This window comes from Myotis brandtii, unplaced genomic scaffold, assembly GCF_000412655.1.
Source record: "Myotis brandtii unplaced genomic scaffold, ASM41265v1 scaffold69, whole genome shotgun sequence".
Lineage (NCBI taxonomy): Eukaryota > Metazoa > Chordata > Mammalia > Chiroptera > Vespertilionidae > Myotis > Myotis brandtii.
In genome coordinates this window covers 3,029,350-3,082,831 of record NW_005370700.1, presented here as the reverse complement: position 1 = coordinate 3,082,831, position 53,482 = coordinate 3,029,350, and the positions used below count along the sequence as shown (strand labels likewise).

General features: G+C 45.7%; 2 protein-coding genes and 1 pseudogene across 2 annotated transcripts in view; all 3 read left to right on the top strand.

The window, feature by feature from the left end:
• Positions 1–9,713: 9,713 nt before the first annotated feature.
• Positions 9,714–23,977, top strand: SEC11C (SEC11 homolog C, signal peptidase complex subunit). The gene is made up of 6 exons (XM_005881804.2): positions 9,714–9,911; positions 15,739–15,848; positions 19,397–19,546; positions 21,408–21,527; positions 23,127–23,184; positions 23,773–23,977. The coding sequence occupies exons 1-6, from the start codon at positions 9,825–9,827 to the stop codon at positions 23,824–23,826; spliced, it is 579 nt and encodes a 192-aa protein (XP_005881866.1). The 5' UTR covers positions 9,714–9,824; the 3' UTR covers positions 23,827–23,977.
• Positions 23,978–36,350: 12,373 nt separating this feature from the next.
• LOC102251284 lies at positions 36,351–37,137 on the top strand (annotated as a pseudogene).
• A 13,011-nt stretch (positions 37,138–50,148) lies between these two features.
• The window catches only part of GRP (gastrin-releasing peptide), a 13,885-nt gene continuing 10,551 nt past the window's right edge, over positions 50,149–53,482 (top strand). The window contains 2 exon segments of the mRNA XM_014529639.1: positions 50,149–50,170; positions 52,993–53,096. Of these exon segments, the coding sequence (XP_014385125.1) occupies positions 50,149–50,170; positions 52,993–53,096 (126 nt within the window).

The window sequence follows — 53,482 nt, the reverse complement described above, 5'->3', positions numbered from 1 at the left end:
GTTTGCCATAGTAATTACAATGGAAGTCCTTCCAATTGACTTTCTAAGTAGTTATATGTTCATTATATTTTGCTGACCAGGGCCTCGCTGGGCAAGGAAAATGCCTGTGCTTTCCCATCATCTGCACCTCTAGGTCGTCCCAGGCCTAGAGGGCGGGGAGGAAGGGTGGAGCAGAGAGGAGAAGGGGGGGGTCCTGGGGAGGGGGGAGTGAGTAGCACCCACCCAGGCCGTTAGGGAGACTTCCTGAGCCCTCGGGGCTGGCACTCACCAATAAAGAGCTATCACTGTGGCAGACCCAGCCCAGTGCCCACAGGGAGGGGCTCAGAGGCCCCGCAGCCCCAGCTTTGTGGGCTCACTGTTTCCTGCCTGCCATGGGGATTGAAGCAGCCATCTGCCAGGTGGCCCATGACCCTCTCCCGGACGCCTTGGGGCCTTGTTCCATTTTAACAAACACAAAACCCTGATGGGCTGGCACTTCTGGCAAAGACATATTTTGGCAAATGCAAAATTGCTAATGAAGTGAAGGGATATTCGTGTAGCATCTGTCTGCGGCCAGTGTACCAGCTCAGTGAACTGGCACTTGAGCACGTCCTACTCAGGCAGCAGCTAGGCTCTGCTTGTCCCTGGCTGCAGCCGCCTCTGTGGGGAGGAGGGCCAGGGAGGGAGGAGCCGAAGGTGTACAGCCCGTGAATTTCCTCTGTTTCTGAAGCCGGCATCCCTGTCATTCCCACCGTTTCCATTCGAGCCTACCTATACACTGTAAGAGTGTTCTGAACCTGTGAAGACTATTTTGGTAGCCAGTGACAGAAACCTAGTTTTCTCAGCTTAAACCAGAAGGGGACTTTATTATAAGACACCAGGGGTCTGATGGCCTTCAGGACAGAAATGGGGTCACACCTGGAACCTCTGGAACATGGGACAGTGAGGTCAGGGCTCCTCCCGTCCTCCTCTCTATCTGCTCTGTGTATCCTGACAGGCCCTCCTCTCCCTCTTTCTGCAAACACACTGTCCCTTCTCCTCTGGCACCTGGAGGATGCATGACTGCAGGCAGCCGCAGGCACTGAGGGAAAGGCTCTCTGGGCAAGCTGCGTCAGGTGCCCACCCCTGGACTGGACCGTCGAGGTCATGGGGACGGCACTGGGTCGGCCCAGCGTGCTTGGGCATCTCTGCTGGGACTTGTGACTGCGATCAGCATCCTGTTGGGACATGGGGCTGCTCCCGACTCTCCCCTGGCGCTCTTTCTGTCTCCATACCCTGTCCTACTTGTCGGCCCCAAAGCTGAGAGCTCGCCGGTTCCACAGCTCTGTCCTCCACCATCAGGGCTCCAGACTCGGTCTATGCTGTCCTGTCCTGTCCTGTCTCCCAGGACCCACTGTGGAGTCTCAGGACCCACAGCTGCCCTGCCTCAGAGAGTAGACATGGATTCAGATTCTAAGTCTTCCCAGGATTTAGGTGGTACAGCTGGCTCCTCATCTTTATAAATAACATTAATAATTTCTAAACTTATCCTAATTATTTGTTTGTTTATTTGCTTATTGTCTCTCTTCCCACTAGAATAAAATGTCATGCAAGCAAGAGCCCTATCTGTTTTGTGCACTGTTGAATTCCCAGGTGCTAGGACAATGCAAGTAGTAAGAATTTAATGAATATATGCATTTTAATGACTTTCTTTAAGAACAGCAGAGCTTTGATTTTAATCTTAGATTCACATTTAGCAGGGTCAACTCATTCAGCCCTAGAATGGTCTTATGTATATTAATAGCTTTGTTCTGCCTCTCCATGTCTTACATTTAAATCTCTCCCTTTGTACTCCAAGATTCTGTTCTTGCACCAGCATAGATACCCAAACATGAGTTACCCACTTTGGGGGACAAGAGGTCACTTCAGAGTGTAAGACTAAGGCGGTGAATTCTTGATTCCTAAGATCAAAGGTACCATTCAGATGTACAACCAAAAAAATATGAAAGGGGCCCAGCCGGTGTAGCTCAGTTGGTACCCGGCACCAGAGGTTTGATTCCTGGTCAGAGCACATGCCTGTATTGTGGGCTCAATTCCCAGTAGGGAGTTTGCAGGAGGCAGCCAATGGATGTTTCTCTCTCATCGATGTTTCTATTTCTCCCTCTCCCTTCCTCTCTCTCTAAAATCAATTAGAAATATTTTAAAAGATTTCTCATGAGTGTTGTTGCACATTATTTTTTAAAAAGATGTGAAGGAGGACACTATCTAGCATAAGCAATTTTTCTTTGACCCCCCCCCCCCTCAAAACTAAGCCAGGGTATGGAGAGTTCAGATAGAGGGACTCAGAAGAGGTTATAAGGGTTGCCTTGCATCCCTCCACCCTTCCAGCTGAGTCCTGAGGGCGGAGCCAGGTATAAAGATGCACGCTCTTTCTAAGAGTGGCCATTCCAGAGCAGAAGTGCATCAGCTAGACCTGAGTGCCTTGCCAGTGTCCCCTGAGTGGAGGGTTTTAAGGCCAAACAATACGGAGGGACAGGATCAAAACTCACCAGGCATCAGATACACTCAGGAAGTGAGCCAAGAAAGGACCACTTCTGGGTAGGCCCACAGAAGCCTGGGATTGAGGTTAGACTACGAGCGATGCAGGCGATATGCAGTCCAGAGGCCGTGACAGGACTCAGGCACCACAGTGAGGATGGTGATGGAGCCCATGACGGAGCAGAGGGAGAGGACACCTCTAAGGACCAGGTAAGAGAGGCTCCCTTTCCAAGGATGCTGGAACCTGAGTGAGTGAGACAGATCAAGAGGGAGAAGCAGATGCAAACATGGCCTGTGAAGGTCAGGATAGGCCTCCCTGAACTCAGTGGCCATCTGGAGAGGGGAGGGAGGGGGATGAGAGTTTTTAAATAATCTCAAGTTGACCCAGTTTTCAAGCGAGTTGACTATATTCAGTTGCTGCAAACCAGGCAGAAAGGGGCTTTAATGTGACTTTTCTAAGTCATAGAGAAACATTGTTACATGTTTGCCATGATTGTAAAATTTATACTTGCCCCAGAACATTCCAGGTCACAACTTCGTTTCCTACAAATGAGGAAGCTGAGGCCCAAGGAAAAAGATGGTGACACAGCTATGTGCAGGCACAGCCAGGAGGACAGCCCAGATCTCCTGAGTCTGGTTCCAGGAAACCCAGCACCACAGGGGGCTCCTTCCTGGGTCTGTCAGACTCTTGAAGAAAGTGTTGAGTCACACCGTGTAGCCAATGTAAGAAAATGTCTCCCCAGCTTTTTTTTTTTAAAATAGAACATTTAGTTAAACTTTGAAGCTAAAGTTTAAAAGCTATTGACTGTCTCATGACAGTCACATAGCATGGGACATACATCAACAGGAGCATCTTTGATTAATGAATGTCATCCTTCCCCCTCCCCTCCCCTTGCCTCCCCTTCCTTCTCCTCCCCTTCCCTTCCCTTTTCCTCCCCCTCCCCCTCCTTCCCTCCCTCCTCCTCCTTTCTCTCTCTCTTTCTCTTCCTCTCCTTCCCCCCTTCCCCCCTCCTCCCTCCCCACTCCTATTCTTGACACTTTTCTTAGCATAAAACTCCTTGTGGCTGCTTGTACTTGTAACAACTGCAAGGCCAAGGGAGGTAAGAGTCAGCTGAGATAGAAGAGGGTGGTAGTTGGAGAAATGGCTTATTTTGACAAGAGCACTTAGGCAGCAGACTGGGAGACAGATTCAGGAGGAGGGAGAGGCAGCCCTAATTTGCACCCTGGCAGAGTGACTCAGAAAGCTGGTGTCTGGCACCATTAGCCAGGTGCTGCTGACTCAGATCTGAGACGACAGGACTTATTCCTACCCAGCCAGCCAGGTCCGCATGTTCTTACCGGGACCAACCAAATCCCATGACACCAATCCTGACTGTGCTTCGTTTAAGAATGAGTCCCACCTCTCTCCATCAGGCACAAGTGCACCAGGATCCCCGGGACTCTGCAGTGTCCATATTTGGGCTGATGTTGTCTTCCAACATCATCAGTCTGCAGGCAACAACTTGAACTTAGAAACCAGAAGTTGAAAGTCCCACCTGAACCGGTGTCTGCTCACACAGTCCAGGGGGTTTCAAAGGGCAGAAAAGAACCGAGGAGCGACTGTGGTGTAGTAAATGAGAGTGTGATATTGGGTTTCGCGAGCTGGATTCAAGTTCTGACTCTGTCATCTCTTCGCTCTGCGACGTTGGACAAGTTACTCATCATCTCTGAGACTTATTTTTTATTGTCTATAAAATAGATATTTTGTAAGAATGAAATTGATAAAAAAGCTAAAAGAGCACTTAACTGATACAAAATAAGCATGCAAAGTGTTTGCTGGTGCCCTGGCCAGTGTGGAGGCTCAGTGGGTTGAGGTCATTCTGTGCACCAAAAGGTCGACAGTTCAATTCCTGGTCAGGGCACATACCCAGGTTGCAGGCTCCATCCCCGGTAGGGGTTTGTGCAGGATGTAACCAATCTCTCTCTCTCTTCTCCTTCTCTATTCTTCACTTTCTAAAAATCAATTAAAGAAAACATATTTAAAAACATATTAGCTGGTATTGCCTCTGAGCAATTCCTCACCCTACTCATAAAAGCTACCCACATGTGATAAGGGGTTTCTAGACCAGAGTGCATCCTTTTCATCATCGCCGACCCAGTTCACCTGTTACACTGTATGGTCATCGTGTCTTCATGTTCGCAGCTTCAACTGGATCTAAGAGCTGTGTCTTATGCACCTCTGGATTCCTAGTGCTCAATGGAGCAATTTAGTTAGTAAATAAGAGAGTCAATTGTCCTATGGGAGATTTCTTAAAGATCTATTCCTGATTATCTCACTCAAGGGCCTCGAGGGTGTCTGGGAATTATAAAGAGAGAGTGCATGGTGCCAACCTGTGTTTAGGGGATTTCATATGGAAAATTAATATGCTTATTTCTCCATGGAGAAAGAGAAATAAGCAATACTATGTTTTGGTTTAAGATACACAATAAATCAAAGACAGCTGTGTAATGATAAAGACCTAGGGATGCTTGATTTCTGGTACTAGCTGGATCTCCCCAGATGTCGGCAATAGAGCCAATATTAATCATTAGCCAATTAATGTTTCTGTTTCTAGGTCTTTGGAGGAAACTGGCCAATGGGAGCTAAGACTCTGTGTTTGATGTCACAGCTCTACTCGGGAAGGAGAAATGAGGAGCTGAGAACAGAGACAGAAAGGCTGAGCCCCTGTCAAGGATGGGCCTGGAGACTCTTGGGGTGCTTGGTGGTCCTTTAAGACTTGACTGTAATGACTTCCTTTGCAAGAGCAAGTCAAACAGACAAAACTGGGGGCCCAGGAGCATCAATAATTGATCCACAGGAAATCTCCAAGATCACACCTGTCACAGCCAATCATGCGGAGGGAATGTGTGGGTGCTCAGGGAGGACCCTGCCCTGGGGCCAGAGGCGTGAGGTTGGGAGGATGGCTGGCTGCTAGTCACGGCTTCTGCTTTTTTTCTTCATAAAATGAGCTCCTTTTCTGCTTTTTAAGGGACTAGTGTTAAACAGTGTGAGCATAATTTTCGGTAAGTGGTTGTCCCCTGCTCTATTTTTGCTAGAGAATGTAGGAGCTGTTCAATAATGTTTCAACAGAGGCTTTATGTTCGTACAATCTTTCAGAGGAGATGCCAGCCACGGGTAGAAATTTGACCCAGATGGATTCTGGATCCCTTTGAAGTGTTATATCTTATGCTTCTAAATAGAGAAACTGGCCAATAGCCGGGTGATTCAGGCTTTCACATCACCCACGACTGAAACAGAGATTATTTTGTTTGAAACATGGGACAAATTCTCTACTTTACTTTGGGTTGACAAGATTTAAATATCTGACCATTATTTTAAATGTAATTTTCCTTAAAGCCTAGTCCAACAATTTAAGTTTGTTTTTGTTTTTTTTTTTGCCACTTTAGCTAATTGTGTAACATTGAGAAGTCATTTCTCGGTCATTCCAACCCCCCCCCTGCCCCGCCCCCAGGGGATGGGTTATAGCTTCTGGTTTCCTATCTTGGTAGGGAGGGGGCACTGTATGGGCTTCTAGTTAGCTCTTCCTACCATAATGGTGCTCACTTATGGAAGAGAGAGAGAATGTGGGGATTCTGAGAGTGACAAGTATATCTATTCCAAATATACTAGTAATAGAGGCCCAGTGCGTGAAATTGCGCGAGACCCAGACCCCCATTGTACCGGGGGACCCCAGACCCACTGCGCTGTGAGACTGAGACCCACGGTGCCTCGAGACGTATCAATGCATCTCCTGGTGACCAGTCGTTTGGTTGTTACAGCATTACGGAGTTACGGCCACTGGCCTTTTATAATATAGATATCCAAGACCTGAGGAAAGAACCACAGGTGGGTCCTTGAACCAACTGGCCCCTGAGAGTCAGGCATGAGCTAAGACTTCATCTACTGCCCGACCACTATTAGCCCCTACTTTGACTTGTGGGACCAGTCTATCTGTGGTTGTTATAACAAACAGGCCAGATATTACCAATATTGTTTTTTATTTTTAATTTAAAATAATCTTTTTTTTTTTTTAGAGCAGTTTTAGGCTCACAGAAAAATTGAGTGGAAAGTGATTTCCCATAAACCACCAGCCTTCTTATTCTCAATATCCCCCACCAGAGTGCTACATTTGTTATAGTTGATGGACCTACATTAACACATTATTATAACCCAGAGTGTACATTAGGCCCACTCTTGGTGTTGTAGATTCTATAGGTTTGACAAATGTATAATGCCATGTTTCCACCATTACAGCGCCACCCAGAGTAGTTTCACTGGCCTAAAAGTCCTCTGGGCCCTGCCTACTCATCCCTTCCACTAACCCCAGGCAACCACTGACATTTTTAAGGTCTCCATAGTTTTGCCTCTTCCAGAATGTCATGTAGTTGGAATCATACAGTATGTAGACTTTAAAATCAGCTTCTTTCATGTAATAATATACTTTTAAGGTTCCTTCATATTTTTTCATGTCTTGATGGCTCATTTCTTTTTAGCACTGAATAATTTTCCATGGTCTTGTTGACAATGGAATATTCCATAATTTATTCATTTGCCTACTCAAGGACATCTTGTTGCTTCGAAGTTTTGACAGTTATGAAGAGAACTTATATTAACATTGTGTGCAGGTTTGTGGACATAAGTTTTCCACAAACTCTGGGTAAATACCAAGGAGCATGACTGCTGGATTGTATGGCAAGAGTATGCTTAGTTTTATAAGAAACTGCCAAACTGCCTTCCAAAATGGCTATCACCAAAACAGTTTTTAGTTTATGGATGAGGAAAAGGGTTCATGGAAGTTAATTAACTCATCCCAGATTGGACAGCACTCGGGGATTTCCATCCTATGTCTTTCTGCATCACTCCTCACGCAGTGCTCAGCCTACCCAGGAGCGTGTAGGCAGCCCAAAGGATGTGGCCTGAGGACACTGGGCTGGTAAAACCTAGGGCCCTGGATTTTTAGTCACAGTGACGTGAACTCTTACTTTCTCCCACAAACCTACTCCACCTATAGCTTTCTGTGTCTCAGCTGAGGAGGACTTTATCCTTCTAGTTGTCAGGCTTAACTAACCCTGGAGTCAGCCTTAACTAACTTTCTTTTCTCTCATAGCCTATATCCATCTTTCAAAAATCCTGAAGACTCTATCTTCAAAATATATCCAGAATCTGAACACATCTAAACATCTTCAGGACCACCTATAATAATTCAAGCAACTGTTTGTGTTAACTTTAACTATGGCTGTATTATTCTGATGGACTGAAGAGAACTGAATCTTCCAATTAAAAAATATTTTTATTGATTTCAGAGAGGAAGGGAGAGGAAAAGAGATACAGAAACATCAATGATGAGAGAGAATCACTGATCGGCTGTCTCCTGCATGCCTCCTACTGGGGATCAAGCCCAAAACCCAGGCATGTGCCCCAACCAGGAATCAAACAGTGACCTCTTTGTTCGACACTCAACCACTGAGTAGCACTGGCCAGGCTGCCCCACTTTTGATTTTATACATGTGATGTTTGAAAGAATTTTACACAGATTAGCTTCTGGATCCATACATTTAAAACCTTGTTTCTCCTTTATTATCCACATATTTCCAAGGCCAGGTGCTGTAAGGTACCCTTGTATCAGGAAACCACCTGTCTAGTGCAACTTCCTGCCAGGGTATCAGGTGAGTTGGCACAGTGGGTGGCAGTATTCTTAGAAGCCATTCCTACACCAGGGTGTCAGGAAATGACCATGAACCACATACATCTACCCAGTAGACACAAACTAAATGTATCTCTGACTCAAAATGTTCTTTGTTCCTCCAACATGAGGGAAAGTATGATGGAGGGGAAGTTGGAAAGCAAAGAAACAGGACTCAACCAATTCAAATATCTTGCTTTGAAAGTTGTACAAAACCATATGACCATTTTTCTTCAAGGCTTTGGAATGAGCCTTTGCAAGTGAAGTGTCTCAAAGCTCATGTTTCATTAGCTTCATGGTAAGTCAGCTTCTGGAATATTTTAAATTGCAACCTGCCTTCATCCCCCAGAGCTTCTTATTCCTCCTACTTGCTTTTTCTTATTTCCTCTAGGTCAGTGGTTCTCAACCTTGGCTGCACATTAGAATCACCTGGGAATCTTTTTAAAATCCTGATTTCTGGGCCTCATCCTCCGGAAATTCTGTTTCTTTGTTACTAATGTTGTGGCCCCACCCCATAACAAAGAAACAGAATTTCCGGAGGATGAGGCCCAGAAATCAGGATTTTAAAAAGATTCCCAGGTGATTCTAATGTGCAGCCAAGGTTGAGAACCACTGCTCTAGGTACTGTATAATTTACTTATGTCTTCCCCTACTAGAACGTAAGCTTAATGAGGGCAAGGATCTTTGCTTGTTTTGTTCACTGATGCTTCTCAGGTGTCTAAAATAGGGTCAGGTGCAAATAGGTGCTCCAAAAATATTTGTGCATAAATGAATGAAATAAATAATGCATAAATGAGTGAGAGAATGAACTAAACAGAATCTAGGGTCAGGACTGTAGTAATTCAGGATTTACAAATTTGAAAATTTGAATTTTATTCCAGACTCTGCCACTTAACCTTGGCCTCTGTTTCCTCGTGTATTAAATTAATTGGTTGTTTATTGATTCAATTAACATCCGTTGCGACACAGCTATGATTAAGAGGCTACATCTTTGTATCCTCCAGCTCCCTTATATTCAAATCTTACTGCTCTTGCAGAGCGTGAAACTCAGAGGCTTCAAAAGTCCCGCCTTTTCCAAGCCCCGCCCATCCACCAGGCCCATCTTTAGGCTCCTCCCCGAGTCATCACAGCCCGCGGCAAGTGTAGAAGCCCCGCCTTCCTCGTGCAGTCATCCAATGGCCAAGATACACGGCTAGGTTAATGGAGGGAGTTTTAGGTGTCCTCTTGGCGCCTGACCAGAGTCTTGGGGAATTCCGTTCATCTTGAGTAGTCACTTCCCCGAGTTACCCCTACGAAATGCAGGGTCACCCGTTCCCCCAGGTTCCCTCAGAAGGGTCGGACAAGGCTCCTAAGCCCCGTCGCTGCCCTACCTACGAGCCCTGGGTCTTCACTGGACGAAGCTCTCGCCCCGCAGAATTCTGGGAGTGGTAGTTTTCTTCCCGCGGTTCCTTCCTGGTACACTGGAGGCCAAGACTCGCGGGACTACGATTCCCAGACTCCTGAGCGAATGCTGGTCACGTGGCCTGCAAGGACGCGGGGCTGGTGGGCGGGGGCCCGGCGGGTGCTCCACAGCTGTCAGGGACTCCACAAACCCGCGGGGCCCCCCCTTGGCCCGGAGACCCCAGCATGGTGCGCGCGGGCGTCGTGGGGACGCATCTCCCCACGTCCGGCTTGGACATCTTCGGGGACTTGAGAAAGATGAACAAGCGCCAGGTAAGAGGCCCGCGTGGGGGGCGCGCCCGGGAGTCAGGGCATGGCTACAGCAAGGACAGCGCTGCAACTCCCGCGCCGGGCTCTCTTAGGCCCGGGGTTCAAATCCGCACCGACCCACCAGTGGGCACGTGTGTGTGCTTTCTTGCATTGACAAGAGCCCAATTGGGGGAGAGTGGTCAGGAAGGGTAAGAAAGTGTAAATCTAGCCCTATGGATGTCAGATGTGGTTGAGAAAGCAGGGAGGTTGACTAAGCCGTGAGTGACAGCTGTCTGCAGGTATTTAAAGGGCCACCCGGTGAGAGGGGAAACGGATTCTCTGTGGGTCTCCCGAGGCCTGACGCCCAGAGGAATGCTGCCCGCTGTTGGACGGGGCAGAAAGGCAGGCGGAAGGAAATCACTTTGTGACAGCGGGAACTGTGCAGGAGTGCCTCCCATTCTGGGAAGTGTTTTCCCAGCCGTGCACCGGGACTAAGTACAGCTCCTTGTGCCCAGAGAGCTCAGTGGTGGTGCTCAATCATTGTGGACTGAATCGGTGTTCGGAAGGGATTCCAGAAGTCTCCAACTTCCTTCTTTCTGTTTGTTTTTTTAATTGAAGTATAATTAACTTACAAAATTATGTTAGTACCAGGCTTCTTTAACTTCTTTCCCAGATTCTCTGGTCTGGCTGCACCTTGAATATAGGAGGCAGTTAGCGTGTGGTCTTTGGGCAGCTGGGGTTGATTTCTCTCTTCTGTGCCCTCACAGGAAAACTTCCTTCTTGCTCTGTCCTTAGTTAGCTCTTGGCCTAGATCACTGTCTTTGGGTCTTTCTCTTCCATATAAACCACGAGGAGTAGGGACTGGAAATGAGGCTCTCTCCTCCAGGAAAAATGAGATTGCTTACACTTCTAGAGAATTTGGGATCTGTAGGGCACAAATACCATGATGGATATGAATTACTTCTATTGATACTAATAATAAAGCGTGCTAAGAAAAATGGAACCTTCCTACTGGGAAGTTGTGATTATCTTTGAAAAGGTATTAATTCTCATGATTTTGATGGCATCCTGTTTCATTTGTCCTATTATATTGAGGAGTGAGGTGGTGCCCATGGCAGGCACAACCTATTTCTTTGGGCATGTGGTTTAGTTCCCTTCCCGCCCCACCCCACCCCCAAGTGGAATTTCAGACTAGTGCAGTCATGTGGGAGTTTGGTGACTTGAGTTTCATGAACTGTGTTTAAGAGTCTGGTTGTTTCTAGGTGTGCATAGCTGATGAGCTCCTGGGAGTGTCTGTGATTAAGATGAATTGTGGCAGTGATTATCACGAGCTTGAAAAACCAACAGCTACTGTCCTGAGCATTGATACTGTCCTCAAGAAAATCCTCCAGGAAATAGAGCTTTATTTAAAAATCTAGACTTAATTGGCTAGGTTTTTAAAATGTCTCTAAAATGGTATGATTACAGATGATTATCATGGCAGACTATCAGAGAAGGCCTTGAACGTATCAATCCCTAAGCCATTTTGAAGGATCGGTATATTCCCATGCTCAGTGATAAGAACTATTAGTAGCTGTTGCATTGCCTATGTTTGCTAATCTTTTAATTAACATTAAGAAGCTCAAATCCTCTGGTATTTTTTTTTTAAGCTTTGTCCTTTTACTTCTTTCTTTTTCCCTCCAAAATAGCAAGGTGTGACACCTCGTCAGGCATGCATGCTCCACCAGTCCTGGAAGTGGGACCTCCTTTCTCTGCTGCCCCTGCTTATGCTTAATTAAGGCAAGAGCCACATGCAAAAAAAAAAAAAAAAAAAAAAAAAAAAAAAAAAAAAAAAAAAAAAAAAAAAAAAAAAAGGACTCTTTGTTTCTGCAGTGAGGAAGAAATACAGCTACTGGCATTTCTGCTGCTCTGCCAGCCAGAATTTCTAGTCTCAAATGTTTGTCGAGAACCCTCAGACATTGGCTGTTTTATCATTGGTTGACAAAGACTGAGTGTGGGCTTGCTTCTAAACTCTGCTGGGTTATTAGGTGCCAAGCATACAAAGTTGGTAGGCAGAGATGAACAAGGGCACCTTGTTCAAGTCAGCTTGTCATTGTTCAATCAAAATTATGTTTTTGGATTCCAGGGTTTCAATCCTGGACTCAGATTAGTAGGTTCCTTAAAGACAGGGTGTTGGAAGTGGGATTTGTGCTTTTGCAATTAGCTTGATTAAGTTTTTATATAACTGCACCTTTCTTTAGCAAATAGATATCTTGCTCAAAGGAAGTTTTTTGAATAATTGATTTCACTTCCCCTTGATGAATATTTCAAGCACAGGAAATCATACTGGAAAATATATTCTTAGTACCCAGCCTTTGTTAGGTAAATCACAAGGTTTTATAGTGTGCTTTCTTTAAGGTGAAGCCTGGTGGTTTGAAAACCTCTCTGAAAATGACAATCTCTGTTTAAAACCCTGACTTGGGGTTTTCCTAATCAGATCTGTAATTCATCATGAAACAAAGTTTGTTTATCAAATCCTTTAATTCCAACGGAGCAGGTGGAGAAGCTTTTGGTGAACTGCAGGGAGGAGCTTCTGCTTTAGATGGATGGGAGGAGACCAGTTTCACTTGGGAAGCAACACTTTGCCCAATACTTCAGCAGTCTCCACTTAGCACTCCAGGTTCCTCTTCTGCTCTCCTGGGAATTTAAGGATCATTTCATAATTTGATATTGACACAATAGCCAAAGAGTTAAAAAAAATGGTGTGTAACTTTAATTTTGAGTTACGTTTATTTTCCTGTTTTTACTTATTACATCAAAATATATTCAGTTATTTTAATTCACTTTTTATGTCCCCACTTTCAGTCATATCCTTCCTAATTACCTCGAATTACATAAGTTCTCATAGGTGTAATATTAGCAAGAGACAGGTTTGAGCTCTGTATCACATCAGAATACGTTTTCCTGTTTGTCACACTCTTTAAAATGATTATTTTAATAGCAGTTACTATCCTGTCCATTGCACTTCCTTTAACTCCCCCCACCCCCATTTTGGAATTAATCCATGCCCGTCATAGGAATTTTAAAGCTTAGAGAATAGTTGGAAGGAGAAAATGGAGTCCTTATCATTCCACTGTGCTAAGGTAGCCTCTGTTAGTATCTTGGGGGCATCTCCCTGTGTGTATTTTCTAAACTGTTTTATAGTTTGTGGGGATCCTACTGCAGCCTACATTTTTCACTTAATATATCTTTTTTAAAATATATTTTTTTATTGATTTCAGAGAGGCAGGGAGAGGGAGAGAGATAGAAACATCAATGATGAGAATCATTGATCAGTTGCCTCCTGCACGTCCCCGACTGGGGATCCAGCCCTCAACCCGGGCATGTGACCTCCTGGTTCATGGGTTGACGCTCAATCACTGAGCCATGCCAGCTGGGCCACTTAATATATCTTAAGTGTTTTCATGTTACTGAATGTATTTTTTGCATTGTTTTAAACAGTGCAGTAACTTGCCATTATTTACGCAATCATTTCTCTATTGTTGCTGTTGTTTCATTTTCTCTGTTGTCAGAAATAAGACTGTGATAAATATATTGGGTCATAACCCCTTATCTGCCTTTATCTTAGATTGGATTCTGAGAAGTAGAATTACTGGGCCAAGAGTAACAACCTCTTGATACTAAATAGCTTTCTGGATGATTATGTCACCTCCGCATCCCAAATGTGCCTTTGCCAAGAACTGATTATTAGTATTTTAAAAAACCCAAACCTTACAATTTGCTAGGCAAAAAAAGTGGGGCCAGGAGGGTGAAGGCAGGATTTGGTTTAAGCACTTTAAATGTTTATTCACTACTTGCAGTTCTTCTCTGGAAAATTAATAGTTTTAAGCCTTTACTTCTTTTTTTGCTCCAAGACAGGAAAGGGAACAAGATCAATCAAAAAGTAGAAACTAGAAAACAGATGAAAGAGTGCTGACAGCTAGAAAAAGGCAAAATCCTAAGCCAGCAGTGGGGGAAACCGAGGAAAAACTTCACTGTTTGTGCTGCAGAATCCTCAGACTCACGAATTGGCAGTTCCCGTGTCTCTGGAACTGGGGATGAAGGGGAAGTGGAGGTGAAAGAGCTGAGAACCAGATCCCCAGCTGTCCCCGCCACAGCCCTCAGAGGATTTCCTCTCCTGGGAGGGGGTCTGGAAGTTTATTCTTGGGAGGGTCCTGGAGTAAGGCTTCCAGGCCTAGTGGAGGATGTGCCTACTGGGCTTTGAGGGACTGCATGCTGATGATGGAGACACCGTTAAGGGTGGAGGTCGGGGAAGAACAAGAACCGTGTAGGTGAGCACATAGGCCAGGAGACAGGCACATGTGGTCAGGTAGAGGGGGTTAGAGACTTGGACATCAAGCAGTTACAGTCCCAGGTATGTGGCTGAGAGTGGATGGCTCAGGTAGAGGGAGAAGGTTGTTGGAGACTTGGAGGAATTGAGATACCAGAGCAGTGATGGAGAACCTTTTGAGCTCGGCGTGTCAGCATTTTGAAAAACCCTAACTTAACTCTGGTGCCGTGTCACATATAGAAATTTTTTGATAGTTGCAACCATAGTAAAACAAAGACTTATATTTATTTTATATATTTAAATGCCATTTAACAAAGAAAAATCGACCAAAAAAATGAGTTTGCGTGTCACCTCTGACATGTGTGTCATAGGTTCGCCATCACTGCACTAGAGTGTTGGGTGGGCCAGCCACAGGGCTCCGCAGATCACCCCGGGCAGCCACAGGGATTGTGAAGGAGACTGAGGCAGGTACCTGAGTAAGGAGCCATCCAGAGGACAGTAGGGCAGGTGCCCCGAGGTCTTACATTTCCAGTAGACTAGGCAGGTGGCTTTTGTCACCTTAGTCTCTTGGAGGACGGTGGGCATCTGGACCAACAGTGCAGCCACAGCTGCTCAGGGGTTTGTGCTGTGGGCGGGTGCTGCGTTTCCCCTCAGTCCCCAGGGGTTGGTGGTGTGGCAGGCATTGGTTAGCAAGGAGGAGCCTTGTGCTTCAGCATGTGAGGGACAGGGAGGGACAAAGACAAGCCCTATGGGTCTTAACTCAGTGGTCTCAGGTGGGGCAAGGTCAGTTCAGAATGATATTTAACTCATGTGACTTTCCATTTATGGAAAATCTAAGCATCCAGCTGTTTAAACTGTTTGTTGACTTTTAACATGCCTTTCAGATAGCGAAAAGTGTCATTGCTAAGTGCTGTAGGGCCCCGAAGCCTCATTTGGGGCCTCTTCGGCCAGGGGATGAAGAGGTGGCTCTAGGACAGTGATGGCGAACCTTTTGAGCTCGGCGTGTCAGCATTTTGAAAAACCCTAACTTAACTCTGGTGCCGTGTCACATATAGAAATTTTTTGATATTGGCAACCATAGTAAAACAAAGATTTATATTTTTGATATTTATTTTATATATTTAAATGCCATTTAACAAAGAAAAATCAACCAAAAAAATGAGTTCACGTGTCACCTCTGACACGCGTGTCATAGGTTCGCCATCACTGCTCTAGGTGATCTGCGCTGCGGGTGCCAGGTGCTCAGGTCAGGCCTGTGCGCTTGCACTACAGCAGAGGCCCTCCCAGCAGTGTGAGTGGCGGGGCCCTCACAGGTGGAAGGCGCTGGGAAATCCCGGAGAAGTGCAGTCTTAGTGAGACTTTAACAAAGCAGGTCCATGGAATGCTCTGGGTTCCCTCTCCCTCTTCTCTCATTGAAGGAGAGATGTATATGGCAGGCTCATTCCGTGGACAGATGTGGGGTTTTACACAAGCACACCTGCAGCTCAGGGTTAGCACACTCCACCTTTGGTTTTAACACCCGGTCGGCCTTTCTCCTTCCAGCTGTATTACCAGGTCTTGAACTTCGCCATGATCGTGTCTTCTGCACTCATGATCTGGAAGGGCTTGATCGTCCTCACTGGCAGCGAGAGCCCCATCGTGGTGGTGCTGAGGTAGGTCCCACGGACCGTACACTGCTGCCTGGACCCAGGAGCGGGGTCACCTTGCAGGCAAGCCTGCCTGACAACCCAGACTCAGGACTGTCATTGGACAGAAGTCTTCTTTATTGATATCTGTTTGAGAATATTTTATTTTTTCTGGCTTTTGTTGGAAATCTTATTTTTTTCAACAGAGATGTTAGAGTTTTTACATGTTGATGCTGATGCTCCTGTGCAAAACATTCACGTTTGTATTTTTATGTTTTAACCCACGTAAAAGGACAGTTTAACAAAATGGTATTAATGCATTATTTATGTACAAATTGATTTTTAAACAGAGGTGATTTAAAACTGTTACTTGATTGTAGCAAACAGGCATCCCAGTGCCTAGCAGAGTATCGAGTATGGTTTTGTTGGTTGTTTGTTATTAATCCTCACCTGAGGATATTTTTCCATTGCTCTTTTAGAGAGAGTGGAAGAGAGAGGGAAAGACAGAGAGAAACATTGATGTGAGAGAAACACACTGATTGGTTGCACATACCCCGATTAGGGCCTGGGCTGGGGAGGTGCCTGCAACCAAGGTATGTGCCCTTGACCAGAATTGAACCTGGGACCCTTTGGTCCACAGGCCGATGCTCTATCTGCTGAGCCAAACTGGCTAGGGCTTGAGTATGTTTTTAAGCTTCCCCTGCAGTATTGGGTAGGTAGCTACTCTCTTATCATACTATTACTCTCATACAGCATAGCCTGTTTATTTTAGAAGAGTTGATACTTTAGTTAATGTCATGTAGCCACAAAGTCATCCAAGGGGAAAACTTAGCAATCAATTTGAAATAGAATAGCCATGTTTGGGAGCCCTTAGATCAGCGGTTCTCAACCTGTGGGTCGCGACCCCTTTGGTGGTCGAACGACCCTTTCACAGGGGTCGCCTGAGACCATCCTGCATATCAGATATTTACATTACAATTCATAACAGTAGCAACATTACAGTTATGAAGTAGCAATGAAAATAATTTTATGGTTGGGTTACAACATGAGGAACTGTATTTAAAGGGCCAGAAGGTTGAGAACCACTGCCTTAGATGCTTCAAGATGCTCTCTGTACTTGTGCCTTAGATCATGAAGTCTTACTTACGTGGGTGGGAATGGAGCCCCTTAGGAGGGAATGGGGCCCAAGCGCATGGATTTCAGACCCCCCAGCCTTGCTTCAGTTATGACAGCTTCACTTCATGTATCATATGTTAGGCTTCCTAGGAAGATTTCATTGGAAGGATGGATTTAATGGCTTTTGAAAAAAAGAAGAAATTAAAAACCTCTAATTTATTTTTATTTTTTAATTTCTATTTTTTTATTGAATTTATTGGGGTGACATTGGTTAATAAAATTATATAGGTTTCAGGGGTATAATTCTATATGACATCATATTATATTGTGTGTTCACCACCCCAAGTCAAGTCTTCTTCCATCACCATTTATTCCCCCTTTACCCTTTGATGCCAGACCCTTTACCCTCTCTGACCTCTCCCCACCCCCCTTCCCTCTGGTAATCACCATACTGTTATGTCTATGAGTTGTTGTTTTTTCTTGTTAAATCCCTTCATCTTTTTCATCCAGCCCCCAGCCGCCTTCCTACTCACAGCTGTCAGTCTGATCTCTGTATCTATGAGTCTGTTTCTGTTTTGCTTGTTAGTTTATTTTGTTCATTAGATTCTACATATAAGTGAAATCATATGGTACTTGTCTTTCTCTGACTAAAAACCTCAAATTTCAATGGGCCCTCTCATGTAACAGATAGGGAACCTGAGGCCCAGCGGCGCCAGGGCACTTGCATCTCATAGTCACTTTGGCAGAGCCAAGACTAGATCTGAGATGTTCTGCTGCTTCTTAAATCTCACACACACACACACACACACACACACACACACACACGCGCGCGCATTCAGAAATTGTGAAATTGCAGTGTGTAGAGACTTTTTAAAAAGCATCCTTTACAATTCTAAAGCAATTTGGTTTGTCAACATAAACTATTGACATCATGAGAGGTGTGTGACCTTGGGGAACATGACCTTGGGGGAATGCCTGACCCATGGGGAAAGCAAGTATAAGTTGATATTAGTAAGATGTTTTAAAGAACTGGTTTCCTCATGGGACACGACAGTGGCTCTGGATGCCAGACTCCAGTACACTCGCCCGCCTCTGAGACCCTTCGAGGAGCTGTCTTTCTAGCTGCAATTCCTAATTGCTAGTGGAGACCGAGGTGGCTTTCTAAAAACATCTTCCCATTGTGTGTCTTCAGCAGTTTTGCTGAAAGAGGAAAGATGAAGCAGTAGATGAAGAAATTATCACACACACACACACACACACACACAAGAAATTATCTTAAGCATTTTAGTCACCATTTTTTAAAAGGAGACAAAGCCCTGAACCAATTGTTTTATTTTCAGAAGAAGACAAAATAAACTTCCAAGTTGGGAGATTAAAAAAAACAACAACACAAAAAACACTCGAATTTGTTTTAACTCATTTCTAGCTCTTTCTACCTTTTTTGTCAGATCTCCTATTTTTGAGTGCTGGATCTATTACCAAACTGAGTATCACTGGTTTCACTTAAAAATAAGCACAGCAGCAGGAACTTAGTGCCAGGCCAGTCTCCACTGTGCTTCTCCTTGCTGTGTTCTGTGGGTGCTGACAAGTTGAAGGTGTGCTGGGCTGGGAGGGATGGGAGCCAACTTCTCAAGCTGCTTCCATTGTGACTCCACGTTTTCCTTTAAAGCTCCTTATTTCTTCACGAATGTGGTTCATTCTCCTTCCAGCCCTCAGTCAGCATTGCTTGTATGACACCTGTATAGCCATATGTCTAAGTCTTATTTATTCTCTCGTGCATTAAACAAAGCATGAGCGTATATAAAATGAATTCTATTTTGATAATTTCAGCTTCCACTAGATTACAATTGACTTTGAATCCAGTGAAGATTTTTGGCATGGGTTTAAACTGGTATCATGTGGGATTATTTATTGACCTCCACATCAAAAACATTGGTTATAATTGGGCTTTCTCTAGAATATGGTCAAAAGGATGGCATTGCAGGAGTCAGAAGACTCGGGTTTGAATTTTGTTCCAACCCTCAGCTTGGCTGGCAGACAGCTCATCCTCCTAAGTGCATTCATTTATTTGTTTCTCATTCCTTAAACAAGTGCGTCGTGTCCTAGGTGCTGGGGATACACCATGCAATGGAAGAACTGTCCTCGAGTGTTAACCAGCTTGCAGTCTGCAATTCTGAATGAAAATAGTAATGTGTTTATAGATGTGGGTTTCTTAAAGGCTAAATATTGGCCCTTCTCAGACTTAAGTCTAAGAAGAAATCATCTCCTTTTCACTTAATGTTATCACCTTGCACAGTCAGAAGGAAACACTATGGCTTGTTTCATAGCTCATAGGCCTACTGGACTATTGATGAAAGTTGAAACTCTAACTTATATGTTTATCATTATATTTATTGTGAATTGAAATGTTCACCTGTGACCCCAGGGTGATTTGGATGTGCTTTTGTGTTTCTTTCTAGTGGCAGCATGGAGCCAGCCTTTCACAGGGGTGACCTTCTGTTCCTGACAAACTTCCAGGAAGACCCTATTAGAGCTGGTGAAATCGTGGTTTTTAAGGTCGAAGGACGAGACATTCCAATAGTTCACAGAGTAATCAAAGTTCATGAAAAGTAAAGAGGCTTTTCTTCTTTTCGGTGTTGTTTTGTAAATTTTTGGTAGACTGTGTTCATGGTGGATTAAAAAGTGCAAAAGTGCAAAAGCCACTGTCGTGTCCCATGAGGAAACCAGTTCTTTATGTTCCTAGTTCTGCCATTTACTAGTTGGTGACTTTGGACCTGCTACATAGCTCAGTCAGTCTGTAAGATGGAAATGATATACTTTACCCACAGTAACTCCCAGGGTGATTATGAGAACTATAGAACTGACATTCATTAAACACCTGAACGTAGTGAGATGGAATGTATGGCAGCATAATATTAGTTATTTGAAGGACTCCCAAAGAAAATCAAATTCCATTGTAATTGAGGATTATTTTGATAGGAGAATTCGTTTCTGAAATATAGAAAGCTACCGTTTTCCATTTTATGTCACTTTGGACCAAGTGGCATTCTCAACAGTAATATTAGCCTAGAATGGATAGAAATTTCTTTCCCCAACTCATCCCATGATTCCATCCTTGAATATCTTGCATTAATTCTCCCTCCATTCCCCCAAATGGCCTTTTCTTTCCTTTAAATGCCAGTGATTACTTATTAAGACACTTTGAGAACCAAAAATAATGACTTCTAGCTCAAATACATTAAGTTTCCATGAGGTACTACAGTCACATGATTTGTGAAAATGTTACATTTTATATGCTTTATTCATTTACCCTGTGTAGGCTTAGTGTGGCATTTTTACCTGCATGAGCTATGGAATTAAATTTAGGTTTGTGTATTTGTGTTTTTGATGGCATGTTACTCATCCAGGGTGTATGTGCATGCACCATAACTATTTGTACATTTCTGGTATTTATAAGCCCATTCCATTCACTGCTTCCAGGTTCCCCAAAGATGTTGATACTTAAAAATATTCACTCCATTTTACTCTAAACATTAGAATGACCCTGTTTCAAGTCTGTGTTAATACACAAATGTTACTTGATGTCTACTTGTTAACTTACTGATGAGGAAATACGCTCAGTCATAACGTGACAGTATTCTCATCAGATTTAAAACAAGATGAGAAACTGTTCAAAGTGGAGGAGATAACGATGACTTTCGGTAATTTGCATGACTTGTGAGAGACCGCCCGGAGTTTTATCCTCTTGATTTCCTTTATGACCATGGCTGCAAATCAGCTTGCTCCTTTTGGTGTGGTTTCAAATCTTTGTGGGCTTTTAAGCTTTTATCAAATTATAATAGTGCATTTTTTTCACTTGTCCATTGAAAGAAGACTCTTTATAGCTCTACAATGCTGTAATATTGTGTTTTGAGTGTCAAGGCAATGTAAGCACCAGTTTAGATGTTTTAAATGAATCCCTTGTGTCTCTTTAATGCTGGTTTTATGCCATTTGTGATTCCTGTTTCTTTGCAAACTGGATTTTACACCACTCTGCTCAGTGGTGAAGGAACTAATGCATTAACACATTCTGCATTTGGCAAGAAAAAGTAAGTAGAGGTAAAGGAACCCTTGCATTTGACTTAGTTTGTGCTCAGATCCGTACTCAGATCAAGTTTATGTCTAGAGTGAAGAATATAATCCACGTGAAGACAGTTGCTGGAAGCTCATCACGGCCTTACTGGTGCTTTTGTGCTTTGCAGTTGTCAGGGTAACCTGAGTGTTTAGAATTAAGTCTATAAAATTGTCATTAGATTTGTGCTTTAGTTGAATTGTTATCTGTAAGCAATCATCTTAGACCAAGAAAGATCAGGTTATCTTAGACTGCTTTCTAAATGCCCATATCTGGCTATAAAGTGTTGGATAAACTAATTTTTGCTAATGCTGCTGTGCTGGAAATCATTTTTGAAAGGACATTGTTTTTCTTTCCAGAGATAATGGAGACATCAAATTTCTGACTAAAGGAGATAATAATGAAGTTGATGACAGAGGCTTGTACAAAGAAGGCCAGAACTGGCTGGAAAAGAAGGATGTGGTGGGAAGAGCCAGAGGGTGAGGATTACCTTTTAAGTTGTATAGAAGATTCAGAAACCAGAGAAGCTAACTGTCTGAGATAATAGGATCATTCATTGTAAGTAGTACATGTGTGGAGAGCTGTCAGAGTTCTGGTTTGTATGGTGATAACGAAATAAAACTCAGGACTGGCCCAGGACCTAACATCAAAGCTGAGTGCAAGTGTGTTATCTATGTCATGGGTTTGATTCTGTTTTGAAATAATTCCTCACTGAGAGAGTAGTTATTCGTTGGTCTTAAATAACAGTTACAAGAGATCCGTTCAGAGATAACCACTGTTTAACACTTGGTGAATATTCTAGATACTTCCTGTCCCTATGCAGATGTGCATGCATATGTAATATATAATTTTACATAGAAGAGTTTAATTTATTTTTAACCCAACAGGAAGTTGGAACTAGCTTTCAGTGTCAAATCTACATCTTTTTAAATGACTACAGAATCGCCACTTATTTAACTAATCCTCTTTTGGTGGATATCCAGGTGATTTCCTGTTTTTCACTATTAAAAACAGTTATGTGATAAATCTTTTAATAGTCATCTTGGAATAATTGTTTCAGCAATGAGTTCTGCTTCTGATTGACCCCAGACAGTGTATCCTCTCATTAGAAAAAGAAAAAAGGACAACCTCCTGTCTTTTGGTGACCCTTTTATGTTAACCCTTGTTAGAAAGGCCTTTTAAAAATCTTATCTAAATCCCACCAGCTGTGTGAGGCTGGAGACCACTGGTTCCCGTTTTCTAAGATTCAGCTTTATTCATCAAATTATAGTGTAGAGCCTCTTTCTACCCCCTTTCTCTCTCTGCTCACCTTTTAACCATTTTTACTCTATTGCATTTCCACACGAATGTCTGCAGGAGATGAGAGAGACTTCCAGTTGGTCAGTCCTGTATTTTTAGAAACTCTGGTATAGGTTTTGTATAAGTGGGAGCTGCAAGCCACCGATTGAAAGGGACTGGAGGGGACTAAGGGTGCGTTGCCTTATTTCCCGTTAATGGCATTAATTTTGTCAGCATGATCGTTTGCCAGCCTGTGCTCCCAGCCTTCTCTCTCTGGGATCATAGATCATAGTTGTGAGATTCATATAGATTTGTATTCACTGCCCAGTACACTTGTTTGTTACATCTGAAAAGCACTGTGAAACGAAAACGATGACTATTCTCGATGAAACTAATTATTCATGTACTTTAAACGCTTTCTCTAACAGCAGTTCTTAGAGTGGGATCTGAATCTTACTGCGGTGAGAAAAGATGAACACTAGGCTGATGAAAGTTGCCCGTTCCATTTGTACAAGTGGCTCGGCTATTTATTTTAATTATGTTGTGGTGAATGCTGCTAGTGGAGGCGAGTAGCATCTCCAGCCAAAATCCAGAGCCTGATTCAAAATTGTCCTGGCTGTCAGCTCTGGCGCTTTTTACTGAGAAAGCCTTTGGGACAGGAGATACCGTTGCTCTGACAGCCCCAGTCATGCCATTCCCAAGCAGGACTTGCTTCCTGAGGCTGGCTTATGGTGTTTTCAAAGGTTACTTTCATATTACAAACAATTTTCCTATCTCTGACTTTTTATCTCACAATTTAGGTTTTTACCATATGTTGGTATGGTCACCATAATAATGAACGACTATCCAAAATTCAAGGTAGGAATTTATATGTGTCTGTATTTAAAAAATAAAATTGGAGCTTTTTACATGTGCAGCTGTAAAGATTCAGTTTGTTTAAAACGTTTTGCTAGTTATGTTTTCTACAGAGTATTTGTTTTTAACTACAAAGGAACATAATCATTTCAATTATAGATTTAAAATAGCTACTTTTATCTTTTATGTTCATAATGTGTTCTAATATGGCACCTATATGTTTGTTGCTTTTTATTATGGAAATATTTAAAGAAACAAAGTAGTAGAATAAACTCAGTAATGCTAATTTCCCAGCGTCAGTGAAAATGGTGTCTATATTTTTAAAAAACCACTTGAAGAACAATAGGAAACCTACGTAGGATGAGCATTGCATTAGCTGTGTGTGCTGGGGTTTGAGCCTTAGTCCTTCAATAGATTTTTGGGTTTTTAACCACAATGTGGCATTGACAGCTAATGTGGAGAACAAGAGGAGAGAGGTCACCTTTTGATTCCGTCCTCAGTCCAGTATTGAACAGACTTCATCTGAACACATTTGCAACCCAAATGTATCTGTAGCCCTCGCAGTAATTTTCCATTCTCTTTTCTTTACAGTATGCTCTTTTGGCTGTAATGGGCGCATATGTGTTACTAAAACGTGAATCCTAAAATGAGAAGCAGTTCCTGGAACGAAGATTGAAATGAATTCTATTGAAAAAGAGAAAAACTAATATATTTGAAATGTTCCACTTTCTGTATACAAGGGAAACAATGCGGAGATGTTTGTGTCTTGTCCAAATAAATGATTCATCAGTAAAGATTGTTTTCTTCTGTGGGCTCTGATTTGAATCTGCTCAATGTACCTGCCCCTTGTGGCTGTTGTTCTGATCCGAGGGCGGGGGCTGCGTCACTCCAGGAATCAGGCGGCCGCTTCTGGGCCTGCGAGGGGCAGGCATGGCCCACGTAACAGTCGTCATGTCCAAGTTTCAAAAATGAAAGTCTTTGCGTTCAGGGGGAAATGAGCAGACCCCTGAAAACAGATGGCTTCATATTTATTAAAATGGAATCTGATCATTCGTAAAGCCTGAAACTGTTTTTAGAAAGAAAGGTATAACTGCTTTGTTTTTGTGGTCTGATATATCTTGAGGTGGTTGAAAGTGTTTAATAAGCACAGTGCACACTCCTTTGACAAACTGCAAAAAGCACAGAAGTGTAAAAGGGGCCTCTCCCGTTCCTCACATTCTCAGCATCTCCACATGTAATTTATTGCATCGTATATAGTCCTTCATTAAATAGTTATCAGGCACTTATATCCCAGCCACTGTCTTCAGGGTTGGGGATTCAAAGTCCCAGCCTGGATGGAGTTTGCAGACAAGTGGGAGGAACAGAAATCGACACTCGATTTTAGGGGTGACAGTTGTGATGAGGAAAGATAAAGTGGGGTAAGCAGATAGAGGGCGAAAGACCACATTGCTTTTCATAGGAGGTCAGGGAAGTCCTCTGAGGGAGGGGCACTGAGCGGAGTTAAGAGAAATGAGAGGGAAGGAGGCATGTAAGTGTTGGGGAAGAGCGTTGCAGCAAATGTGAGGCCCCCACAAGGGAATGTTCTCCAGCTCCAGTGAGCACAGAGCCCCGGCTGCTGTTGGCTGCAGGTCTGACTCAGGAGGTGGGTGAGGCCCGAGGTTCTGCACTCCCAGCACATGCCCAGGGGATGCTGGTGCTGCTGGTGCCTGGACCACGGTGCATAGCAAAGTGTCAGAGAAACACAAAGGAGGCCAGCGATGTTTTCAAACACACTCTCCAGATGTACAAAAATGGTCTCTTCACTGCCCAGTGTGATGGTGACATGCTTTCCATCAGAACTTACAAATCTGCCTTGCTCTTTGAGGTCTGTCCAGTCCTGATCTGAGAGTTTAGAATCCCCCAACTTACTACCCACCTACGGGCCTGGAGCAAGTTACTTAACTCCCCTCAGCCTTATGAGGAGGATAGAAGGACACTTCCCTCCGGGGTTGTCCTGAGTAGTAAGTAGATCATCCATTGAATGCTCTTAGCATGCGCTCCATAAACATTACCCACTGTTGCGTGTTTTGATTTTCCCAGTAGACACGCACCCCTTGAGCACCTGGGCAGTGACTTCTGAGGGAACCCCTGATTTGGTTAAAGGCCAGCAGGAGTGATCTGTGGGCGGTGGCTTGCCAGGCCATCCTTTATCTCTACTCAAATAGGCTATTGCAACCATACTGCCCTCATCCTGTTGAGATCAACAAAGTGAAAGAAAAAAATTGATAAGATACTTTCTAAAAACATTATTCTCTTGTGCCCTTTAATAAACTCTTAAGAAAAACAGATTTTCCTTCCCTTAGCTTAAAATGGAATTTAAAAATGTTGGGTCACAACTTTATTTATCTTCTTCCTGGTGTTCTACAGTTGGTTAAGATAAACTACCAAGAAGCTCTTATGATGGAGAAACTTTTTGGTAATTCTTTGAACATGCCTATCATTCTGAAACAATCTTTACAAAGATACCTAAGAGCCCTGACATGTTTCACTCAGCTGGTGCCATTCAATTGTGGCTGCTTAGAAAGCTCCATCTCGTCGGGGCCTCTTTGATCCTATTGGTCCTTATAGAGTAAAAGTGATGGGGGGTTAATATGGGGTCCAAGTTCTTTTAGCTGGGGCTCGGTGGCAGCTTCATGTCTGGACCTTATCAACAAAAGTCAGGCCTGTACCCACGCAGACAGAATCGGCCCTGCAACATCCAAGTCGCTGGTGTTATTCATCAGGGAGAACCGCTGCTGGGAGCTCGCATGTGCTCCTTTCTCGCGTGCCTGGGCCACAGCCTTCCCACTTCACAGCAGCACGGAAGCATCAACGTAGAAGGTGTGTGGAGGACACTGGCCGAACAAGAGATACCCACGAGAAGGGAGAAGACTGTAAGATCAGGTGCAAGGGTTTCAAGACACCACCTGGTGTAGGGTCAGACAGCCCACGCTTCAGCTCACAGAGGCCTCACAGTGTTATGAGAGGGCACTTACGAAGAGTTCAGTGGTGGTTGCTGGACTGTGATTAAGATCGGTTTAGGTTTCCATAAAAAACTGGAAAGTTTCTATTATGGAAATGAGCTTCAGTTTCTGAAAAACATTAGTGGGGGAGCCTCAGATTTCCCAGCCCACACGCCTTAGTCTTGCTCTTTCCCTTTGACAATGAACCTGTGGGTGTGGGTCTCATGCAAATACTAGACAAAAAACTTCAAGTATGTGTGTGAGGGTGGGTGAGCACACACACACACACACACACACACACACACACACACACACACACTGCAACTGCCAGATCATGGGCTCCAACTGCTCCTCTATAAAAAATTTGGGCCTGCCACTGTCCCCAGCAAGGCGGGCAAATGGAGCATTATTGTGAAGTGAAGGACTGTTTGAAATAAGCAAGGTATGAGTACCTGTCAATCAGGGCCAGAGAGGCTGAACATCTGCACTTTGTAGAAACTCCCTCTGTGACTCATACGCAACCAGGGTCAAGCCATCACTGAGAAACATCTGCATCTAAATTAGTTGGGAATAAACATGATTAGGATGCTTGCTTATTCATAGCTCCTTCCTCATTTCCCTGAAATCATTTTCAGGTTGTATGATAGGAAAGAATCAGAAAACATGCCATATCTATGTGCCACCCTTTCACCACCTTTCCCACACCAAACTGACGGCGACATCTTATTCATGGTTGTCTGGTTTCTTCTGGAGCACCTGCTTCACCATATGAAGTCGCCTTCGGCCCGCTCAGGGACACTCAGCTCAGTCTCTCCTGACATTCCGGTGGGGGACCCATCCACCCCCACTCTTGGTTCAGCGGGTTCCCTCGGTTTCCTGTGAGAGGCATGGAGTGGGCGGTGTGCGGTGGAAACAGGACTTTGGAGTCACTCTGAGGTTTAAGCCCTGCCTCCATCCACCAGATATGTGGTCTGTCACTAACTCAACTCAGTTTCCTTATCTCCAGAATTAGTGTCAAGGCAGGTCACGAATTAGATGCTCAGTTCGAATCAAATAGAGTTTAACCCTTTCTTCCTCAAGATCTCTTGAGTTTGGATATGTATAGCTTACTTATTTTTCCAACTTCCCAATCCTCTTGAACATTCTCCTCTATAATCTCCGGCCATGAAATTACATGCATGTTTCCTCTGAATGTGTAATCTGCTTCCCTGCCTTGTTGCAGACAGCTCTATGACAGGGACATTCTCCCCTGGAGCATCTGCTTTTGGCAACATGGAGCTTCGGGGTGATGTCAGAGAGCGAAGCCCCCTTTACCCTTGGCCTTGCATCTGCCTGGGTGCTGTGCCGCCTGGGCCGTCCGCGGTGAAGCCTTCTGTCCAGGATTTCCTGTCCCTTTCAGTCACCACCCCAACACTATCCACCATGTGCCCCTTGTCAGGTTCATGGCGTCCCCTCAGGTGGTTAGCTTTTGCCATACGGCAGGAATTATTTTTAAGAGACGATTTTTTAGAGCAATTTTGGCTGTACAGCAAAATCAAGTATTAGAAGTTGCCACATATTTCCTGTTCCCACAAAGACATATCTACCAACATTGATATCCCCACTATCAACATCCGGCAGCACAATAGTATATTTGTTACAATAGTTGAACCTTATTAAAATGTCATGATCAGTCCATTCGGCGTGGCTCAGTGGTTGAGCATCAACTTATGAACCAGGAAGTCACGGTTCGATTCTCTGTCAGGGCACAAGCCCGGGTTGTGGGCTCGATCCCCAGTGTGGGGCATGCAGGAGGCAGCTGATTAATGACTCTCTCTCATCAATGATGTTTCTATCTCTCTCTCCCTCTCTATTCCTCTCTGAAATAAAAAATATATATATTATAAAACAAAGCCATGATCACCCCAAAGTCCATGGTTTACATCTGGGTTCACTGTTGATGTTGTACATTCTATGGTTTTTGACGAATAATGACATGTATTCACTGTTGTGGTATCACACTGAGTAGTTTCACTGCCCTAAAAATCCTCTGCTCTGCCTATTCACCCTCCCACCCCCACGTCTGCCAACTGTTGCCTCCACAGTTTTGCCTTTTCTAGAATGCCATATTTTGGGAATCAAACAGTATGTAGCTTTTCAGATTGGCTTCTTTCACTCAGTAAAATGCACTTAAGGTCCCTCCATATCTTTTCATGTCTTGATAGCTCATTTCTTTTTAGCACTGAATAATATTCCATTGTATGGAGGTATCATAGTGTATCCATTCACTTTCTGAAGTTTATTTTGGTTGCTTCCAAGTTTTGATAATGAATAAAGCTGCTATAAACACCCACGTACAGGTTTTTGTATGGACATGTTTTCAATTTATTTGGGTAAATCCTAAGGATCATGTGGTTGCAGTATGTTTAGCTTTGTAGGAAACCACCAAACTGTCCTCCAAAGTCGCTGTGCCACTTTGCGTTCCCACCAGCAGTGAATGAGAGCTCCTGTTGCTCCACATCCTTCCCAGCATTTGGTGTCGTCAGTGTTCCAGATTTGGGCCATTCTACTAGGGGTGTAGTGGTAGCTCGTTGTTATTTTAATTTGCATTTCCCCGATGACATGGTGTGGAACACCTTTTCATAACTTATTTGCCATCTGAATATCTTCTTTGGTGAGGGTCTATTAAGGTCTTTGGCTCATTTAGAAATCAGGTTGTTTGTGTTTTTATTATTGAGTTTAAGAGTTCTTTGTATATTTTGAACAATAGTTCTTTATCAGATATATCTTTTACAAATATTTTCTCCCAGTGTGGCTTGCCTATTTCTCTTGACTTTGTCTTCCACTGAGCAGAAGTTTTGAATTTTAATGAAATCTAGCTTATTAATTATTTCTGTCATGAATTATGCCTTTGGTGTTTATCTGAAAAGATATCGCTGTATCCAAGGTCATCTAGATTTTTCTCCTATGGAATTTTCTAGAACTTTCATAGTTTTGCATTTTACATTTAGGCCTATCATCCATTTTGAGTTCATTTTTATAGAGGGTAAAAGGCCTATGTCTAGATTTATGTTTTTGCATGTGGCTGTTCAGTTGTTTTAACACCATTTGTTATGAAAAGACTGTTTTTGTTCCATTATATTGCCTTTGCTCCTTTTGCAAAGATGAGTTGACTGTATTTACGGGGGACTATTTCTTGGCTCCCTATTCTGTTCCATTGATCCATCTGTTTGTTCTTTCACCAATACCACAGGCCTTGATTACTGTAGCTTTATAGCAAGTCTTGAAGGCAGGAGAGTCAGCCCTCAACTTTGTTCTACTTCAATATTATCTTGGCTATTCAGAGTCTGTTTTTCTATCCACATAAAAGTTAGAATCATTTTGTCAATATCCATACTGCAGGATTTTTACTAGATATTCATATTTGGAAAAAAACATACAATCTCCCATTGCCATATTCCTTTCTAAGTTTTATTCCTTGAGCCCACCTATGAGAAAGAATTCTTGCCTTCTTTACAATCTCAAGGTGATCTGTATCTGCGACCCCCTGATTTGTGTATTGGTATAGAAACATCTGAGCTGCCTCCGCCCCCACGTGCACCCCCCGAGATTCACTGGGAGCTGCTTCTGTTATTTTTCTGTTTTGCACTGACATGCTTGATATCCTCCACGGCATCCGGTTTATCTGTTGTGCTTGGGTATACAGTCCCCCGTCCTCCTGGCTGTCAATTTCAAGAGCTCTTGATTAGATCAGTGGATTTAAAGGCAGAGAGATTGACTTTGACTTCTCACTAAGGAAAAATCGGATCCTAACAGAATCAGGCTGTCATTTAGAACCCCTACCAGGGAGCGCAGAGAGCAGTCAGCGGGATCTTGCCAGTGGATTCAAGACCCAAAGGGGCCTGCTGATTCTCAAGTTTAACAAATCATCCTTATGATGGGACAGTTTGATCTCTGCAAGTGCCACGCTTTGGCTCGTGGTCCTGCTTCATGCATGGACCCAGGCCAGATGCCTCGCCAAATCAACATGGGGCCCAGAAATGGAAAACAGCATGGAAAGATCATTTTCACCTTGTTGCACTTGAACTTTTTTATGCTTTCTGTTTTCTAATGGCTAAGTGACTACACCGCTGTGAACCATTTTAAAACAGAGCAAAGCCCCAAAAAAGAGCTTCCTTAATGTACAGAGAAAGTTCCAGTATTTAAAGTGCTTGCTTGTTAGGTGCCTTCCTGTCACGGGGAGCGAGGTGGCTGTGGTGTTCAAAGTCATCATGAGTCACCTTGGCTATTGAAAAATTACATGGAATAAGTTGGTTCTCCTGGAAAATGTTCTCCTCTGTGGCCTGGAAACTGCGTCCAGTCCATAAGCCGGCAGCTGGCTCCCTTCTCTCCGGGCCCACAGGCTCGCACTGCCCGCTGGCCAGTGTGTGACATCCTCGTTCCCTCTATTTTGTCCAGTTTTCTAGTTGCTTAAAGCAGGAAGATAAATCTTGTCCCATTTGGACTAGAAGTGGATATTATTTTCTCAATCCTAGTTTTATTGCCACAATATTTTTTAACTTGTCAGATGTTATGCGACATATCTGTCCAGTCTACGTTGCAAATAATAGAACCTGATTCTCCTCCCACCAGAAAAGCAATTCTCTGGGAGATTGCTTGGTAGCTCATGAAATTCCTATGAAAGCAGGACAGCCAGGCTCAGAAAGTGGAGGAACAAAGGGAGGTTAAATCTCCATAACCTCAAAATAATTGAAAAGTCTTCCAGAGAACAGACCTATATTTACAGGGTCCACCACCGTGTCTCAGGGACCCTATGCTCTCGCCTGTAACCGAAACCTGGATAATGGGTGCAGCCAGGGTGTCTCTGGGCACTGGGTGCGGCTGACTTGGCCACGTCCTTCTGTCTCTGCTTCTCCAGAGGCAAACTATCCAGATGGATTTCATGTACTTGACTGAGCCTAGGCCACAAGTGTGTGTCCTGCTGGGAAGTAAATTTCTCACATTTTCAGCTTCTGTAGTTGGGAGGAGGGTTCTACTCTCCCAACACTCATAGGGTAGAGTCATAGGAAAACACAGACACATAGGTTCTGACACACACACACACACGCACACACACGCACACACACAAACACACATGTGTATACACACACACACACACACACACACACACACACATGTACTTACGTGGTTTTGGATGGATTGCCTAGTTTAAAATTTCAGTCCAAAAAAATTCCAAGTAATGAATTTGTATCATTCAGGCAACTGACAGGAACTCCCAAAGTGAGAATCCTAGAGGGGACTCAGACAGGTAAGAGGGAAATAGAGATTGAAGAGGAAATTTGAAAAACAAATTGCCAAAGATAAAAAGAGAAGTAACAAACTGTGTGGCGGTGGATCCCGACAGTCCCTGAGGACTGAGATGGATTTGCCTTCCGAAACGCGGCTGGCTTGCAGCAGGCGCTTGCCGCAGACGGATGTGACAGACCTGTCTTCCCCGGAACCTACACTCTTCAAGCCCACATTTCTCCCTCCCTCCAGCCTTTGCCAAGGGGAAGTCAGCGAGGGAAAGGGCCAGCCGTGGGAAGGGAACAGGTGGAGCAGGCCCTGGGTTTTCTAACGTAATTTTCTATATTTAATATCTCAGTTCCCCATCATCAGTGGTTTTCGGCCCTGGCCACCCGTTAGAGCCACCTGGGCACTGTGAGCAAGCAGGGTTCCTGGGCTCCATCCCCACCATCGGAAAGAGGCTGTAGGTGGGCCTGGACGTGGGAGTTTATAAAGCTCCCAGTGACGCTAAGGGGCAGCCAGGTCTGCGCCTCCTGACATGCGGGCGTCCTTCTCATCCCTGCATAGGAGAAGAGTGGCCATTCTGCCTTCTCCTCCTCTCTCCCAGGGGACACTTCCAGGGCAAGAGGTCCCCATGCCCCAGGCCTCTCAGCTGACCTGCGCACCCGGCCTTCATCCTGGGGCGATGCCCTTCCTTTCTCCATCCACCTCCTTGGGTGGTCTCACCAAACCCCTCTCTGCCAGCAGCAATTCACTATCTGAGAAGGTACTTGGGGGGAGGGTATGAAGAAGTTGGGGAGGGGAGGGAGGTCGGCCCTTTGCTCCCCACTCTTATAAGTGCCCTCAAGTCAGTGCTTCTCAAAACTTGACTGTGCATAGGACTCACCTGGGGGTCCTGTGAGTGCAGCTTCTGATACCGGAGGCGTGGGTGAGCCTGAGAAACTGCACGTCTAGTGACTTCCCAGGGGGTGCTGGTGCTGCTGGTCCCGCCTGGAATAGCAAGGCCCAAGGAGGCTGCTTCTCTCTACTCTGTTTACGGAAGTTTGGGGGGTTTCAATTTGGATCAATTGGGTTAGGTGGCTTCATAAGTGAGGGTACCAGGAATGGGGGACCTGGAGACTTGGTTGGGGTAGGATGTGACCAGAATGCTGCTTTGGCTCAGATAAGGCTGCGGACTCGATGCTACACTAACACTAGAGCCCAGTGGGAAGGTGTGTCCTCGCCTGGGCTGTGGCTTCTCCACAGAACATCGACCTGGACCTCAAGGCAACACAGAAAGATGGTCCCTCTGCTGCCCACGCCCTCCGTGACTGCCCGTGGCGGACTGCCATCTGTACGCACGCTGACCTGATTCTACTGGAATCCTCTGCTGCCACCTGTCCTTCCCCACACGTGCCAGTTCCGACTCTGCCTGTTTCCTTAGAGCTCCAGGAGAGATTGTAGGAAGCAATGTACATAAAAGCCTCGAGCTGAGAGTGTGCGCTCCAAATACATTTGGTGGATGAATGTGAACAAAGTAATTCGCTCGAATATTCCACTCACCATTTCCAAACCACCAGCACCAGGACCCAGCGGTGTCATTGAACAGGAAATATTAAGCAGGGCCCCGTGGTGCAAACATCGCCATGATAGCCACCATGAGGAGGGTTCCTTTGATCTCATCTCTTCCCCAAACACTAGCTGCCGAGTTTTCAATCTGCTCATCTTCCCAGAGTCTCTTCATTAAGCCTGTTCCCCGGCAGAGGAATTAGGCAGGGCCTTGGCGACCCTCGGAGGAAGGCCGAGGCTATTTGCATCTCTCACCACAAGGAAATGACTACTGACAGCCCGAGTACAGCAGAGATATTAAGAATGACGGAGTGGAGCTCCTGGACCAGGGGAAAACTGGAACATTAATAAAAAATATTATAGCCCAGAGCATAGCGGTAAATGATAGATTGCAAAGCCGTATTTAGAGCCTGCATGAAAGTCATTGCCTTTGTCCTTTGGAATTTGCAAACGTGTGTTTGATTTTAATTGGCTGTATCAGAATCCTTTGATTACGATAGGTCAACATATTACACTTCTAATTTCCTTGTTTTATTGTCCTTCAGAAACACTGGCTCCATCTCCATTTTTAAATTCTGTAAAAAGACAAGTAAGTAGCACATTTAGTCTGTAAATGGCTCACACATTTGAATTCTCCTGCTGCCTGCTTCTGGCTGATGTAAGTAAAAGAGGAAAATTGGTCCTGGCCGGTGTGGGTCAGTTGGCTGAGTGTCGTCCGTGCACCGAAAGGTGGCTGGTCTGATTCCTAGTCAGGGCACGTACTCAGGTTGTGAGCTCCATCCCCAGCAGGGGTGTGTGTTTCTCTCTCACATAGATATTTCTCTCTCTCTCTCTCTCTCTCTCTCTCTCTCTCTCTCTCTCTCTCCCTTTCTCTTCCTTTCTCTCTCAAATCAATAAAAACATATTTTAAAAAGAAAAAAGAAAAGAAGAAAAATGAAGGGAGATGAAATTCAAATCAATGTAGTGTTTACTTATTAAAAGTCCTGCTGGAAAAAAATGTGGCAGGCAAAGAATACCAAGAATACTAGAGAATATTAGGATTACTGTTTAATGCTTGCCAACCGGAGGCTTCTGGGCGGTCTACCTCCTGTGCCCTCCTTGGTTGCTGCCATCTGTGACATGCATACTTGATGCCACTCCATTATAGCTAAAGATTGAGAACAAGTATAACAATGATAAGTATCATTATTTTGAATTAAAAAACAAGCCCATCCATGTCCTATTTTTATCATCAAGTACAAAGGACCTTTAGATGGTGTGACCTTGTGAATTAAGTAAAGGTCAGTACTCAATGGAATCGGATACTGGTCCTTACAATATGTACAAACAAAACCTCTATGTGGAAATCTAAATATATTTTCACTTGCTGAGGGGTAGCAATGACTTTAATAAACGCCAGACCTCTTGCTTGAGACATATGAATATCCTTGTCAAACTGTCTGAATAAGACATTAATGAATGAATGGAGTCCTTTAATTTTCCAGTCATAGAAAAAGGCTAATGTTGTTAACCATGACATATTTAAGTATCTGAAAAAAACAAAACAGGTAAATGAAATAAATGAAATGAAATAAAATCAAATGACAACTCAGATATTTGTGGAGTATTATTACAATGATGACATCAGAGCTCTGTCTCATTGATATTGGAGTTGGTCCTAAGAATGGTTTCCTTCAGCCTGGCTGGTGTGGCTCAGCTGTTTGAGGGTCGTCCCATTCGAACCAGTGTTGCTGGTTTGATTCCTGACCAGCGCACATGTTGGGGTTGCAGGCTCAATCCCCAGTAGGGGGCGTGCAGGAGGTAGCCGATCGATGTTTCTCTCTCATCAATGTTTCTATCTCTTTCTCCCTCTCTTTTCCCCTGAATGGTTTTCTCCATCGTGGAACCCAGAGCCACATAAAGTCTCCCTTGTGATTACTCCTTCCCTAAGTGTACTTTTCACAGCTGCGGTGAGGGTAGGATTAGGGAAGTCCAATTAGCTTAAACACAGAGGAGATCAGGACTCCGAGAGAATGATACCTAAGAAGGGGATGTTTTCAAGGCGGGGAGGGAAGGCCTGGTGTGATGTGCTGTTTGGAGCTGTTGTGACACCATCTGAGTGTCAGGGGAGAGTCTGCCCAAGCGCGGAGATGACTGGACGTTGGTGACACTGTTTCACGCCCTGCAGACTTGCCTCTCCTTAGCACCGCCTCTGCACTAAACACTAGCAGGCACTGGCCGCTAGGCTCTTGGCCATAAGTGGCCAGTGCTGGGCTGGGGCGGAGTTCCTGGAGAACCACAGGGGATTAATGTGCTACATGGCGGGGAAATGGAACTAGGGGCTCTGCCTCAGAGCAGCGCCGTGGTGGGGCTTCTCCTTGGGAAAAATAAACAGCAACAGTTGACTAGGTTTCTGGCTTTTCGTTGCTGCAAGCCTCAGAAGGAAGGTAGGAGGATGTAGACACATCCTTTCAAGTAGGACCTGAGCTGAACTGCTGTCTGATTCTGTGACAGGCCCTGCAGTACCCCTAACATCAGTAAAAAGCTAATAATGAGAAACCAGATGGTAGAAACAAGTTAAAATGTAATCACAATAAATATAATTGAATCAATCTATCTATTAAAGGACAGCAACCATCAAACTGGATGAAAACAAATGAACAACAACAAACCAAATCCATACAAGTTCTAGAACAGTGAAAGGTTAAAAAGAAAAGTTTGGGGAGTGATATTGAAGGCATGTATTAATCTACTGAAGCATTTACAGTATTGTCAAGTAAAATAGAATTTAATTAATTAAAAAAGAGTTACTAAGACTAAAGAAACATACTACAAAACAATCCACAAGATACAGCAAGCATAATCATGTATGCACACAACATAAAACCTTAAAATGTGTAAAGGAAAAACTAAAACAATTAGAAATTAACTAAACCATAACCAGAGTGGAAGTTTTTAACACACCTCTATTAGACACTGCTAGATGAAGTAAATGAGTTGAACAATCTATGAAATATTTGTTCAACGTGATAAAAAATTTGGCATAAGAGATAGATATAGAGGCCCGCATCCAGTTAAAATGGACACTATGTGGTCCTTTCAAGAACATATAAAACATTAAGAAAACGGTCATATATTAGGACATACTTTTAAAACCAGTTTTTATTATTAAAAGCAATTAAGTGAAAAATTAAATGAAACGTTTAATACTTGAAAACGAAAGCCTGCGCTCCTAAAGGACTCCTGGGTTAAAGGTCGTTTCACGGTGAAAGTGACCAGATACTTAGAACTGGATGTAAATAGTGGAACCACACACTGTGATGCTTGGAGGTGAGTTTATAGCCTTATGTTCACATTAAGAACATAAAGACACGGGGCCTTGGAGGCCGCCAGCTGCTTTAGGATGAAGCTGAACATCTCTTTCCCAGCCACTGGCTGCGAGAAACTCACTGAAGTGGACGATGAACGCAAACTTCGTACCTTTTATGAGAAGCGCTATGGCCACAGCAGTTGCTGCTGACTCTCTGGGTGAAGAACGGAAAGGTTATGTGGTTCGAATCAGTAGTGGGTATGACAAACACGGTGTCCCCATGAAGCAGGGTGTCTGACCCATGGCCACGTCCGCCTGCTGCTGAGTACGGGGCACTCCTGTTAGAGACCAAGGAGAACTGGGGAGAGAAAATGCAAATGTGTTCGGGGTTGCATTGTGGATGCCAATCTCAGTGTTCTCAACATGGTCATTGTAAAAAAAAAGGGGAGAAAGATATCCTGGTCTCACTGATGCCACTGTGCCTCATCGCCTGGGGCCCAAAAGAGCCAGCAGAATCTGCAGACTTTTCAATCTCTCTAAAGAAGATGATGTCCGTCGATATGTTGTGAGAAAGCCCCTAAACAAAGAAGGTAAGAAAGTAGGACTAAAGCACCCTAGACTCAGTGTCTTGTTACTCCACACGTCCTGCAACACAAACATCAGAGTATTGCCCTGAGGAAACAAGGTGCTAAGAAAAATAAGGAAGAGGCCGCGGAATATGCCAAACATTTGGCTAAGAGAATGAAGGAGGCCAAAGAAAAACGCCAGGAACACACTGCCGAGAGACGTAGGCGGTCCCCTCTGAGAGCTTCTACCTCTAAGTCTGAGTCCAGTCAAAACTGAGATTTTTATAAGAGTAACAAATAAAAAAGGACAAACATTAAAAAAAGAAAAAGAAGATAAAGAATAATTAAAACTGTAAATTCAAGCATCTAGCAAAAGGACACTAGAGAAAACCCAAAGAACACAGAAGAAACTTAATAATAAAAATAAAGAGAAAAAACTAATGAAATAGGAAACAAAGAAATAGTAGAGGTGAACAAAATCGAAGATAATTCTTTGGGGACAATAATTCTCTGTCAAGACAGAAAAAAGAGTAAAGTATAAAGTTAAGGTAAAACTAAACAATGCAGGGAATGAAAATAGGAGCAGTAGTGATTTTAAAAATTACTAGTGAATACTGTGAATAATTTTATGCCTAACATGTTACTATAGTAGTCCCCACTTACCTGCAGTTTTGCTTGTACCAGTTCAGTTACACATGGTCAACCACAGTTTAAAAAGGTTACTTTTCCCCAATCACCAACATCATCTGCTCCTGATACTCAACCATTGACATCATGATGGTTCCATAATCCAGGATCACCAGAAGCAGAGGATCCTCCTTCTGACATGTCATCAGAAGGTCAATAGTAGCCTAACGCCTCCATCATTCCCCTCATTTATTCTCATCACGTGGGCATTTTATCATCTCACATCATCACAATAAGAAGGGTGAGTACAGTATGATTCAACATTTTGAGAGAGAGAAAAAGAGAGAAAGAGATAGAGAGATAGAGAGAGAGAGACCACATTCACGGAACTTGAACAAATAAGTAAGAGTCTCTTCTGCCCTTTGGTTAGCATTTACAGGGGACATGGAACTACCCTGCCAATGGGGTACAATGGAAATAACGTTACATGACTTTGAAGCTAAGTCATAAAAAGAATATAATTAAAATGTGTTCAATTATCCTGGTATATACATGCAGAATATATTATATTATTCAGTACTTTTCTATATGTTTAAAAAAGTAAATTAAAATACTGGGGGTAAGAATCCTAAAAAATACTTTTGCCTAGGTCACAATTTTGCCAAGATTAAGTTTATTCCAATTCTCATGGCAGTCTTATTTTGGCCATTGGCACTTTCCTTAACCTGTCTGGATCCCCCACATTCTCCTGACATAAAATCATTCTCTTAATTGAATACAGGCAGTGCTCAAGGTCACATTGGACGTTATTCAATGCCATTGTTTTCCCCCACCATGGCCTCATTGGTGGAATCCAAGGTGCTTGGGAAAATCTAATCCCATCTGCCTCTCTCTGGAGCTTGTTCCTAAGCAAAGTGTACCCCCTTTCTCTCTCTCTCTCTCTCTCTCTCTCTCTCTCTCTCTCTCTCTCTCTCTCCTGGCTTGCCTTTCACTAGTTGCTTAGCACACTTTCCTTTCCCTGTTACTGTTTTTTCCCAAACAGATGGTGTTTATATACAGGAAAGAAATGGAAGTTATTCAGCTGCCAGGCTGCTAATCAATACCTAGAAATTGACCCTCTGGAGATGCCAGTCAGAGGAAGGGTGTTCATGGTGCGGCCTCTAAAATACCTGAGAGCAGGGACCCACCAGTCCAGCCTGGGCTGTGTCCGGGGGCAGAATGACGACTCATTGTGCTTGTAGCTGGTTGAGATAAATATATGTGTTACCTCTGGCATTTTCCTGCTTCTCTGAGGACTTCAGGGCTGTCTGTGTGCAAGTTTTATGCTTATAAACAGGAGCAGACAGAGACCTGCTTTTCCCTGGTCTGGTGCTCATTCTTGCTGCTAGGCAGTGCTTATTGACTCCTGCTCGATTCCTGGGCTCTGCTCTCCTTGCATTGCTGTGGGGACCCAGGCAAGACGCCGAGGTTTTTCAGCTGATGAGCCCATTGTGCTGTAGGGCAGCCTGCCCTCTGAGAAATATCTGGGCAAAGATAGAAATAAGATAGGAGGCAGAGAGGGAATGAGGCGGGTAGTGTGTTTGTATATGAGGAACTAGAGAAATAATCTTTAAATGTGAATGACACACACACACACACACATGCACACGTGAACACACACGCACACACGCACACCTGCACACAAGCATTTGGTACCCAAGAGCCTTGGGTGCAGGTGGAAGGAAGGTTTGGGTTTGCAATGAGAGAGATAGAGACCTGATTTCTGAACCAGCTGCCAGGAGACTTTGCATGTGGGTAGGGAGTGGGTAGGGAGTGTGGGGTGGCATTGGGGAGGTGTCCCAGGTGCTGAGAGAGACTATGAAAGAGGATGCAGGTTCCCTCATAACCTTAGGACAAGGGGTTATTAACCACAGAGAGGCTTCCTAGTGGGGCAGGGGCCTGCCTGTAAAGAGGGTCTGGCAGCCCATGGGATTTGGAGGCAGCCCTGAAAACTTAGCCAATAACAATGTCAGGGATCTTCTGTGTCCCCCCTCATTCCCCATAAATTAATGATTTCTGGTTTGGTCAATGACTAAAATGTCTGTAGGAAAGATAAATACTTTTATCCCACAGTTTGAGGTAAGGCCCAAAACTCAGCCGGTCCCATGGAAAGAGACAACCCCACAAGGAGGGTAGAAGCCCAGGCTCTGGATTTCGGTGAGGCCTGGGACCCATCCCACTCTGCCTTTTGCTCCTGGGTGATTTCCGTCACTCTCTGAGCCTCATCGTCTTAGTCTGTAGATTGGGGACTTCAGTTTACACCTTCCTTACGGGACCCTTATAGGGATTAAGGAGCCAGTGGGATTTTTGTACAATAATGTGGGTAAACCATCAACAAAGAGCAGCTATTATGAGTCCATCTATGTAAATGAGTGTAGAAGTTTCATTCATCAACACGAGTGACAGGCTTTCTATTTACATAAGAGAAGAAGCAAAGAGAACTCAGAGGGCACTGAGGGCCTTAGAGGGGGAGAAGAAGCAAGAGGGAGAAAGGAAGGGAAAGCAGCACAGACAACCAAGGGTGGTCACCAAGGACAAAGGGACACACAGGTTCTTAATTCGCCCAGAGGCATTTCTGTTTCCATGTGCGGGTTCAAGGCATGGGCCACACTCAGTCACTGAAGCAGGTGGATCAATTTCTAATAATTTCCTTGGATATTTGACGTGGGTAATGGGACCTCATTCCAGGTCAATTGCTATTGAAATATATTCCAGGTTGAGACTTAGTCTCTGCCCTCAAGCCATGTACTGTCTGGGTGGAGGGATTAAGAACCAGAAAAACAACGAGAAGATGGTGACAGGTGTACTGGGGGAAGCAGGGGCTGGGGCCAGGCCAGCCAGAGCCCAGCTGCAGGCGTGGTCCTTTGAGCTGAGCCTTGAAAAGCAGGGCCTGTACAACCAGAACCAATGGGAAGGGCATTCCTGCTGGCAGAGCAGCAAGAATAAAACGGGAGCCTGCATAACACAGCGGGGAGACCTGCTCCCTTGGGACGAGGTGCAGGTCCAGGGGCACTAGGGACACAGTCCCAGCTGAGACCATACCTAGAGAAGGTTCTGACAGCATGCAGCTCAGAGTCAGGGGTGGCGAGAGAGACGGTGATTTCCTGAAGGGCAGGGAAGGAATCAGCATGGAAGGGCAGGCAGATGGAAGCGGGGCATCCAGGCCGAGGGAACCGCCTCCAGAAATGGCTGGACAAGCAGGACCCGGGCGAGTGGGTCAGGATGTGGCAAGTTCTGCCATGTGCAAGTTGGCACTTGAGTTGGGGAAGACAAAGTAGGGGAAATGGCAGGTGAAGTGGGAGGCTTCTTTCTTGCTCCTTCTTTGTTTAAAGGGCTAATACATTCTACTGCTAATTAAGATATAACTTCATCTAACTCTCCATAAAGACCACAGACGTTTGGGAAATCAGACAGTAAGTCCACACATGTTAAAAAAAGAAAGAAAGAGACTGAGCTGGTATGTTTCTTTGTTCTTTTCTGGCTATTTCCCTCCATTGCATCAAACCATGTCCTTTAGTGTCTGATTCTAGTACATTCAGATCTTATCAGCCCTGTCCTTCAGAAGTCATGGTGGCTACCATTTTGTAAGTTAGAATGATGACAAACATGTTGCAGTTTTAGCCTTCTGTTTTTGTCATTTCCATACATACCATTTTAATGGTGAAGCAATGAGATTATTGGCATTAAAGCCACTTATGTCTTCCTGTCCCCAAGCTCATTCCTACACAATTTTGCCAGAGGTTAAAAGAGAGAGAGAGAGAGAGAGAGAGAGAGAGAGAGAGAGAGAGAGAACCAAACAGTAAAGCAACTTCCTTCAAACTAGGGGAGCATTCCTTGGTATTCATATATATTTTTTGTGTGTGTGTTTGATTTTTATTTATTATTTTCTTTATATATATATTTCCACACCCACCTGGAGGTGCAGCACCTGCTCCCAGGTCCTGCCCAGTGCCTCTGGCCTTCGGACGGTGTGCTCATCTGTGGGGTGAGAAATGGAGTCTGTTAGTCTCAGTTGCATTCCTGTTGTTGGGAACGAAGAGCCAATGGACTGTGTGTTCTTGGAAGAACGAGCAGTACCTCTCGTCCAACATCCACCCGAACACCCAGCACCGGCTTTGGGAGGCGCCTGGTGAGACCGCATCGCACACCGCCCTCCCCTCCCCTCCCCCTCGGTGTTCTCCCTCTGGATGAGGAGGAGGCGCACAGCACAAGGAGACCCGCTGAGGCCGGCTTACTGCTCCTGTTTGGTGGCTGATGTGGTGGCCCAGGGGGCTTGGCCGATGCCAGCGATGCCAGCGTGAGTGAGTCAGGCTGAGCCAGGGCGATCCTAGGGGCACCGGCTCAGCACCAGGCCCCTCCTCACCTGGCCAGCGTCCCTCTCCTCTGAGCGGGGTCCCGTGGGCGGCCTGCCAGGGCGTGAAGACCCTGGAGCCTTCGTGTAGCCCCAACCTCAGCCCCTGTGCTCAAAACCACCTTTGTCGCAGCCACAGGCCCCTGGTCTCCTTGGGGTGACCTCGCCAAGGGCGCAAGCTGCCTCCGCTGGCGGAAGCCTGTGGCTGAGGGTTGGAAATACACAGACATTTTTAATGGAAGCAAAATGGGGCAACGGAGTCAGGGCCATCAGGGATTGAGCTCAGGTGACGCAAGGCGGGCGCTGTGCCCCTGTCATGGAAGCCACAGAGGCCTGGCGGAAGAGGGGGGCGGTGGCTGGGGGAGGAGGCCGAGGGCTTGCCCTGGGGGGCCTGTGGCTCCTCAGCTTAATTACTTAATCACACCCGGAGAGTAATCAATCAACCCAGGAGTATTTAACCATAGCCAGCCCAGAGGTGGGCCGGGTGGGAGCTGAGAGGTGGGCCGGGTGGGAGCTGAGAGGTGGGCCGGGTGGGAGCTGAGAGGTGGGCCGGGTGGGAGCTGAGAGGTGGGCCGGGTGGGAGCTGAGAGGTGGGCCGGGTGGGAGCTGAGAGGTGGGCCGGGTGGGAGCTGAGAGGTGGGCCGGGTGGGAGCTGAGAGGTGGGCCGGGTGGGAGCTGAGAGGTGGGCCGGGTGGGAGCTGAGAGGTGGGCCGGGTGGGAGCTGAGAGGTGGGCCGGGTGGGAGCTGAGAGGTGGGCCGGGTGGGAGCTGAGAGGTGGGCCGGGTGGGAGCTGAGAGGTGGGCCGGGTGGGAGCTGAGAGGTGGGCCGGGTGGGAGCTGAGAGGTGGGCCGGGTGGGAGCTGAGAGGTGGGCCGGGTGGGAGCTGAGAGGTGGGCCGGGTGGGAGCTGAGAGGTGGGCCGGGTGGGAGCTGAGAGGTGGGCCGGGTGGGAGCTGAGAGGTGGGCCGGGTGGGAGCTGAGAGGTGGGCCGGGTGGGAGCTGAGAGGTGGGCCGGGTGGGAGCTGAGAGGTGGGCCGGGTGGGAGCTGAGAGGTGGGCCGGGTGGGAGCTGAGAGGTGGGCCGGGTGGGAGCTGAGAGGTGGGCCGACTTCATTCATAAGGTTGAACAGTTAATGCTAATTCAAAATCTATATAAACAGGTGCTCCCCAGGTGCTTAGACCCAACACTAAATGCCCTGACAGCAACCAGGTGTTTTACTTGAGAAGTCCATTCATGAAGGATCAGGCAAAAGTGAAAGAGAGTTGTTGCTGTGTCCCAGTGACACAGTACTATTTCAAAGGTGTTCTCTAAGCAATTTGGAAATGACCAGAAAATTCCAAATGTGCATATATTCAGATACGGAAAGTCCATTCTTAGCACTGATCCATAGGGAGATGCTCATGACTGTGCACAAAGGTCATGCACCACGATACTTATCACAGCATGGCTCGAAAGAGCAAGAAGCGGGCAATGATGTACGTATTTTTTAATCTGTTCCCACCAATCAGGAACAGATTAAATAAGCCATACCTTCACACAAAGAAGTAATATTCTTTCAAGAAGAAGGTAGATTTCTGAGTAATGACAGGAAAGTATCCTTGGTGTACTGTCTAGTGAATAAAGCAAGCTCCTGAGCAGAGTGCCAAATTAAAGTCCCCTTTCCTCCAAGTCCAGCTCCCCCGAGTTGATCATTACTAATAATTTGTTTGACATTTTTTCTGAATATTACCTGTTTGTGTAAAGCTATCGCTTATTTAATCTGTCTCTTTGGCACTGTCGGTGAGGAGAAACTTGGTCCAGGTGATAGCCATAAAAAAATAAAAACATTTACACAAGCCATTGTGGAAAAGGGCATACACCCTGCAGACAGATTGCCTGTATTCACATCCCAGCTCTACTACTTACCAGCTTGGCACCTTGGACACGTGAGGAGACTTTGTTTTACTTATCTGTAAAATGGAATAATAGAGCAACTACCTCACAGGCACATGCTAGGCTTTCAGACAAAATGTTAAACGAATTATTAGTAATGATCAACTCTGGGGAGCTGGACTTGGAGGAAAGGGGAACTTTAATTATTGCTATATTTACTTCCAGACTATTTTCTATTTTGTGCAAGCATGTTTAAACAGATCTTAACAGTGTTCTCTCTCAATTAGAAGCCCTTTATTAACAGATGACAACACTTGACAAGCCCTTGGTTGATAGGGGTCAATGAAGAGTGAATTATCAGTTTAATTAGGCCCTCAAGATGCTCAAGGCTCTCCTCCCAGACAGGGAGGCTTTGATCCACCGGAAAGTCTCAGGGCGACTCCATCCAGCCCTCCGCACTAAGAGGCTGACCAACTCTAGGATGTTTCCTACGCATCCAAGGCCATGTCCCTCTGAACTCAGCCCCATTAAAATGCCTATCTAAGAAGATTTGACACTGTCAAAAGAATTTACTGTTTGTTTCAGCGAAAATGTGACTAAAGGTCCCTGGCATCCCCTTCCTTAGAGAGAAAACTTGCAATAGTAAGTACTGTCTCTGCCACTTCGGGATGTAAATCTTCTGTCACTCAGAAATGTCTCCTCAATGAAATTCAAACATCGAAGGATCTCCCAGCCTCGTGGGAGGATAGGAGCCTAACTTGGTGGCTGCCTTGCTCCCATTTGCAAAACTACCTCCTATCATAAAAATATGAGAAGTTTGTTACTCCTTCATAAGTGCTAATTAGCAAGCACAGATGGCCTAATCACAGTGACCCCTACCCTCTATGTCCTTTAGTACTTTCCTTTAGCACAACCCAGTGTTTTAAAAGTTTCCTGCCTTTTATTTTAGTAGAATTGAGCTCTGTTCTATATTGAAATCTCTCTCCCTTACTGCAGTAGTCTGAATAAGATCTGTCTTGCCTTTAACAGCTGTCCGCCTCTGTTTCTCTTTGGCACTGCCGGTGAGGGGAAACTTGGTCCAGGTGATAGCCATGACCATGGAGTAGAGAGGCCTTGGCATTTACCCTAATGGTAGTTGCTAAGTCCCTGCCTCCCAGTAAGCACCAGAGGAAGAAGAAGGTAGTGGTGGCTCATCATGCAAAAGAACCGAAATATGCAAGATGTCCCCCCCCCTGCCCCACATGAACATTATAAGTCCTTTATTGAGAGCTATGCAAAGTACTAGAAAATATGCTAAACTCTCAATACACAACATCTCATTAAATCCTTACAGCAGTTTAATGAGTAGGCATCATAATTTTCTTGGAATCTAAACCTCAGAGAGCTGAAGAAATTTGCCCAAGGTCACACAGCTCATAAGTAGCAAGCCCAGGTGTCAAATTCCCCTGTCTCTCTCGCCATAAGCTTTTGCATGGTCTTGATGGTCACTGTGCAAATAAAGTACAGCTTAAATTTGCTGTTTGTGCTAGAAAGTTTCTTCTCCATGGAAAGCAGCTAGGTCTTAATATATGTAATAAAAAATAGTCTTACTAAAATAATAACAACAACACATCTCTGGGGGGAAGCATTCAGCCTCATTCCTTCCAAACTGGGTTTCTGCCCCTGAAATGGGTAGTCATGGTTAAATCACAGAACCCTGCCTTCTTTCCTCAATCTCTGAACCGTCTTCTCTTGAGCACGGTCTCACTCCCTGGCTAGAACGTCAGCTCCCTATGGGTAGGGATTTCATCGTCTTATTAATGTCTGTATCTACAGTGTCTATAAAAGTGCTTTACTGGTTGGCACCCAGTAAATATTTGTTGAAAGAAGAAAGAAGGGAGGAAGGGAAGGAGGGAGGGAGGGAAGAAGGAAGAAAGGAAGTGAGGCAGGAAGAAAGGGAGCAGGTCTCTTCACTCCTTAGCAAGGTTAACTACTCCCTCCTTCTTGGTGGTGCTGATGGGAAGGAGGCGGTAGCTTTGAGAATAGCTTAGATTTGACAAGATTCCTCAACCTCAGCACTATTGACATTTGGGACCAGAAAATCCTTTGTTCGCTAGTCCTGTGCATTGTAAGATGATTAGCCAGATTCTGGCCTCTACCCATTTGATGTCTGTAGCATTGACACCCCCCTCCTCCGCCCATCTCCCCACTCCCTGCTTCTATGTTGGCAACCAAAAAGTGTCTCTAGGCATCGCCAAATGTCCCAGGGCTGGGGCTGGGGGTGAGGAGGTGAGAGGTGGGGGAAAAATTGGCCAATGTTGAGAAACACTGGATTAAAAGATAATCTAATGACTGGCTACTAACTAGGTAAGGAGAAATTAAAGCCCAGGGCTTAAACAGAAATGGAGGACATGTCAGGCTTTTGGGGGTACTCAAAGCCATTGTATACAACATGGAAAGACCCACGATCTTGGGATCTGGGATGGTTCCAAATTCCGGAAGCAACAGAACATTCGTCAACATGATGACTCAGGAAATGAGTGTTCTCATGGTCTGCCTGTCCTTCCAGGTAAGAATGTAAGAAATTCAATAAGAAAATTGATCTGTCCGCATATGGTGAAAGAGAATCTAATGAGCAACAAGCTAGGCAGATTCAAAGGCCTCAATTATTCTCCCTAATACCGGCACAGCCATTTTTGAACACAATTACAGACTTGAAACCACACAGGAGAATTCATTTAAACATTTACTTGATGTGAAACCTCTGACCCAAGCAATTCATAGAGCAATTAAAGACGTAGGGTCTGGAAGACTTGACGGTAATGTAGTTTTGGGTTTTGTTGCCAAATGGTCAGTACAAGTAATAATTAGTGGCATCTTAAATTAGATTGGAATGGGAATAAGAATCAAGAAGGATCCCATAGGACTCGGTACAGGAAACCATATTATCTAATATATGGTGCTCATTAACAATCCGGAGGAGAAAGTAAATTCGACTTAGATTAAATTTGCAGAAAATGCAAAATGAGTGAGAAATGGCAAATACAGAAGATAAATTAAAGTTGAAATTACCAAAGGACCTGGACATTTTAGAACCTTAGTCAGAGCTAAATAAGATGAAATTTAATGAGAAAGAGGAAACTATTACGTGGTTGGGTTTGATTACACTTGACGTCCCAGTAATCTGATAGCACTGGGAGAGATTGGGGTGGTGGTAGATGAGCTGTACCTTACCACTTCCTGCTACAAAATCTCCATAAAACACAAGATGCTACGTTATCAGGCCAACCTTCCAAGGAGAAGTGGGTACTGGGTAGGCGCCTAAATGTATCTACAACAGCCTTCTCTCTTCCCTGCAATCAATCACCCGGATTCTTATAGTGCCATGATCTGAACAGCTGATGTGCTCTGGCTAAAGTGTGAACCTCCTCCTGTTCACTTTCAGTTGACTGTTCCTCGGGGAGGTAAATCACAAATCTGTAGGAACAGTTTCTGGGAAGCTCTCCCTCTGCAGGACTCGACACCCATGGAGGAGTCCAACATTCCCAGGATGCTGTGCTGTGAGGCTCGGCGTGTGTACTTGACCCACCAGCCGCCCTTGTTTCTGCTGTAATGCAATCTACCCGTCTGAATACCTGGGTGCCACAGTGCTAGGCGCCAACGTGAAGGACCATGAGAGAGATGGATAGATGTACAGTATTTTGATTTGATAAGGCAAATCAGATTAAACTAATGGTATTTCAGAGATTTCTTTTTTGAATAAATTTTTTTCTTAGGAACCCACTACTAAAGTCGGTTGCAGCTTGGCCTGGCTAGAGTTGAGAGACCATTGCCAGGAGACGTCAACTGGCGGGAATGGAGGTGGGGGTGATGATTCGGAGATAATCATGGTTACATTTGTGCAGTCAGCTCTTCACATAGAATCCATACAGTGGTTTCACATTCATGGTCTTTTTTATTTTTGTCCTTATAAATATCCCAGGAAAGAGGCAGGATAAGGAGGCCAGCCTCTGTGGACAGGTCCTTAGAAGAAAGAACCAGAGTTCCTCAGGCCCAGAACCCAGCAGCCCCATCACCTGCCCTGCCCGGCCCTCCTGCTGCCGCAGTGCTCACCTGGATGCTACCTGAGGGGTGGGGATAACATCGGAAGCCTCCCGGCCTTCCAGGCAGGTTTGACCTGGTGCAGGTGGCGGCCAGTACAGTGGCATAGGCATATAACTGTGGAAAGTTCTAGAAAATAGTGCCCCTTGCTCACCAGATCCCTTGACTGAAGTTCAGCTCCCTCTGGGGGTGATCCAAGGAAGTGATTCCTTTGTGGTCAGACTCAGCACCCATCTCTCACTTTCTCCACTTTGAAGGGGACACAGTTACAGTGGAGGATGTTCAGACCAGTCAGCATGGGGAGGGAAGTAGCAATCACTGCATTTGAGGAACTATGGAGAAAATTCAGGGTGGCATGATGGTCTGTAAACACTTGAGGGAGAATCAGAAGGACCAGGCAGGGCAGAATAGGATCACACGTTGTGGGGAAGCTAGAGAGAGATGTTTAGGTTCAAAGTAAGGAAGAGTTTTAGAACATGAGTGTTCTCTAAAGATGAGAAGGAGTGAGTTCCCCAGCACTGGAGATATTCAAGGTGGACACAAGGAAAACTGGGCAAGGAGGTAGCTAAGGAGGATGAGCAGTTAGATTAGACCAGGGGTTCCTACATGGGGTGATTCCTCCACACCAAGAGGATATTAGCAATGTCTGCAGACATCTGAGTGGTCACAACTGAGGGAGGGGGGCTATTAGCATCTACTGGGGAGAGGCCTGGGATGCTGCCAAACATCTTGCAAGGCCCAGGACAGACCCCACACCAAAGAATTATCCAGCCTCCAAATATAAACAGTGAGGAGGTTAGAACACCCTGGAGAAGGTAAACTGTGAGTCTGGAGTTGGGTAATCACCCTTCAATCTGTCCAGTAATTGAAAAGACCACGGAAGGTAATTGATGAAATGCCAGGAATATCCAGGTCCCAAGGAGGATCGTGCAGTAGGCTATTCAAGTGCACACATCTCAGAAATATTTTTCAGTTTCAGACATCGTGAGCTATATTTTGAGACTCTGGGTATCCCTACTATAGCCCAAACTATGAGGCTGTTATTCTCCAAAAAGCAAATATATGGGTTCCCACCACTTCCACCTACTTCCACATGGAAGTTGGCAGCAAGTGCACAAATCTAGAGGCTGGGTTGGGTGAAGAGTGGGAGGAGAATAGTTGAAAACATGCAGAGGAATCCACAGTGAGATCTCACCCAAAGGCCTCTAAAAATTATCCCTGATTCTTTTAAATATACTTTTCATGCCTTCTGGGTGATGAAATGCACCAACCCCTAGAAAGTTCCTGGAACTACAAAGAACTTCATTTTCTCCAGATTTGCCACACCCAGAGCCCAAGAATCAGATGGATCCGAGGGCATCTCTGGGCTCTGCCTATTCCTATCTGGGCATCGGGTGAGCTTTCCAACCTTTCGGAGCCCCAGTTTTCTCTTTATAGAATGGGACGAATTACATCTTCATAGGGAAGCTGTGAGGAGTACACGAGCAAATGTGGGTTCAACCATGTGCCATGCCTAGTGCATAATAGATGCTTAGTAAGTGGCAGCTAGCATTTGTATGATTATCCTCAAAAAGCATGTGGCATTAGGGTAGGCACTGATCAATAAAATTATGCCGTCTTCAAACTCACAATCTAAGACAAAAATTAGCTTGCCTTCATTATAGCTCTCTATTCTTATTCATTAGAATAAAAAGTAGCTCGTAGATGCTGAGTGACTGGCCTGAGGTCACAGAGTAGCACCTCGTGGCAGAAGCAGGATTAGAACCACACATGTGCAGGACACCACTGCCTACCCGTCGTCTCCCCCCACCCCAATTGCCCTTCTCAGCCTGCTTCTTTGCCCTGGCCTGGACCTGGGGCCTCTCACTGCAGCAAGACCTGCCCTTAAAGCTCCCCAGGCACCAGCATATAAATGACCAGTTACAGCAAAAACGACTCCCAACCTGGGATCCCTTTCAGGCAATGATAGAGATGTGCGAATTATTTTCCACATGTTAAAAAGCCACCCTGAAAACATACATGTACTCTTGATGAAGCCTGAAAAAATGAACTAAAATGCAATGTTTCATGGATTTAAGCTGCAATTATGTAAATCAACTCTCTGTGGTAATACTGGTTATTTCAACCTAAGTAGAAACTGAAGGATGTTTTCTTATGTCTTTGATGAACAAAAATGGGAAATCTAAACAGTATGGCCTGCTTCACAGTAAAAAAATCCATCCTCTAACCAAGTCACCCAAATCTCTATATATAAAACCCTAATATGCAAATAGACTGAACAACGGAACAACCGAACAACCTAACAACCGGTTGCTTTGATGTGCGATGACCACCGGGGGTGCACGCGGAACATGTGGCGGGTTGGTGGAGCAGGTGAGCAGGGGTGCCAGACCAAGGCGGGGTGCTAGTCGCTGTCATCAGGGCAAGCCTCTGGTGGTTACTGAAAATTCTTTGCTCCCACACACTGCGGTCCCGCCCGGCGCTTGCACCTGCTGCCAGTGCCAGTCCCGCTCATACCTGCTGCCAGTGCCCAGCGCCGGCCCTGATTGCTCAGTACCATCAGCGGGTGCGAGTGGTGGCTGTTGGCCCTGATTTCCCCTCTGGGCTTCTCTACCTCCCCCTGCTCCTGAGGGGCAATCGGGCTGGCAGCTGCCTCTCGCACCTGCTGCCAGGGATGGCCCTGCTCGCACCTGCTGCTGCCACCTGGCGCCGATTTCGATTGCCCATGAGGGCTTCTCCACCTCCCCCTGCTCCTGAGGGGCAATTAGGGCAGCAGCCACTGCTCATACCCACTGATGGCATCTGCCCTGCTCGCACCTGCTGGTGGTGCTGGCCCGCTCACCCCCACAGCCAGCACCAGAGCTGCCACTCTAACCTGCTGCTGGCGCCCAGCACCAGCCCTGATCGCTCAGCGCCATCAGCGGGAGCAAGCGGCAGCTGCCGGCCCCAATAGCCCCTGAGGGCTTCTCTCCCTCCCCCTGCTCCTGAGGGGCAATCGGGCTGGCAGCTGCCTCTCGCACCTGCTGCCAGGGATGGCCCTGCTCGCACCTGCTGCTGCCACCTGGCGCCGATTTCGATTGCCCATGAGGGCTTCTCCACCTCCCCCTGCTCCTGAGGGGCAATTAGGGCAGCAGCCACTGCTCATACCCACTGATGGCATCTGCCCTGCTCGCACCTGCTGGTGGTGCTGGCCCAATTGCTCCACATCATCAGCGAGTGTGAGCAGGGCCAGCGCCATCAGTGTGTGGGAGCGGTGGCAGTGGGAGCAGGGCTGTTGGCAGACAGGGGACCAGGGGCCACAGTGGAAGGGGCTGGGAGGGGACGCAGGGGATAGGCCAAGACCCCCCTGTGCCCACCACAGCCTCGCAGCCTACAGTTCCTTTGAAAGTGCACAGATTTGTGCACTGGGCCCCTAGTCTATATAATAAAAGCCCAGTGACCCTTACAAACTGTGCCCACCACAGCCTCGCAGCCTACAGTTCCTTTGAAAGTGCACAGATTTGTGCACTGGGCCCCTAGTCTATATAATAAAAGCCCAGTGACCCTTACAAAGGAATGACCAGAACAACTGGTCACTATGATGTTCACTGACCACCAGGGGGCAGATGCTCAACGCAGGAGCTGCCCCCTGGTGGTCAGTGCACTCCCACAGCTGGAGCGCCACTCAGCCAGAAGCCGGGCTCACAACTGGCCAGCGCAGCGGTGGTGGCGGGAGCCTCTCCCACCTCCCTGGTAGCACTAAAGAGCAGCAAGCCAAGTAGTAAGGAGCAAGCAGGCAGGCGGTTAGGAGCAAGGGGTCCTGGATTGCGAGAGGGCGCAGGCCGGGCTGAGGGACTCCCCTTCCTCCCCTACCCACATGAATTTTGTGCATCGGGCCTCTAGTAGATTCAATTTTAAAAAGTCCAACCTGAACTCCATGGGAGAAATAAAAAATGCCCTTCATGCTGAAATGTCTGGGAATCACTGAGCAAAAAAGACACAGCACAAATCATAGAATATCAGTCACAAAACAATGTGTGCCTGAGGATCTGGGAGAAGGGCCATTGTACATGAATGAGACATTCAGGTGCCCACCTGCCCACTTCTGTTAAGGAAACACTGCCCTGCCCAGTGCCCTGTGGAATGGGACAGTCTGGATTTACTATAAGCTGTTGAGAAATCTCTAACCTGTGTGGCTGGGTCAAATTAATGAGGCCAAGGACCCAGCTGGTGTGGCTCAGTGGTTGAGGTTCAATTCCTGGTCAGGGTATGTGCTGGGGATTTTGGGCTCGATTCCCAGTAGTGGGTGTGCAGGAGGCAGCAAAAACAATGATTCTCACTCATCACTGGTGTTTCTCTCCCTTCCTCTCTCTGAAATCAATAAAAGCATATTTTAAAAAATGAGGCCAAGACTATTCAGTCATGTAAGGTGCACATGTAATCATCTAAGAATGCATTGAATCACCAGGTATTCTGAGAAAATTGTACGATTCCAGTTTAATTGGTCTCAGCACCAGTACTGACATGCAATACCAGGGACCCACCAGCAAGACAATGCACCAGAACTGGTGAGGAAGAGGCCTGCAGGAACACAAATACACCCCCAGCTCTGGCAGCGGGAAGGCGGCCACAGCGCCCTGCCAGTTTCTGTTAACTGTGGCATTGCTCTGGTTCCCATTCCCACTGCATCCATGCCATCCAGAACCCAGGGAGTGGGCCTGTGACCATTCTCCACATCTGGGAACAGAAGGAACAGAGGAAAGCTGGGCAGCTCTGGAGAGGCGTGTGGATGGCACTTTAGGGACAGCTTGAGCTTTCTGGGAGACACAGCCTGGGAAATTAACACGAAAGCTTCATCTAGCATTTGGAAGCTGGATGCTTGTGAAAGGGGCCGCGTGTGTAGAACAACTATTGTTAGCTCTGTTCCCAGAGCAGATTCTTCCTGCCCCATCCTCCTCCAGCTGGGGTGAGGGTGTTGCTGCTGGCTCTGTTCCCAGAGCAGATTCTTCCTGCCCCATCCTCCATCTCAGGGGCGCCCTGAACACCCAGCTGGGGTGAGGGTGTTGCTGCTGATGGTGGTGAGAAGGGGTGCGGGGGAGGCGAGACAAGGGTCTGGAGGTCTGTGGGCTGGGACTGCGGGGAGGGAGGTGGTCCACGGAGTGGGAAAGGTCTGAGCATCAGAAGTCCTTGCAATCCCGGTCCCAATCCCCTTCCAGCAAAGTTGAACCTAAAGCAGTATTTCCTCTTTGCTCATTCTTCCCGCACGGGCCGCCGCTCCCTCTGGCAGGATCGGAAGGCAGCTAAGGCGGGAGGCATCCAGGTAAGGCTGGGGAGGGAGTTCTCCGCATTGTGTTGGAGGAAGGCGTCGGGGATGAGAAGAATTAATCCCACGTGGGGAAGGCGGCCGGGACCACGAGGGAAAGGGAGAGGGACAGTGTACACTCATGCTTTTCATTACCCGCGGGAAGATGGATGGTGTTCACGGACGGTTGTCTAGGCGCCCGGGCTCGCTATAGGGAGACGTCAGAGCTCTCGGGTCCGCGGTGGAGGAGCCCCCGACCCCCCCGACCGGGCTCCCATATAAAGTCGGGGCTCGGCGAAGGCGGCAGCAGCGGCACGGACGACGACGGAGCTCCCCGAGGTCCTCGTCCTGCGGTCGCTCCTCGGTTTGGAAAGCGCACCCGGGAGCTGCCCGTCGGGACCATG

Bases quoted from the DNA above. Each gene is read 5' to 3' on its own strand.
- SEC11C (XM_005881804.2), top strand. From the start codon at position 9,825: ATGGTGCGCGCGGGCGTCGTGGGGACGCATCTCCCCACGTCCGGCTTG. The intron at 15,849-19,396 runs GTAGGTCCCACG...GTTTCTTTCTAG, and splicing joins CCCATCGTGGTGGTGCTGAG to TGGCAGCATGGAGCCAGCCT. The intron at 23,185-23,772 runs GTAGGAATTTAT...TTTTCTTTACAG, and splicing joins ACGACTATCCAAAATTCAAG to TATGCTCTTTTGGCTGTAAT.